The sequence below is a fragment of the Tiliqua scincoides genome, chromosome 3 (genome assembly GCF_035046505.1).
Source record: "Tiliqua scincoides isolate rTilSci1 chromosome 3, rTilSci1.hap2, whole genome shotgun sequence".
Classification (NCBI taxonomy): domain Eukaryota; kingdom Metazoa; phylum Chordata; class Lepidosauria; order Squamata; family Scincidae; genus Tiliqua; species Tiliqua scincoides.
This window is the reverse complement of record NC_089823.1, coordinates 25227170-25299041: the sequence shown is the minus strand read 5'-3', so window position 1 is coordinate 25299041 and position 71872 is coordinate 25227170. Positions and strand designations below refer to the sequence as shown.

General features: G+C 45.1%; 2 protein-coding genes across 2 annotated transcripts; one reads left to right on the top strand and one right to left on the bottom strand.

Annotated features, from left to right (window-relative positions):
• Positions 1-38584: 38584 nt before the first annotated feature.
• On the top strand, positions 38585-48302 carry MTIF3 (mitochondrial translational initiation factor 3). Its single transcript, XM_066620604.1, has 4 exons — positions 38585-38660; positions 41975-42486; positions 46001-46155; positions 47960-48302. The coding sequence occupies exons 2-4, from the start codon at positions 42012-42014 to the stop codon at positions 48164-48166; spliced, it is 837 nt and encodes a 278-aa protein (XP_066476701.1). The 5' UTR covers positions 38585-38660; positions 41975-42011; the 3' UTR covers positions 48167-48302.
• Positions 46779-63264, bottom strand: GTF3A (general transcription factor IIIA). The gene is made up of 9 exons (XM_066620603.1): positions 63010-63264; positions 58011-58111; positions 57328-57418; positions 56719-56807; positions 55896-55969; positions 55594-55677; positions 49332-49561; positions 49114-49173; positions 46779-48495 (listed from the first exon to the last, which is right to left on the bottom strand). The coding sequence occupies exons 1-9, from the start codon at positions 63217-63219 to the stop codon at positions 48337-48339; spliced, it is 1098 nt and encodes a 365-aa protein (XP_066476700.1). The 5' UTR covers positions 63220-63264; the 3' UTR covers positions 46779-48336.
• Between the last annotated feature and the right edge of the window lie 8608 nt (positions 63265-71872).

Here is a 71872-nt window from a genome sequence, read left to right as displayed (position 1 = left end):
CCATTTATTTTTTATTAATTTATTTATTTATTTTCATCTGGAACAGTACAGGTCACCCAACCAATCAGTAAACAAACAAACAAAAAAAAAAAACCGTGGCTGACTTGATGACATTCACGCAACTAAATAAGAACTGAATAATAAAAGTATTAGCTGTGATGCATGGAAATGAGAGCTGATTCATCCGAACACCTTATTCGCTCCCTGCTGTGTCACAGTAACACCTAATTCAGGGGCGTCCAAACTTTTTGGCAGGAGGGCCACATCATCTTTCTGACACTGTGTTGGAGGCCGGGGGGGGGGAGAATTAATTTACATTTCAAATTTGAATAAATTTACATAAATAAATATATTAGAGATGGAACTTATATGAATGAATGAAGGTCTTGCAATAGCTCAAGGCCTATAGCTCAAGGCCTTGCACAAAGCAAAGCTAGCCTTTTCTTCACTGCCACTGCTGCATCACAGACATGAAACAGCAAGCAGTGGAGGGAGCCCTCATCCTACCACTTACGCAAGAGGTCGAACTGACGCCCGCATGCTGAGAGCAGTTACATTGGGCCAGCACAGGCTCCAGCAAGTCTCCAGAGGGCCAGAGGCTCATTGGAGACTGGGGGCTCCCTGTGGGCCAGATTGGGAGTCCCCGAGGGCTGCAAGTGGCCCCTGGGCCAGGGCTTGGGCATCCCTGACCTAACTGGTTCTAATAATCATTCTCACTGGTCAGTTTTCAGTTAAAGAAGTTCACTTTTTGTTACATAAGGCAGCTGTGTTTTCCTTTTCTGGTGCTTTGGCTATAACTTTTGATAGAATACAGTTATTTCAATATGGTTTGTTTTATTGCATTCTGTATTAACGTACATTGAATGATATATAACATGATTGAATTATTCAGCAATATCAAGATTTTAACAATTTTGGTGAGTAGTGGTGTCACACACCCCCAAGTGTGTCACCTGATGCAGTTCACACCTCCCTAGCAATGCTAGAGAGTTTGGGAGGGAGTTACACTGAAACACCATATTTATATGGCAAGAATAAGCAGGCTCAATCAGTGACACAGTTCAGGGAAATGAAGCCTGATCCCCATCCAGATATTAGTAATGTGTCCAGGAATGTTCCTCCCCTACTGTTTCCCCACCTCCAGTGTGAACTATGCCTCAGTTCACAGCTTATTTTGTCTCATGAAACTCCAATAGGAATGATGAAGAATGGAGCCTGTCCTAATTGCTCTGGGTTGGAGATACCTGAGCATTTGAACTTCCACTCCATTTTAGACATCATTTGAAAAAGGAGGTAAAGTATTAAATATATCTTAGAGCACTCTTCTTGCCTTATGAGATCATGATTGATCCCTCATTACTAGTGCTCTAATGCTATTAAAGGAGACTGTCTCTGAACATGTGCAGAGTTCTCTCTGACAAGTCATCATAGTCTGCTTGGAAGCCACAACTGTCTTCCTGGAAGTACTACAGCTGCATCCCAGATACATATGATGACAGACTGCAGTTACTTCTCAGTGAAAGGAATAAACTCTGCACATGTTCAGAGACAGCCTTTTATTATTTCACATGTTTCAGGTCTGACAACAAGACTGGGGGAAAAAGTCTGGGGCCTGAGCCCTTGCGAGCTTCGGCTCACAGTAGGTCCTGATCAAAACACATTTTGATACTGCTGTATATAATATTAGCAAGGCAGCATCAAGTTTTAATAAAATATTGTTGCACAAATCTCAGAAGACATTAAAAATAATAATAATAAAAACCAAGCACGGCACAGCAAGAGGGGAAAACAGGCAAGAATTAGAGGCTGATTGAATCCCACAGCGCACACATTTACACATACTCATTTTTACCAATATAAATGCTTTCTCATTTGTTTAGATGACTAATCGTGTCAACAAACCTCATTTAAAAGGATCATTTCCCAGGGCTAATAAGAATTAAATGTGCTGGGAAATCCTGTCTGTAGTTATACAGCTAGCGCTTGGGAAGAAAACATCTTGTGAAGTTTAAACACAGATGAGAGGAACAAGTTTGGCTGTTGGATATTTTTTTTTTTTTAGAGTATTATTTATGAAAGCATTTAGACCTTCCCAGGCACTTTCTGAAGTGTGTGTTTCCTTACTCTTTGCAAAGAACATGAAAACAGTTAAATTTCTTTTAAAAAAAGATTTTGACTTAATTACGGCCACTGCCTCATCCCAGCCTGCTCTACCTGCTTTGGGTCATAAATAGCCGCCCGGCTCATCATTTCATAAAGAGTTGTTTTTCTACCTGCTGTTCACTATGTTCAGAATGTTAATAGCTACTACAGCGGAATATGAATAGGCTTGGTGGAGCCACTTGAAATATAGAAAAATGGCCCAGGCATTAAAAAAGATAAAAGGGAAAAGGGCAGTAATGAATTTAGAGGAAAATGAACATTAATGGCACTAACATTACTCATGTTCCACATAACAAATTATTGGAAGTCTGTCAAGCACATCAAATTACCTACTCGTCCTGCTGTTGTGGGCCCTTTGGAGCCATCCAAAACCAGCAAAAGCAAGACAATTTGAGCTAATTTTACTATTTATAACAATAGAACAGGCCATTAAGATAAATTAATGTCATTATCAAGTTTCTATGAAAATGACAAATACTGCTATTTCGAGCAGCTTTAGAAGCTGTTGACTATAATGAAATCTGCTGTACAGGTACTAAAAAGAAACACTCCATGTAATTGTTTTCTAGTATCTTGTTTGTTTCCTTCCCATTCATTTGCTTTCACCACAATTAGTTCTGTACACAATACGTAGTAACTAAACAGTCAACACTATGCTGCATTAGGACTAATTGGGCAATTAGGAGGCAGTTTCCATCCTTTAAGTCCTAAGGAGAGTTAGGAGTAAACATTCTCCAGGCAACAATAACTGTACGGCACAGGCCGAGATTGTCCGGGTTTAAGGGAACACAAAGTGGGACAAGAAATAAAGCGCAAATCAAATGCTCCTTGTAAAGCAACACACAAATGAGATGAGTTATTAAGTGATCTAATTGAGCACCCCTAGAGCACTGCGGTGAAGATCTTTGCCAAAACAGCAAGACTGCCTGAAGATATCTGTGCAGCGGCCTTATGGCTTCTTCTTAGGATGTACAAGTCCATTCAGTCGTTTAAGCTGATGCGTACCATGACTTGTGCCCTTTGTAAAGTTGGGATGTCACAAGGCTAAGTACAGTTGGCAGCCTAGCCTCTTTAAAAGCCCAGGACGGGCCAACTGAAAGCTCACCACAGAAACTTGGGCATAGATTATTCCTGCTTCAGGAGAAGAGACTGGCTGCACGGCTGGTTGCGATTCAGAAGGGGACCTCAACAAAGTGCCCCTGTGGACCCCTCCTAGGCAATTGGACCCTCCAGCTTTCATGATTAGGCGCATCTTGGTGTTATGGTTTGTGCAGGGCCAGCCCAGTCTTAAACTGGAAGCAGCTGCTCAGGAAGAGTCAGGGGCACTACGAGATCACTCCACTGTGCTCCACTCCCCTCTCCTTGCCTACCCAACCCCTTCAAACAACTGAGCAGGAAAGAGGAGGCAGCCTGGTGTTGGCCTGTGTGCACATAAGAAATGAGAGATGACTTTGGTGGTGAGATGAACACTGATGGGACTGTAGATCTGTGCCATTTCAGGTTGCAGATCTGCTTAGATTGCTCTGTGACAGCTGACACAAAGAGTAGGCAGCTGCCTACTCCCCCCCCCCCAATAGTATAAGGGGTTGGTCAGGTCAGGAATTGGTTGTAGGGCCTCCATCTATCAGAGGATCCACCTAACCAGGTCAACTTCTCAATACTGGTGATAGTGCCTACTATCAAGGGTGAGTGTCAGGCACCATGGGGGACCACTGCATGGCTTTGCCCCAGAGCCCGCAGGATCCTGGCATTTGGCACCCTTCTCATTCCCTCTTTGGGCTTGGACATACCCTAGCACCAGAAAAGGCATGAGAAAGAGTCAGACTCTTCCATCACCACCTCCTCCCCTCTTTATCATCTTGAAATGGAAGCTTTCTCCCAAAGGTCCTTGTATCATGGCAGCAGGCGACTCCCATTTGCAGATGGGAGAAGGTGGAGGATGGAGTCACTCTCTCAGCTATAATAGTGGTTCCACTGCTGAACAAGGACAGGGCTTTTGAGAACTGTCCAAGAATACCACCCCATGCTATCAGCCCTGAGTAGCTGCCCAGTCTAGGGATTGAGCTGCCAACCAGCCATGGTCTTCTTAATCTAAGGAAACAGATGCCTCTGAACTTAGGTTACAGGGAATTCACTGGCATGTTCTTACATGGAAACCCAACTGAAACGATGGTTTGGAGAAAATATATACTCTCCCATGGTACCTGTTAAAGTCAATTAAGTTTGCACAGGAGAATTTGTCTCCCTGGATTGTGCCCAAAATACTCTAGATTAGTACTTCTTAAACTGTGGGTCAGGACTCACTAGGTGGGTTGCGAGCCAATTTCAGCTGGGTCCCCATTCATTTCAATATTTCATTTTTAATATATCAGATTTGATGCTATCCTGGTATGTGACTGAACTTTTCATAGGCTACTATGTATATGCTTTTAACAATGACAGTAAATGGGACTTTACTCCTGCGTAGGTGTGGGTAGGATTGCAGCCTAGGATTGTTAAAAATTTTCCTGCTTAATGATGTCATTTCCAGTCATGCCATCACTTCCAGTGGGTCCTGACAGATTCTCATTCTAAAAAGTGGGTCTCGGTGCTAAAAGTTTGAGAACCACTGCTCTATATCAGCCTTAAGGCTGCAATCCTAACCACACTTTCCTGAGAGTAAGCCCCATTGAACAAAATAGAACTTACTTCTGAGTAGACCTGGTCAGGCTTGTGCCCTAAGATGGCTAACTGGCACCCTATGGGCCACAACTGGCTCCTAAAATTTCATCTGGCCCTGAGAGCCTTGGGCTTGTTATACTGTTTTAGACCTATATTGGGGAAACCATTGCCTTCTCCTGCCACAACTGCCTCATCTTCAGTAGCTGTCAACCAACCAGCCCAGGGAGGGACTACAGTTCAATAGTACAGCACATGTTCTGCATGCAGAAGGTCCAGGTTCAATCCTTGGTATCTCCAGCTAAAAGGGACAGGTGTTAAAGAGCAAGAAAGATCTCTTGGTTTGCTTCTGATAGTCTCAGCAGACCCTCCTGGGCAAGTTGGAGCAAAGATTGGATTCAACACAAATCAGTTTCATACCTTGACTCTTGAATCCTAGACTTTTATGGGCAGCTAGGCTCAGACTTTGCGGTTTCTACCACACACCAGCCTTGTAAAGTACATGAATTAACAAGCCCACAAACACATGGGTACTGCACAACTTCCTGCAAAGGGTTTAAGAACTGGCTAACTATGATCAGATGACTTGAGCACATAAACTAAGCCCACAAGTTCTAGGGAAAGGCAAAACCACCAAAAATCACTGACCAACAGGTCTGGAGAAAATCCCTTTCCAGCTCCCAGTATGAAAATTGGTACAGTACAATTGCCTTTCTCTTCGTTTTGATCAATTCATGTCATTTACCTACCATAATAATCATCAGCTAGTGGAGTATCTTAGCCGAGCCACCACTCCTCTGATCAGTTCAGTCGGTGTTAAAGTTAATGAAAGGCAATTAGTATGTGAAAGCTCTATCAAATATTTCAGGGCATTTCATTAGTTCTATTAGTCAGAGGTTTTGCATGTCAGGGGACTGTGCTTTTTTCTTAATTAGACCTTTATGAGAAAATATCAAATTTGATGATCCATTTAGTAATTTATTATAAAATAAAGAGACTGTGGACTAAGCTGAGCTCTGGTGCCCATGCAAGTTGTACTGCTCATTGTGGATACATTCTGACACCTGTTCTGATTTTGGCCCCTCGTGGTTTTAATTTATTCATTACTCTAGGAGAGACTGAATCCTTTCAGTGGCTTGTAGGTATGTATTTGTGCTAAAAATGCAAGAACATTCTGAAACAGCACTGTACTCTTGCTTCTCGATGTTCACCGTGTGTTTTCTGCTGTGCATTTGCTCCTGTTTATTTACAAGAGCGTAGCAGAAGGGGCGGTGAGGCACTGCCAGAAAGGGCTTCCTGTATGTAACCTTGCACAGCCATTACCAGGCAGTGTAGACAATACTGAGCAGGATGGATAAAAGGTAATGTCATGTGGGAAAGGGTGAGAAGCATGTCCTACATCTCCTAACATCCAAGTGGGCACAGGCTTTATTTAATATAGTGACATCCATCCCTGCCTTCCTTCCAACATCATGGAAGTCAAGGTAGCATACATAAGATCCCCAGATGATCTTCCACCCAGACACTGACTGGACTTACCCCTATTTTGCTTTAGCACAACTGGAGCAGATTCAGGGCCAAATAAATGAGACAACAATCAAGAGAAGCCATGGAGGGTCCCAATTCAGCTCAGGACCACAGTGCTGGAAGAGGAAGGTCCAACCCTATGATAGTTCTCTGTTGAAAATTATCCTCTGAAGCTGCTAAAACATCTGGGCACACAGTGTGAAAAGTGCCAAACTAGACATGTGCCTAATTGTGCAATGTGGCCAGATGGGAGATGTGGTGATCCAGAGGAGGACCTCCACATAGTGAAGCTGGAAAGAAGCAAGGTGCACAGCCCATCAGTAGCGTAACTACAGGGTGGGGGGGAGCAGCATTAAGTTTTGCAGGGTTCCTCAATGCGCCATGCAAACTACCTCTCCCCCTCGCCATCAGAGCCATTCCCAGTGGTGAGAGCAAAGTGGAGGAGATGCCTCCTGCTTTGCTCTCACTGCCAGGAATGGCTCCTGGCTGAGGGGTAAGGGGGAGGGGCAGCTTGCACAGCACGTTGATGCTCCCAACAAAAGTTAGTGCTGTGCCCCCCCTACAGCTATGCTACTGCAGGCCATGGGCCTTCCCATGCACCCCTGAGAACCTTTTAATTTTAACCAGAACTCAGGTAGATCTGCAGGCTCCATAAAAGAGCTGCACCCACACCCAGAGTGCCCTTTCTCATCCAACCTCCTACCTAGGTAAGCCCAGAAGACCAAGGTTTCTTCATCACAGAGAAGAGTGATGTGGAAAGTCAGTTGACCTGGCTACCTCCAACTCTTTAGCACCCACAATTTTTTTGGTTAACAGTGATGAACAGTGAACAGTGATGAACAGTGATGAACAGTGAACGGCTGTTGGGATGAGAGGTGGTAGGAGCTCTGGACAGAAAGAAACAAGCAGTTACTTTAAAATTAACAAGAGTTTGTTTTAAAAAGCAAAAATCTAAAATACAAGAATGAGAAAAGGACAAATGGATAAAAACAAGCACCTACCATTAGATAAAACAAGTCTTCAAATCAGAGACAACATGAAAACCAATATATTGTCACTTCCTAAGACTTGTCCCTCCCTTCTCTCTTTGGAAAAAGTCCTAGCCTTTCATCTGGCTGCTTTGCTTGATTACCTGCATGTCTAGTTGGGCCCTCATTCTGGACTGAGTTTAGGTTCTGTTTCAAACTAACAGCACAATCCGACACCTACAAGTTTATGCAGAAGTAAGGCCATTATGTTCAGTGGCGCTTAATCCCAGGTAAACATGTATAGGACTGCAACCTAAGTGTTCTCAGGCTGCCTTTCCCTTCATGGAAGTGTTTTCTTCGCAGTTCACATTGTTTAATAGAAGTTCCTCCAGATGTTACCTTGGATCTTGTTGCTATGGGACTATATCTACAACTCACACACACACCCCTACGATTCATACCTCCACTACAAGTAACAAAAGAGCAACAGAGATGAAATCAAGGGCAGAAGGAAAGAAAAGGGGGAGGAGATGAAGGACAGAGGGTGGGAGAGGAAAATCAGATGGTCTTCCTTATTGCCTCCTGTTTTTGCAGCATATATCACAATTCCCCAGATGGCTGTCATCTATTTTACTATTTCTAGTTGAATTATTTGTATTGTTTATTCAGTCCATAAGACATTTTAAAAGTGTTTGGGTTGTAAACATCATAGAAATGTTAAAATAAGTAACTAGTTGTCCCACTAACATAAGTGTTCAGTTTTTGTTTTGTGTGTTTCTTTTGTTGAGTGCTAGCACAGTTGACACAGCATTTGGTGTAAACAGCCTCCTTTTGAAAAGCCTCAAACCCTAAGTCAGTGGTTCCCAAACTGTGAGCCGTGGCTCCCTGAGGAGCTGCAGAAACCAGCCAGGGGAGCTGTAGAATCCTTGCAAAAAGCCCACTGCTCTGTACAATGTATAGGATTGTAGCCCTAATTAGGAGCCGTGGTCCAGTAGATCAAGGGAGCCGCCAGTGGAAAAAGTTTGGGAACCGCTGCCCTAAGCAATAAATCTCTTTAATTTACTTTAAAGAGGGACCACAACTCAGGGCACAATCCAGAGCAGCACTTGAGCTGGCATAGCCACCCACCACCAACTCCTGAGTGTCACAAGGAGCTGACTTGTGCTGACTTGGGTGTTAGCGGGCCTGGCACAAAGGCCTGTGCTGGCTCACAAAGGCTGGATCCAGCCTCCACACCACCTGGACAGGGTAGGTTTGCACTGGCCCGGGCAGGCCGGCACAGGGGTTGGGAGAGAGTGAAAGGAAAGTGGTAGGGATGAAGCATTTTGGGGTGGGGGAGGGCAGAATGGGAGGCAGATTGGGCCCAGGAGAGGTGTGGGATCGGTAGTGGCAGTGCAGGCTGAATCCTAACCCCAACTCTTGAGTGTGGCAGCCTTAAACAAGCTACTCAAATTTGTGCCAGCGAAATCACTAGCACAAATCCAAGTAGCCTCATGGGGTGGCTGGGGCTCAAAATGGGATAAGGGGAAAAAATTCCCTTACCCCAAGGTGACCTCCAGCCACCTAACCTGCACTGGCCACTTGGCCTGTCCGTTCCAGTATAGGTTAGGATTGGGCTGCCCGCGACAGAACATATGCTCTGCATACAGAAGGTCCCTATTCTGAAGCCCCAGGTAGAAGTGAGAAAGACTCTGTCTGGAACTCCGGAGATCCACTGTCAGTATACAGTGGTTTCATAAGATTGCTTTGGTAGAGAGGTGCATCCTGTTCCTGACAGCAGGTGTGATCGTACTGATATCCATTTCAGATGCAACAGAGCATACAGTACTAATGCAAGCTCTGAATGTCAGTTAAGATTTAGATGTGATTTAGACTCATTTAGATGTGGTCCATTTGAGGATCTATGTACATAACACAGGCCAACACACATTTTGCTTCCTTAAACGTTCCACCAATTCCTGGGTATATTTGGGGTGCCAATTCCAAAAATGGCATCTGTTTTGCCCTATCGCATCTAGTTTTGGAGCCACGGCATAGCCTCTTTAGTGAATGGTTCAAGCAGCTCCCTCATGAGGTAGCCTACACCATGGCTTCCTCATGAGGAAGCTGCTTGAACCATTCACTAATGAGGCTATACTATATCTCCAAAACTGGACGTGATAGGGCAAAACGGATAACATTTTTGGAATCGGCACCCCAAATTCATATCAAACCACCATAAAGTTTGGGAAAAATTTTTCTGACCCTCAATTTTGTAGGCCTGTGTAATTTATGCTTTTGCAGTAGTTTAATAATAATAATAATAATAATAATAATAATAATAATAAACAGGGCAGGAGGTCTGGTCTAGAGGGTAGAGCCACCGTCTGCCTGAAGATAACATCCACAAGGTCACCAGTTCGAGGCCACCAGCACCGTGCGACCTTGAAGCAGCTGACAAGCTGAAGCCGAGCTATTTCCATCTGCTCTGAGCATGGGAGGATGGAGGCCAGAATGTGAAGCCAGATCGGAATGAAACACCTGAATGTAGTGGTTCTTGAAAGAAAGAACCTTCTTTCAAATTGTAAAAATCCCTATTTAATAAGGGATTTAAATAAAGCCTGCCTATGTAAACCACCTTGAATAAAGTCTTGATTAAAGACCAAGAAAGGCGGTATATAAATACCTGTTGTTGTTGTTATTATTATTATTATTATATCCCGCCCTTCTTCCTAAAGGGACCCAGGGCGGCTAATGACATGTAAAAAACACATTTAAAAACATAAATTAAGACAAATAGCAGATAAAAACATTAAAAACACATTAACAGAGATCATAAAAACAGTAGTCAGATTAAAAGACAGAATAAAAAGAGTACAAAAGAGCAAGTCACAGAGGAATCAGGCCCGTAAAAACTACAAAATGTGTAAAAAATATTAAAAAGGCCAAAAAATCAGAAGGCTTGTGTAAACAGCAGTGTCTTCAGGCCTCGCTGGAAACTCTCAAGAGAGGGAGCCATTCTCAAGTCAAGGGGAAGGGAGTTCCATAATGTTGGTGCCACTACGAGAAGGTCCTATTTCTTACAGCCACCCCCCGGACCTCCTTGGGTGGCGGCACTTGTAAAAAGGCCTTCTCTGATGACCTGTGAGGGCGAGCCGGATTGTACGGGAGTAGGCGGTCTCTAAGAAATCCTGGCCCAGAGCAGTATAGGGCTTTAAAGGTCAATACCAGCACCTTGAATTGGGCCCGGAAACAAATGGGCAGCCAATGTAGCCCCCGGAGAAGCAGACTGACAGAGTCAAACCGCCTAGCTCCAGTGACCACACGGGCTGCCGCATTCTGCACTAATTGCTGTTTCCAAACCGTCTTCAGGGGCAGCCCCACATAGAGCGTGTTACAATAATCTAACCTCGATGTCACCGTGGCATGGGTCACCGTGGCCAGGTTTGTGTTTTGCAACAGGTTTATTTATGCTTCCTTCTATTTTATTTCTTTTTATCTCTGAGATATCTAAACTACAAATTTATGTTATTTTGTCTCCAGTCCGATTTCTTTTGAATGCTTATATCACACTAATTTTAAAATAATAAACAAGAGGTCTGTTGCCATAAGGCTGTTTTCAGAAAAATTGTGGAGATCGCTTTTTGAGCTTATCACTATTCATTTACCATTTGTTTGAGGGACAGCTAATTTTCACCAAAATAACCCATTGCAAAAAAGGATACAGGATGCAGATCTAGGAGCACTTGGAAAGAATAGACAGATATTGAAGTGATGGCAGCCAGTAGGACACCTGATGGAAATAACATAACAAGGCTGGCACTAGATTTGAGGGGGCCGGTGATATACTCTCCATCCTCCCCCAGTTCATGATGAGACCTTCTTTGGTATTTGTGTGCATTGTTCCCAGCATCAACAGGGCTGAAAGGAGTGCAAAAATAGTTGCTCTGTTGTTGTCTCCCACCAGTGTACCCCCCACCCAATCACCCACCCAAAAAGTAGCATTACCCAGGAGGCCTATTTCATCACAGGGGCCTCTAGCAGAAGCCTTCCATCTGCAGATGGAAAAGGAGAAAAGAGGCAATGGCAGAGTGACTCTCTTTGCCAGCCCAAGACCTCCTAGTGCCTGAGGCAGCATCCAAATGCTACCTCCCCTTTACCTGGAGATGTGCCAGTCTCTGTTCCTCCTACTCTCTGAATTGGAAAAGGAAGAGGAGGATGGAGCAGAAGAGAAAGTGTGAAAGAGAGAAGAGTGGTGAGCTAGAAAGTCAGCAATGCTCTAACTTGCAATTGTCCTCTGCTCTACACTTCCTCTTCTGGCTTGTCTCCCCAATTCCAGTTACTTTTCCACTCCAGAGAATGGGAAGAGGAGGAGCAGCAGTGGAGGCAAGTGGGTTGACAGAGGAGGTGCCCCTCTGCAACTGCCTCAGTAAGCCTAATGGATGGGCCAGCCTTGCTTCCCCCCTCCACTCCCACCTCTTGAAATGCACTTTGTGTTCCTTCTACCCATTTTTTCTGATTCCGATTCCACCTTCTGAGTTTTTAGCATCAAAGCAGGGTCTTCTCAGTTCATGTAGTCCACTAGCTCTCAAATCACTGTGCTGGAAAGGGCTAAAAGTTCAGTAGATGAATTAATGCATGTGCTGCTTTGCAAAAGAGGACTGGCGCACCCCCCGACATCTGCAGCTAAAACGATGTCCGAGTAGGACTTTTCCTTGAGATGCTGGCTCTGCTGCCTGTTCATGTAGACCAGTGGTTCTCACACATTTAGCACTGGGACCCACTTTTTAGAATGAGAATCTGTCAGGACCCACTAGAAGTGACATTATCAAGCAGGAAAATTTTTAACAATTCTAGGCTGCAGTCCTACCCATACTTACCCTGGAGTAAGTCCCATTTACTATCATTGTTAAAAGATATACATAGTAAGTTTGTTAAAAGTACAGGTCTGTCCCATTTCCCCAAATGCAGTCACACACCAAGGTAGCATCAAGTCTAATATATTAAAAATAAAATATTGAGATGAATGGGGACCCACCTGAAATTGGCTTGTGACCCACCTAGTGGGTCCCAACCCACAGTTTGAGAAATACTGATGTAGACAATCCTGACCTAGATATACCTATGATCCGACTCAGTATAAGCCAGCAGGGACATTGCTGCTTGCTCATCATCTCAGTATGTGTGCACTGTGTGCACATGCAGCACTAAACACATGTACTATTTTCACATGTGACAATGTGCCTGCATGAGTTGTGTGCGCTCTCCAATACAGAAGTGGGTCTCTGGCTGTTTCACAGATTGGTGCTTCTCTTAACCTTGTCCAATTTACTGAAAATACCTTACTGTGGTGGACCTCTGGAAAGAGCTTCGATGTTCACATTGCCTGGCAATGAATAATACATTGGGAAGCAAAGGCAACCATTAGGTTTCCTCTAATCAGTATCATGTAGCATTTTACCAATTAACCACTTCTCTCAGACACTTACCGTATGAAGTGGCTCTAGGCAGAACTCCCACCAGGGTGGACTGGGCCATCTGCATTTAGAAAATTGCCTATACATTTATTAAAGTGAAATTCACTCATTAATTAGTCGTGTCAGTCTTTCCTGTAGGGGGTCTCATTAGCACATTGAGCTAATTACTACTACCAGAGGCATAAGGGTGTGGAATTAAGGAAGGAGTGGGGGAGGGGAGTGTTTTTTTTTAAAAACAGAAAAATGCACATAAGAAAACATTTTGATTTCTTTCCTACCTTATTTAAAAGGAACAACCTGCCAAAATCCAAAACACAAGGGTGACACTAAGCAAATATTTCACTACTGGCAAGTGAAACTGGACATAGATCAAATGGCACCTCCTGCAAGGAACTGGCGTCCCTTCATTCTGTTTGTTCATTTTTTTTGAATACTTTATTTCTTATTGCATTAGCAGCCCCTTTTCAATTCTGATGTAAAATATGATTTATCATTGTCATGTGAGATAATGCATTTGCATGCATGCAGGGATCAGTCCATCCGAATTAAGCCATGCCACATATGTGCAAATGTGATGGAAGTCCCTGATGTTCCCCCTTTTTGCCTATATTTTCCCTTTTAGACCAGGGGTGTCAGACATAAGGCCCACAAGCCAAATATGGTCCCCAAAAGCCATTTATCCAGCCCCCATTATAATTGGGCTCTCCCACCATGATAATTGGTCTCTCTCATATTTTGAAAATAGAAACAAGATTTACACATTTTCTCTTCTGTCAATTGCAGTGAATGAGTTTCTGTGTGAGAACAAAGTGCTTATTTCTGGCCATCATCTGCTAAATGATGTCACTTTCTGCTTAATTATGTCACTGCCAGCCCTCAGCAGGTACCATGAATGCTAACTTCGGCCCTCTGTATGAAACGATTTTGACCCTGTTTTAGACCTTTCTAACCCACCCCCCAAAGGTGTTGAGCCATCCTGATGCAGTAGGTCCTATCCAGGGCTGCTGCCTTTTCTTGGTGTATCTTCATCGTTCCCTTAGCCCAGTAAACAAAAACACTTGACAGCAAGCCAACTCAGTGGACCATGAAGCCCACCTCATGTCCATGAGCAGAAGATTCATAAACCCAGGTGATCTCTAAATGACCAATCGCCCAGGTAATGCAGGGTTAACATCCACTGGCTATATAAAGAGGGAGCACACTTGCAAATGCACACATGCTCTTTTTTGCATGTTGCATTACTAAAGGTACAGCTGCTCACTATGCTGTATGTGTGGGCATAGGGATCAGAATTCTGAAACAATGTAATTATGGTAAGAACTGAACCCAATTAGCTGAATCAGGAACTTGTTCTGTTTTTGGCTTGAATTTTAACCTCTGTACCAACCTCCATTACATTTGCTCTTTCTTCCTCTTTCATTCACTAATCAGCATCTTGTCTTTGTCTTGGTTTTTTAAACCCCATGCCCTTTTCCATTCCTTGTTTTGATTCCTTGAGCTTTTAATAAACTTGCATTTTTATTGTTTTATATGCCTGGTCTAAGTTTGCTGAGACGAGACCAAGTTGTAACACCCACCAGGGCACTCAGAAGTCTCACTACTGACTAGTTTCCAAAGGGCTCACCTGGGATTTGGAGACTCTCTTTACCTGGTGGAGAGGCTTTCCCAAGACAGACTGTTCCTGCTTGGCTTCCTAGCTTTGACTGATGTCAGTGAAAGCTGTCATTTTCCCCAGTCGTTACCCTGCACATGCCTGATCTTGGAAGCTAAGCAGAGTCAGGCCTGGTTAGTACTTGGATGGGACACCACCTAGGAATACCAGGTGCTGTAGGCTTATTCCATAGTCTTTCGAGACTGAAGGTTGCCCAGCATTATTAAACCCAATTTACTTAGTAAAAGAGTGAAGCAGAGAGGTGGGAATCATCACTAACCCCTAGGTGCTGCTCCCAGTTTGCCCTCTAGCTTCCCTTACAGCAAACAAAAACAAGTTTTAAAGAAGCCTTTTCATTCTAAGAAAGATCAAAATGCCTGGCATACTCCAAGCTGAAATGACTCTACGTATTGTCCCTTCCTGGCCCTTATGCCTAGAATTCCAAGGCAATATTAAACAGAAAGCCATTATCATCAGAGACAAAATCAAAACAATAAGGCAGCAGATAGTACACAGCAGATGACTTGATAAAAATCTACTCGTTTGCCCAAGCCTTGGGCAAAGGAAAACTGTTTTGATCAAAATGCTACTTAAGCAGACCCCCGATAGACTCAACTAATACAAATGCAACTTGTAACTTCTTGTAAAATGCAAGTTTTAAATGCACTAATGCAAATGCAGGGCCCCCCCCCATCTCAACTGCTCTAAGGCCCATTTTGTACATTGCACATCAACATAAGCAGGGGTACCACAGTGTACATTCACTAGGGAGTGAGTTGTTATTGATTCTATAGACAGTCATTTAGGGTGCAATCCTAACCCTTTATGTCAGTGCTTTCCAGCACTGACATAAGGGCAGTGCAGCTCCGAGGTAAGGGAACAACATTCCCTTACTTTGAGGAGGCCTCCCTGAGTGCCACCCAACTGCAGGATGCAGCACATGTCCCATTGGCACGGCTACGCCAGTACTGGAAAGCACTGACATAAGGGGTTAGGATTGCACCCTCAGTTATAGAAATATTTCTATACTTTTTTTTTTCCACAGCCCAATATGCCTGCTTGAACCTACCAGATTTATATCAGCAAAAGAGCTGGTAAAGCTAGATCCAAGTAGGCCCACTGGGGTCCAGGGAGTGGCAGAGAAGGTAAGTAAAAATTTCTTCATTTACTTCTGTGCTGCTGTCCAAGTCCCAGCTGGCCTATGGGATGTAGTGGAGGCTCTGTTGGCACCGCTGCACCTGCAGGACTGCCAAGGATAGGATTGGGCCATTGATGTGTTAGGGCTATGGAGAGTGCAAAATCCTGGGCCACCATCACCACTATGTTTCTGGTGCGCTGTGGAGCAGGTGAGCAGGGGACAAAAATCTTGCATTGCCACCTCTGTTGCTGCTCCCACTGCTGACAGATGAATAAAGTATAGGGGGAGTGGGTCTGGGAAGGGTGAAGAGCTGACAAGGAGGACTGGCAGGGAGGGAATTGTAATTTCCTTAACATAGAATTGACTCGGGAAGTGATTCCTGCTTTTCCTGAGAAGACAAATAATTTCCAAGCTAATTTGAGAGAAGTGGAGTATAGCCCACCCATCACTAAAAATAACACACTGAATGCATGTCCGAGCCACCATCTCTGCCTCCTCTCTTGGTACTATTTCAACAGAGGCTTTCAAAATCTCAGTCGATTATCCTTTTTTGTATTTTCTCTCTTTTCCAATGGTACTTTTACCAACACTATGAGGATGATCTCTTTTTTACTTCTTCCCTTTCTCCAGCTTTGCCTTGCATTGATTTCCCCTGCTGGATGACTCTTGCTGAGCTACAGTTGTCCAGCTAGACCAGGGCCGGGGAATAGAAGAATGGTCCAGAAGGCAATATGAATGTTGCAGGGGGAAAACAATTATCTTCATAACACTAGAACTTGGGGTGGGGGGGCTCAATAGTTCAGGGCAAAAAAAAGTTCTTCACACAAAACAGTGGAGTGACGCAGCCTCCTCAAGATGGTGGAAGTGATGGCTATTGTGTGATGCTCCTGTCTAATGCACCGGCTAGATAGGACTCGTTAGCCTGGGAAGGCCGCTCATCTGAGAAAAGGAAAACTCTGATCCCAAACCTCCACTGCCTTGTGGCTACATCCACTTATGGAAAAGGCTTCAGGGGTCAACCTCGATGCAAAATCCAGAGCTGGAGTCCCTAAGGCAGTTCATGGCTGAACACAGTCATGTTCTGGCAACTCCTGCGACGCCGCTGGAACCACCCATACTGGCTTCTGCCTTTCCATTAGACCATTTCAGCGACGTGGAGAGGGGGGATTTGCTGCATGGGTAACAGTCTATCCTCCATATCTACCTTACCCAGGCTTCGCGCACTGGAGAGGACACTGTTCCGGAATCACTATTCAGACCGCGATACCATAGTCTTCCGAGACTGAAGGATGCCAACTGTCCTGTCTAATGTTCCTTCACACAGTGAAGTCTGCTTTCATCAGAAAAGCCTCCTGAGCCAACAAGGGCTAGACTCTTTATGATGTCAGAGGTTTTTTTTTCCCCCAAGGAGAGTCTAGCTGTGGTCCAGAAACTGCCAGAGCAGCTCTTGGTCTTTGGGAGCAAGGCAGCATCATGTTTGTGCTCGTGATGGACATGCCCTACTGTGACTTTGTTGCAGGGCTGGAACAGCTCTCTGTTTCTCTTCACCATCTGTGGTTTCAGGTTGGATTACCACTCTTGGATACGTGGAAAAGCCTCAGTGTGGGAGAAAAGATGGGTCCTGGTTTGAGTGAGGGGTCTCCCAGAAGGGTCTGTTAGTACCTCACCCAAGGAGAAGGAACTGAACCTGTTCACTAGTGTTCTGAATTGTAAGAACTAACTTTTTGACCTAGATCTGAGGACCATGAAGGAGGGTTGCCAGAACTCCTCAGGTTCAGACCCTAGGACTGTTCACACATGTAAGTAAATGGAGAAGGGCTGGGCGGGTGGAGCACTTAGCAGTCAATAACACCTATCTCCCTGCTTCACTTTTTAACTGGGAGTGAATAGGGGAAAGTAGCTCACACTGCCACCACCCAAAATTAGAGGGCTTACATGGAAGGAAGCCTCCTTGAGAAACTCCCCCCCCCCCCAAAAAAAATTAAAAGTAACTCCCAACTCTGGGGAATCCCCTAAGAATCAAGCAACAGCAGAATGTATGGCAGTCTGTAACTGAAAATTAACATAGAAATTCCAAATAAAGGAAGACACAATATCCTGCCTCCCCACACATCCTCAATGTTTCTTTTGCCACTTGTGTAAGAGGCATGTGGCCCCACAACCAGGCACTCAACTAAGAAAGAGATATGGACTGGTGAGCAGCCTCTTAGTCAGGGACCTCAAGGAAAGTGGAGGTTCCTCCAGTTTCTTCACTTATCAGTTCACATTGTCTTTCGTCTCGTCTTTGCAGCATGATTGATCTTCTCCATCATAAACCATAGCAACATGTTCTGCAAGATATACAGCAGGAAGAAGAAGGAGGCTGCAAGAGGGATGTGAGTGGCAACCAGTGTCCCCTTTTCTGTGCTCAAAGAGAGCCACTACCCCTTAGCGTCAACCTTACTCACAGCTTTCCTTGTAGGCGTGGGGGGATGTGACATAGAAGCACTACGCCTGCCGTGTGTTGGTCCCTTCTGTGACTACATCAGCCTGACATCACTTCATATATCTGGAAGAATGAACCCCAGTTCCCATCTCATGGCACAGATTATGGGCTTTTTGGGAGCGCAGATGTACCTGGAAGAAGCCTCTCTACAATGCTCAGCTCTGCTTCATTTCTGCTGTTCAGTAAGTTAGAGTTCTAATGCCTGGTAAATCCTTGCACCCAGCAGGTGCCAATCTCATTTGTCAAAAAACTTCCTTGGACTCGCTCTGAGTAGCACTTCATCTTTGGGAGGTGATGAAATCCTGAGCCTATCAGGAAGCCCACCATCTCCACCGCCTGATGCCCCAATGGAACATGCAGCTGGACATCTCAGGTGCCTTCCCAGACCCCCTGGAGCTGGGCTAAAGAAGATTCACCCTGAAGTCATGACCCCCCACATCATCAGATTGATTTAATTGTGGTATTGATCTTAAAATAAAAAAAATAATTTTATTGCATTTTTGCAGTTGCATTTATTGCAGATGCATTTTTTTAAACATGGGTTAAAAAACTAATCTGCATAAAACTGTGTTTTGCCAAATTCCTGGTTCAAGCTTAACCTACAGTACCTATGCCCACTTTTAGCTAATTAGCTCCTCTGTTTCTCAACAATGGCCCTAGTTCTGCACTGCAGCACTGCTGGACCACTACCCGGGTAGCTCACCTGTTCAACCTGTGGAGATCCTCCTTTCTCCTCTCTCCTGCCAGCAGCTTCTCCAGCCACCACAGCAACACCTTGATCCTCAGCAGGTCTTGGGTATGGCAGCCACACACCAGCCTCCAGTGTCTCCAGCAGTCCCCATTCCTGCAGTCCTCAGAAGTCCATTTGCCTGTCTTTCAGTCAACCAGTTAGTCTATTGGTCAGGTCCAGCCAGCTAGTCTATCAGTCAGTCCTTTCTCCTCTAAGCTCCTTCCTTCAGCTCACAGACAGACTTCCTTCTGCACTCAACCACTTCCTCCACATACTACGTTTAACCCTGAGGTCCTTGTTTCCTCCAAGTGACTGCAGCTGTGCAGCACCCTCACTGCAGTCTAAGGCCCTGGTTTTAACCCCATGCTTCCCAGGTCTGCCAGAGCAAGAAGGCACTGTTGACACCACACTCTGTCTGAACTGTGTGCATTTCTATTATGAACTGTGCCCCTTAAAGGTCAGTACTGTGCCCTCTGAGGTCCACACCCAAGGCAGCTGCCCAGCTGTCCTAATGATAGCACTGATGTTGGTCACACCTGTGCTCATCTTTCCTCAGATTGGAAAAAAAAAAGGAAGTGACTTTTTAATTGCTCCAAGTCTCACTCTGAGCCTGGCAGAGGCCGTGGACAGACTGCATGACCTCTGTTGGGCTCAGATGACCCTCTGGAGGCAAGGGGAGCAGAGCCTCTGAAGGGGGGCACAAATGGGGGGTGCATGGGGGGATTCATGGATCAGTGAATCCACAGATGCAAGATCTGTGGACAAGGACCCCCCCCCCGTAATATGGAAAACCAAATGCACTCCTAAGGCTCTCTAAAATCTTATTATAGAAAATCACTGCAGAAAATTAGCATCATCATACTTAGACTCACGCTAGAATGGAAAGTGTCCTGTTTGCACCAAAACATACTTCTGCAGCAGCTGTACTCCCACAGCTGTGTCCCTGAGCTCCTATACACTCCTTCAGGACAAGCAGATCCACATGCCAAAGAGCTACTGTAGCAGGCCAGTTTCCTCCAGATTTGACACTGTGTTAAGGAGTATCACATATGCATTCCTTGGACCAGCACATATGGCTTTCAGTAGCACAAGCAGCCCCTCACCCAGCATCTTATATGGGCAGTGAGTCCAGGTGAGATAGGAACACATAAGATCCCAGGAAAATTCTGGGCCCCTTTTTTTGGCTCCTGACCCCCCTTTTTGACCCTGGGCCAGGGTACCAATTACCCCCCTCTCATGAACTCTGTCCTGATGAATGTACCTGGGGAGTATATTCCGTATGTGAGGCACATAAAAAGACCCTAGCCTGAGCAACCATGAACCCCATCTCTACAGGTTAGATTGTAAGAGAGTGCCATCACAAGAGCATTTGGGGAGTTTCACTGAGCAGATTCCAACCCAGTTCTCCGCAGTCCATTCAACTGTCCATCATCACACCGCACGGGCTCAGCTTACACTTGGGGGCTTTATTTGGCTCATTTTCTTTAGCAAGAGAACGGGGGGAGAGAGAGAGAGCACAAAATGCCTGCTGCATTTTCTAGCCAACTCCCCTGGCGACCCCCTCGCTCACTCTCTCTCACGGAGAAATGTCCAGGATCAGCTAATAGCTACCTTGGGTACCCGATGATATTATGTTAATGAAGAGTGGGATAAATGCTGTGGCAAATTTGCATATAATGATCCCGGCCATAGCCTTTCCTGAAGTGCACATCCCAGTGTGGCTGCCCCCAAATAACAGACCTTTTCCGTACCAGCCATAAAACTAGGGAAAGAGTTAGACAGACAAAGCAGGTTTTCTAATTTCTGTCCTGCATTTAACGGTGCTGCCGTTGCGGCTCTGATGGCATCAAGTAATTACCAGCCTGAGAGTGGCTACGCAAATGAGATGCTGTAATAATGTAACTGTGGCCGAAACAGACCTGCAGCTTGTAATGAGCATGCCCAATATAATCACGTTTTGTCTCTAGCTGGAAAAAAATATCGCTGAACTGGGCTGGAGCATTGGGGTGCCTCACCAAGAGGGCTTGGCTTTGTGCTCTTTGCTTATAATATCTGTCACTGATCCAAAATGTGTAAATGATGCAAAATGCAGACAGAGCAAAGGAACTTTACTTAACGTTGTGCGATGCTCACGGTGTTATCATAAAATGGCTGCTGCTCTAGGTGTCTGTTCTTTACTTGGTAGGAATTTTCCAGAACTACTTTCCTCACTGTAACCAGCCTTCATTGAACTCTTTCGTGTCCTGACATTAAGCCCTCCCACAGAAGACTAATGTTTACACGTCCCTTGGCCCCCCTTTCTTGCTTCCTCATTCCGTCTTCCCACTTTAGTCTCAAATACGAAGAGTGCAAGAAAGTGGTTTCCACACTGTGGACTCTGGCAATCAAAGGGAGACACTGTGTGGTTCACATGAGGCATTCCCACAGAGCAAGAAGCCCTTCAAATGTTTGACTGTCCAACTGATGGAGTGAACGAGAAGCCTAACCCAACATTACAGGGTAGGGCAGTTTTTTAAAGAGAGGTTTTAAATTAAGTATTATTTACTTAACAGATTTCTATTCTCCCTTTCAAAAAGTGTTTGCAGGGCAACTAACCCATAACAACGAAAAGCCAATAGAACTTTACAGTAAGAAGGCATTTCTCAAACTGTGGGTTGGGTCCCACTAGGTCAGTCACGAGCCAATTTCAGTTAGGTCCCCATCCATTTCGGTGTGTATTTTATTTTTAATATCTTAGACTTGATGCTACCATGGTATGCGACTGCATTTGGGAAAATGTTACAGATCTGTACTTTTAACAGGCTACTTACTGTGTATATGCTTTTAACAAAGATAGTCAATGGGGCTTACTCCCTGGTAACTGTGGATAGGATTGCAGCCTTTGGGATGTTTGGGGAATTTTTTTTTAACAGATCAGCAACTGCTTGGGAGGGTTCTTCTTTATACATTTTTAAACTTATACTTATTGTGAACTTTTGATTTTGTCCTATGGGAAGTGTTAAAAAATTTTCTGCTTGATGATGTCACTTCTTGCCATGACATCACTTCCAGGTTAATGACATCACTTCCGGAGGGTCCCAACAGATTGTCATTCTAAAAAGTGAGTCTCTGTCCTAAAAAGTTTGAGAATCACTGTGAGTAAGAACAGAGGAATGGCTTCAGCCTAAGGCTCATCTAGTCCAGCATCCCATCCCATAATCATCTTACACATTTATTAGATGCTCACTGCCTTTTGTCCTAGCAAGAAAGGCCTCTGAGTACTTTGACAAACAACTGTGAGGTTTTATCCATTTAAATCAGGGGTCACCAAACTTTTGGGCACGAGGGTTGTATATCTGACATGGTCTTGAGGGCCAAAAAATAAATTAGAGATAGAAGAGTGGGGATGGATTTTGAAAAAGGATCATGAGGAGAAGAGGGCAAAATTCATTTGCACAAGAAGAGGGAGAATGGATTTTGAAAAGCAAAATTGATTTTGGGAAAATGAATTTTTGAAAGAAGGAATAGGGTAGGAAATCAATATTTTTGGAAAAACATGTTTTGAAGGGGAGATTATTTGAAGGGATTGGGGAAAGAATTAATGCATTGGGAGGATAAAACTGGGAAACAATTGAGTAATAAGTAAAGTTGGGAGAAATCTAAGAAATGAATTAATTTGTAAAGATCAAACATGCTTTCATTATGTGTTGGATAGATGGGGCTGATTGGCCAAGAGTCTGAACAGGGTACTGAATGTATCTGGAACTCCTCTCAGTTTTCCAAATGGTGTGATATAATTTGGGGAGCTGAGAATCAGGCAGAAGCTACTCTGGCTGATTGCTTCTCTCTCTCCCCACTCCCAACCCCCCATACACACACACCTGAGCCTGCAGTCGCAGAGCTTTCTGGGGCAATGTTCAGGGGAAACCTCTTCAGTGAAGCATCTGACTGCACAACGCTCTGTATACTTGGCCCATCAGCAGGTTGCTGTGGGCAGGGACGGTCAAGCTTCCCCACCACTTGGCATGGGCCATATAAAATCCTCTGGCAGGCTGGATGTGGACCCCCCCCCGCCTGGGTTTGAAGACCCTTGATTTAAATCATAAAGAGCCGTTTGTTTTTTCTGGGAGGGTATCACTTCTTTTTGGCTACTGAGCTCTACTCTGTTTATTTCATTTGGGCTTATACAGGAGAACTTTTTGGTGGACTATGCCTGGGGACTTCAGAATATGGGAAATTGCTGTGTTATATGCTAGTTATTAAAAACAGCACAATTATTTAAAATCATTATAGGAACATTTCACAGGATGACTATCCAGGGAGCCAGCTATCATGAACGTAATTAATTTGAAGTAATTTGCCTGCACAATTCATGTCTTCTTAGTCTGGAGAAGTTCCACTGAGATTAGTGAGGCCTCTCTAGAGTAAAAGATTTGAAGAGGACAGTGTTTGCTTTAAACGAAAGCTTTGCAACTGCCAAGATTGGTGATGTATTGCAGTAATTTGATCTTAAATTTAAAATGTGAACAACCAACTTAATTTCCGTGCATAGGTTAGGATATTGACACTGCCATGTGTCAAATCTTGAACAGAAATAAGGGCCAGGGTCAGGTGGGCCAGGGGAAAGGCACTCTGTTATGGAATCTCTACCCATGGGAAATAAAAGTTAACAGGCCAGAGGGCAGAAAGCTTCTCCTCCTTTTGTTTTTAAAGCCTTCTGGTATTAGTGATAGTACCAAAGATTTTTTCCCCCATAAAGCAGTGATTTTCAGCTGCTGTGCCGTGGCACACTGGTGTGCTGTGAAAGGTCAGCAGATGTGCCATGGGAGCTTGGAGCACCTCATCAATTTCCAGAGGTGTAACTGTAGGGGTGCCATCACAGGTCAGCCAGACTGGGCATTGGATGAAGGCCCACCTGACTGTTCAGAGGCAAATGTGCCATCAGGGTGAGGCACACAGGGCATATGGCACACAGGGCATGACTTTGCCTAGGAACCCCAGCAACTTGGTATTTGAGTAGTTGTGTTAGAGCACAATCCTATCCATTTTCACACCATAGCATGCAGCCCCACTGCCACCTTACCTGCTCCAGCATATGCTGGGTGAGTCAATGGCCTGCATGTGGAGCCTACGGCCACTTGTGCCAGCAGCCCAAAGCATATGACAGTAGTGCTGCTTTTGCAGCACTGGACTGGAATTTATGGCAGCGAATTGTGAGATCTGCAGCCATAAGTCCTACATAGGATTGAACCATCTATGTACATAATCATTTTTAAAAAAATTATAACCTGTCTTTCTCAAAATGGCTTACACTACAAAATCAAGTAAAGCACCTTGTTAATTCACAAACCACAACAGGATACAGCAGCAATTAATTTTGTTTAGGGGAGGATCAAAGTTGCTCAGAAAAAGCCTGTTGAAAATATTGTTCAAATACCGTTGAAAATTTACTTTATGCTTTAAGGTGAAATGATTGTGCACATCACCATCACATAGCTGCCTTTTTTGCAATACTGAAGGAAGAATAAGGGAACGAAATGGTTCATGATAATTAAAAAGCGACTGCTCCTTGTAAGAAGGAAAAGCAGCCTTTATAGATTCTTCTTTGTTCCCCATTATAGTAACACATTAGAAGAACAAAAAGAGCTTAGCAAATGAAGAAGCAGACCCTGAACTGGCAGCCCTACTGATTAAAATTTGAGCCTCGCCAATTCATCAGCCAAAGCTTAGGTTGGTTTATCAGTTAAACTGACTAAAGCCATTTCTGCCCAACGTTGCATATACGAAACAGGGATCAAATGTGGCTGGGCTGAAATGGGTTAAAGTTTGCTGTTCTAAATGTATATGCTTCAGCTCAATCCTGTATTTCAGAAATGGCATCCTGAGCCCCATAGGATAAGGCTTACCTCCTTGGAGTCCAGTACCTCACCAGCACAGCTCCAGTCTCATGGGCAGATGCACCCCAGATGCCAGTGGAGTAGTACATCAGTGCATCCTCACCCCCAGCACAACTTTGGCAAGTAAGCCCCAAAACAGGGCAGAGATGTTGATGGGACATGGGCAGGTCATGAATAGGATGGAGAGGAGCAGCAGGTAGCCATATCCTAAACCCCCTCCAAATAATGGACACACCCCAAATGTCAGCATAACACTATGCCAACTTTGGAGCTGGCATACAAACAAGAATTAGGTAGAAACCAATTGGGAGGGGAAAAGACACCAAGAGTGCACATCTCCTGCCACCCCCTCCATCCTACCTTCTTTTCCATCATGGAGAATAGGACACAGACTATACTCTGCAGACAATCCCAGCACTCCAACCCAGTACTTCAGCCTTGCCAGGGAATCTAGGCCTCAGATGAAGGGGCAGAGGGCATTGGGCTACACCTCTCTGGCCTCAGGTCATGCTCACATAGAATACACATATGTAGGAGCTGTAGTGAAGGGAACCATGAGAAAGAGCACTCTGTACAAACAGCCTCCTGCCCTCACAACATTTGGTCAAGATCTTTTATCAACGCTTGTCTTCTGAGCAATTTGGTCATAGGTACTCTGCCCCTCCACATTCCCAAGTGGAATGTCCAATCCAACTTTTCTACAGGGGGGAGCAAGGACAATGCACTCCACCCAGGTAAGCTGCAGAGAGGAGGAAATCCTAGACTGTTGTGATGCTGTGTATCCACCTCATGTTGCTACCCTGCTTCTCAGACCCTGTGGTATTGTCAAACGTGCACTTCCTTCAAACTGTGTGGCATCACCACCCCTTCCTTTTGCAACAGGTAATAGCAGTGAGTCAGTGAGTGACAGCTGTCTCAGGGTGAATGCCAGAGACTCCAACCACTGCTGGTCACTCTTCAGGAGCCCGTTTGGCTTTGCAGATGTGCAGCATTGCCACATGGGGCAGGTCAAACATTTCTCACAGGATTCCACTGCAATCCCTACCTGGGAAGGGAGAGGTAATGCCTTAGGTCCTGTGCTCCGACCCCTGCCAGCGCACTGCTCCTTGTACACACAGATGGCACCACTTACTCTCCCAAACACTGAGGATCTATCTTGATTCAGAGACCAGGTGTTGGTGCCACTGCGGTCTATTCATTTGCTGCTCACTCTTTGCTCTTCACAGGAACTGTACAACCAGAGAAAAGGGCATAGGGCTCTCCACATGTCCCAGTCATGCAGATCACAAAGGAAACTCACAGCATGTCCAGCAGAGGTGACCATGGGATCCCAGCTGCTTTTCTGTGGGCTTGCTAACTAATGTTTCCAACAGGCCCCTGATGCTTTGCAAACTCCATGACAGACAGTGATATCACTGGTGCAGCCAAACCACACTGAACCTGCTACTTTGTCATCCATCATAGAACTTGCAAAGGCATAAGAGCCCTGCTGAGATGAGAGGGGTGGCAAACCCATGTGTGTGTGTGTTTCACTTTCAGATGCTGCACTATCACCCTTCAATAAAAACCTTGAATGAATCAGTTGATGTTTCTTTGTTAGCAGACAAGGATCTCTTCTCACTCCAATTGTTTCATACCTCAACTGGCCCTTAGGATTGGACACAACCAAGAAGGAGGTGGGGCTTGTTTGCTACCAGGATGTTGGTTCTGCACCATCCTTACTCTTTGACTCCTTTGAGTTCAGGACGACGACAACAACAAACAAGTCTCTTCTTGGTCACAACCCCCCTCTTTACTGCAGCCATGAGCTATGAGATAGTCTCAGTTAGGGAAGGAGGGTGGCATGATGCCAGTCACTCTGGGGGCTACTGCACAGCAGGACATGCAGCTAGATGTTGCAATAGGGACCCTGCATTACATGAAAGTCCAAACATTGGCCCTTGAAGTTTTCCCTCTGATTAGTCTGTATGCTACCATCTCCTCGCCAGGTATGCCTGTTTGTGATTCTAAGGGCATGATACTCCATGAAGGGTTCTTTATGTTTCCTGCAGTGGTTGAATGGTTAGAGAGCAGCCCTGTGAATGAGCCAGTGTGGTTTCAAGACCTGCCTCTACCTCCTCTTTGGTGCCTGCCATGGGAATTTCTGGTCACACAAAAGGTGAGTATGATGCTAGTTATATCACACCTGGCTGGGCATGAACCTGTCCTGCTGGGCTCCCAGCCTCAGCGCCAAGAACTCCCTGGCAGCATCATGTGCATTTTATTTTAATAATCCCTCAAATAATAAGAAAAAAGAAGTTAGGCTCAGAGTGGTTGTAAAATAATCTAGTTAGAGGAGCAGTTTAAGGTACCCAGTTGAGAGGCAATGACCATTTTGTATTCCCTTGTGCATGGAGAGGGAAAACCCAACCTCACTCCTTGAGTGTCCTTTTGTGTAGAGGCCCCCAATCTGCTGATAAGTGTCTCCTCTTGGAGGGGGCCATGCTGCTGCATGTTCCCACTCTCTTCTGTTTTTGCCACAGTACTGCTGCCTTTCCTCTGCCCTGCCTATCAGTGCTCCCTCCAGTCCTCCCACCTCAGCTGCCTTGTGCTGTTCTAGTGCAGGTACAGCATTGAGTCCTACTTTGCCAGAGTGCAGAACAGGAAATGATAAAGCACAGTCCCATGACACCCCTGCTGCCAAGCCTCCGACCCACGTGGAATGCTTTGTTACTGCCTCTCAACTGGACATATGCCTAGTTTTACACTATTCAGCAGCAATCCGATATGCACTTACATGGGAGTAAGTCCCACTGAACTGGATAGCACTTACTTCTGAGTAGACCTGCCAAGGCTTGAACTGTAAATCAGACTACACTAAAGATAGGATTTAACAAGAATCTTATTTGCATGGATGCACTCAGATCCCTCTTGGTGGTAGATGTGGGGGGGGGGAGAGAGAAACACTTGGTGGGGTCATGCACAAAGACCATGCAGTTACAATGTGGCCAATAAAGCTGTCTGCCACCATCAATTCTCTCTCCTGCCTGCAATGCGCCTGTCTTTTTAACATCTTCAAATTTATTTTGACTTAGCCAAGCAGGGAACCTACTTTCAACCTTCAATCTGAAAATCATGGAAGCTTTTAGAAAGTCGTTTTCCACCTGCATCTCATTTTGAGCATCCCAGCGCCTTTATGCTCTGTAAGGGGGGGGGGGGAGAAGAGAAGAAGAAAAAAAGGCAGCATATAAAAACTTTGTTAAGCTGTCACTATCAATAGACATTTAAAAAAAATGATTGACAAAGAAGAAACAAATTGCATCTTCAAATAAGTTTCCTTCAAATCTCCTTGTTAAAAGCTATAACCTCTGATGTTAACTAAATTTAACCCATTCTGACCCTCGCTGTGGCCCTTAACCTCCCCATTATTCAGTTTCCTGTGATTGCTGAAGAAAACTGGTCCAGTCACTTGGAAAGCACTCTCTGTTGCACACAAAGGCTCCAGCTAGTTGTTAGTCTGTCAGGAGGTAGAGAATAGACGGCGAGGTCAGCACCTGTGCTGAGAAGCAGGTGACAGTGAACGGCATGGTCCATTCTAAGGCGAGCCGTAATAGTGCCTACCCTCCCCACCCCCTACCCCTAAAAAAATCCAGACTGTAGTTCAGGGTATTCAAGGCAGCAAAGTTCGCCTTTCTTTTGTGAATACCGACTTTAAACAAATTAATCTATTGCTGCTCAACTGACTGTAAAATTAGTAGATTTACTGTTGCAAAAAAGGAGAGCATTCACTTCCACTTTAACAAGGACGGATGTGTCCTAGGCTGCCAACCAAGCAGCTGTAAAATCTTTGCAGCTGAAGCCGGCAACTTGCAAAAGCGACAGAACAATGTCTCAGATGTATGGCAGAAAGGCCCATGCCATACAGTGACCATGTTTAACGAGACATTTTATACACTTGTTACACTGGCAAGGGTGCCCCCCTCCACACTTTATTTATTTGCTCCCAGGAACACAAGGGCCTTGTTTTAAGATTACTAGTCAATTCAACTTCTTTTAAAAAGCTGTCTAGGCAGCATTAGGGTCGCTTGTGTGTTTCTCCAGCATACGTTTAAGTTAATAATTGTGACTTCAAAAAAAGCTTTAATTTGTTTTACTGGATCCTTTATTGTTCTCATTGGAGGTTTCCATGTAAACGTCCAGTTCAGTTGCAAAAAAACTATTGCTTGTTTGGCTCTAATTTGTTGTGATGTTTTTAAAGTGGGAGATATTCACACATTATGCAAATATCTGTTTAAATAAAAACAAAAAGGAGCCTTATGGTCTTCTTGATTTATACATGAAGGCTTGCCCCTATCCCATAGTTTCTATGGCAAGATTTGAAGTGAGCTTCGGCAATCCCAATAGGAACTCGAAAAACGGTACGACACCCAAGATTCAAAGCGCAAAGATTCAACACCCAAAGGAATTTAAACCCCTGGTTTAAACACCACCACAGTAAAAGAGAAAACAGATTTGCTGATCTTCACTGAATACTTATTGGTTAGCTAATTCATCAAGCATATATGTACTTAGGTAATAGTTTGCCTGATGAATACTTAGGTAATACTTAGGTAATATTTGCCTGATGAATTGGCCAATGCAGAAACTCCATGATGATACGCCTAAGAGGACAATGAATAAGTGGCAGGTGGGAGACATTGTACGAGAGTCTAGGACAGTGATTTTCAACCTTTTTCACCTCACGGCACACTGGCAAGGCAATAAAATGGTCAAGGCACACCATCAGTTTTTTTACAATTGACAAGGCACACTGTGCTGTCAATGGGGGGATCACATCCTCCAATGGCCCTACTAATGAATGACCCTCTCCCAAATTCCCACGGCCCACCTGGGGACCATTCGTGGCACACCAGTATGCCACAGAATAGTGGTTGAATATGGCTGGTCTAGGGGCTGAGAAAAACTTATGTCTACAAGCCTGTGAGCCTGCAGCCCCCCAAAATGACCAATACTTCCAATCAGCAAGTGCAATACAATAGATTGTGGAAGGAGAAAGCCGAATGATGCAAGCCCCTGATGCTACACACCTAAGGTATGCACATGAATACAGGACTCTTGTACCAATCTTATCTTTTCCATATAGTTGCTGAGTGGTTAGGAGTCACTTAAATAACTATACACCACAGCTAGCCACCACTAGTAGAGCTATTGTATATTAACTAGTAGTTCAGTAGCCCTGGAAAAAATAGAAGATGGTGAAAAACAAATATATGTAGAGTAGTAAAGGTTAAATGACATCATTGTACAAGATGACTGTTCTTCCCAAGGACTGATACCTGAGACCTGATTACAACGGCCTGTCGGTTCTCTATGATAGATCTGGTCAGTAGCTTCTAACAATTGAGTGAATTCCTGAGTACTGATCCAAGACAAACTTCACTACCAAACTGACTTTTTGAAGGGTCTCTAAAGTGATGCTCTAGGACAGCCCTAGGATGGATGCTCTGCTGGTGAATCTAAAGGGAACATCTTTCCTTATGTTTTATTTTACAAATTAGCTGGAATAAAATATTGTCTGGTATATCTTATTGTAATTAAATGATAAAGTCTTCAAAGATGAAGAATAGGGCAGATCCTGATTTTTTTTTTTTTTATAAAAGACTTTCAGTCTCAGCCAACACACCAGCACAAAGGAATGAGGTTTTCTGGGCCTAGTTTCATATATAAGAGTCAACTAACTTGACTGCAGTTATAACTCAAATTATCAGAAAAGTTCCAGTGAATTTCAACCTGCTGAAAAGCATTCCTAGAGCTAGAGAAAAGACTCGTGTCTGCACCATTACCAGGATACAAGATAATATTTCTTCTAAATACACATACCAGTAACTATCACACTGGCACAAACTTAGTACAAAAAACAGTGATAAGGAGAGACTGGTTTCATATGCCAGCCAGTCCCCGAATATTATTTATTATTAATTATTATTATTATTAACAGTATTTAAAGTGAACAGTAAAGTGAAAAAGAACTACTTGACTACAAAGAAAGAGCTCCTGGCTGCAATGACACTAAGTATTTTTGACAGATCCTTTCTGGGGAAAGAATTCTTACTATGGATGGATCACAATTCACTTTCATGAGTCAGAAGAACAATTTGTGCCTTGGCTTGAACAGAAATGTCCAGTTCCAGTACCAGATCAGATGCTTTGTCCAGACAATGAGGCCTAGATGGTGCTAATAAGGATTCGGATGGTATGGGCCAAGTTGATGATCTACTCGTACATCCGAAAGGGTCAGTGGTGAAAGTGATGGATATTGCAATGGATATTCTAGGACCTCTGCCTCAGAATGAGGAGGCAACAAATGCACCCTTGTGATCATTTTCCAAGTGGACCGAAATGCACCCCCTGGTGGACTAGTGACACATTTGAGGCACATGCTGATAGCTATGTTAGATTTTATGGTAGCAAACCAGAGGAATTGCAATAGTTTATTCCGTGTCAATATGATCTATAGATGTAATACACAGTCATCCACAAGGCACACACCACCTGTGGTAATATTTGGGCATGAACCCACTATCCTTATGGAGAATGGAGCAGGTGGATTGGAAATGTATACAGGTGCTACAGTACACTGTAAAAAAAAAAAAAAAAAAAAAAGATCACTGATATTCTTCTACCATAGGCCAAACAGTAAAGCTCCATCTATCTTGTGTGCTCCTTGAGGCATTTGGTGGGCCACAGTGAGATACAGGAAGCTGGACTAGATTGGCCTGATCCAGCAGGGCTCTTCTTATGCTCTTATGTTCATCTGACCAAAAGCACCCAGAGAATAAAAGGAACATGATGATCAGCATGCAACTCCTCAGGCATGCTAAATGGGGAACCTGACCTGGGTAAAGGACCACAGGAAGGGGAAAGCGTGAGTGTGAAGCTGCAGCAAAAGTAGAGAGGTCAATACTGGGTGATAAGCAGAATGCAACAGGTGCTGTATAAACTATTGCTTGTCTTCAGTGGGAAGACTTTTGTCCTGCACTGTAATAAACTCAAACCATACTGGGAAAGAAGGGCTAATATATGGTTGAAACTGGGCAAGGCTTACTGGCAAACCATTCAGTTATGAGGTGCCATCCCCCAGGTAGCTGCAAGCTACTTCTCCCTGCATTTTTAAACTACCTATTGCTTTTCATCACATGTGATTGCTGGAATTCACTAGATTAGACTATCCACCATCCACTAGATCAGCCATTTTCAACCACTGTGCCGTGGCACACTGGTGTGCTGCAGATGGTCTGCAGGTATGCTGCTGGAGTTTGAGGGAGGGTCATTTATTAGTAGGGCCACTGAGGGATTTAAACCTCTCACTGGAAGTGTGGTGTATCTGGTCAATTGTCAGAAGACTGATGGTGTTGTATTGACAATTTTAGTGTCTTCTCAGTGTGCCATGAAATGAAAAAGGTTCCAGATCCCTGCACTAGACAGAGGTTGTTAACTCTGGAATGCCTTCTGCACTGGCCTCTAATCCATGCAGGCTGCAAAGGCATCCATCTGATTCAGACTCTCCTTACACAACCTGCAGGATGTCAAAATGTCACAGCCAGAATTGAAAAGCAGTAAGAGGCATTTGCACACCACAGCGGAGCCTCCTGACCACCTGCTCCAACAGCTCTTTGTCTACATTTTCTTCCACTCTGCTGCAATGAGCAGAATACTAGCTGTGCCCAATGGGAGGCGGGACAGAGAGATGAGCAAAAAGGTCATTGGAGATGAGGAGGAGGAGTAGCAGCTGCCCAATACTGCGTAGCAGCCCTCAGGCTGTTAAACTACAAAGCATTCTCTGAGCTAGGACCAAACAATGCTATGTTTAAGAAATGTACACCTGGGGACCCATGGACTGTATTTTGGGATGGCTGCAGCCTTTCCTGGAGAAGGCAAATCTCGCCACTGTCACACATGCCTTAAGGCCCAATCCTACTCTCAAGATACACATGTATCTCCATGTACACTGGTGCAATGACAGTCCAGACAGTATAGAGGGCTTCCTCCCCCCCCCCCCACAGATGCACCACAAATGCCAGCACAATGTTTGAAAATAGTCACACAAATGTACGATTTTCTTTGAAATTTTCTTTGAAAAGGTCAACAGGCATGTGGATGCGGGAGAACCCGTGGACATTATATATCTGGACTTTCAGAAGGCGTTTGACACGGTCCCTCACCAAAGGCTACTGAAAAAACTCCACAGTCAGGGAATTAGAGGACAGGTCCTCTCGTGGATTGAGAACTGGTTGGAGGCCAGGAAGCAGAGAGTGGGTGTCAATGGGCAATTTTCACAATGGAGAGAGGTGAAAAGCGGTGTGCCCCAAGGATCTGTCCTGGGACCGGTGCTTTTCAACCTCTTCATAAATGACCTGGAGACAGGGTTGAGCAGTGAAGTGGCTAAGTTTGCAGACGACACCAAACTTTTCCGAGTGGTAAAGACCAGAAGTGATTGTGAGGAGCTCCAGAAGGATCTCTCCAGACTGGCAGAATGGGCAGCAAAATGGCAGATGCGCTTCAATGTCAGTAAGTGTAAAGTCATGCACATTGGGGCAAAAAATCAAAACTTTATATACAGGCTGATGGGTTCTGAGCTGTCTGTGACAGATCAGGAGAGAGATCTTGGGGTGGTGGTGGACAGGTCGATGAAAGTGTCGACCCAATGTGCGGCAGCAGTGAAGAAGGCTGAAGAGTGAAGAGTGTAAAGAATTTTTCACAATGGAGAGAGGTGAAAAGCGGTGTGCCCCAAGGATCTGTCCTGGGACCGGTGCTTTTCAACCTCTTCATAAATGACCTGGAGACAGGGTTGAGCAGTGAAGTGGCTAAGTTTGCAGACGACACCAAACTTTTCCGAGTGGTAAAGACCAGAAGTGATTGTGAGGAGCTCCAGAAGGATCTCTCCAGACTGGCAGAATGGGCAGCAAAATGGCAGATGCGCTTCAATGTCAGTAAGTGTAAAGTCATGCACATTGGGGCAAAAAATCAAAACTTTAGATATAGGCTGATGGGTTGTGAGCTGTCTGTGACAGATCAGGAGAGAGATCTTGGGGTGGTGGTGGACAGGTTGATGAAAGTGTCGACCCAATGTGCGGCGGCAGTGAAGAAGGCCAATTCTATGCTTGGGATCATTAGGAAGGGTATTGAGAACAAAACGGCTAATATTATAATGCCGTTGTACAAATCGATGGTAAGGCCACACCTGGAGTATTGTGTCCAGTTCTGGTCGCCGCATCTCAAAAAAGACATAGTGGAAATGGAAAAGGTGCAAAAGAGAGCGACTAAGCTGATTACGGGGCTGGGGCACCTTCCTTATGAGGAAAGGCTACGGCGTTTGGGCCTCTTCAGCCTAGAAAAGAGACGCTTGAGGGGGGACATGATTGAGACATACAAAATTATGCAGGGGATGGACAGAGTGGATAGGGAGATGCTCTTTACACTCTCACATAATACCAGAACCAGGGGACATCCACTAAAATTGAGTGTTGGGCGGGTTAGGACAGACAAAAGAAAATATTTCTTTACTCAGCGCGTGGTCGGTCTGTGGAACTCCTTGCCACAGGATGTGGTGCTGTCGTCTAGCCTAGACGCCTTTAAAAGGGGATTGGACGAGTTTCTGGAGGAAAAATCCATTATGGGGTACAAGCCATGATGTGTATGCGCAACCTCCTGATTTTAGGAATGGGTTAAGTCAGAATGCCAGATGTAGGGGAGAGCACCAGGACGAGGTCTCTTGTTATCTGGTGTGCTCCCTGGGGCATTTGGTGGGCCGCTGTGAGATACAGGAAGCTGGACTAGATGGGCCTATGGCCTGATCCAGTGGGGCTGTTCTTATGTTCTTATGTTCTTAAGGCCAATTCTATGCTTGGGATCATTAGGAAGGGTATTGAGAACAAAACGGCTAGTATTATAATGCCGTTGTACAAATCTATGGTAAGGCCACACCTGGAGTATTGTGTCCAGTTCTGGTCTCTTGTTATCTGGTGTGCTCCCTGGGGCATTTGGTGGGCCGCTGTGAGATACAGGAAGCTGGACTAGATGGGCCTATGGCCTGATCCAGTGGGGCTGTTCTTATGTTCTTAATGTAGCTGTCACTTGGATGCTAGGCAAATCTGCCGGCAGAAAGGCCAAAACTCTGCCAGAGAGGTCATAAAGGAGACTGAGGCGTGGCATGAAATGGATGTGGGTGGGATGAGGTTGATGTACACTGTATCCCAAGTGTACCTCCAACAGACACACCTCTGACACCTGGAAAATGCTATGCCAATGACAGAACTGGTGTCAGTAGTACATAGGGAACAATGGAGAAGGGGAAAACATCAGACAAACTCACCTCCCACTAACCCTCTGACTCACCCGTTTTCCTATTACATAGAATGGGATACAGGTACATTTGGTAGACAAACACAGTACACCAACCACAATACTAAAGCTCATAAGAACAGCCCCACTGGATCAGGCCTTAGGCCCATCTAGTCCAGCTTCCGGTATCTCACAGCGGCCCACCAAATGCCCCAGGGAGCACACCTGATAACAAGAGACCTGCATCCTGTTGCCCTCCCTTGCATCTGACATAGCCCATTTCTAAAATCAGGAGGTTGCACATACACATCATGGCCTATAACCCATAATGGATTTTTCCTCCAGAAACCTGTCCAATCCCATTTTAAAGGCATCTAGGCCAGATGCCATCACCACATCCTGTGGCAAGGAGTTCCACAGACCAGCCACATGCCGAGTAAAAACCTATTTTCTTTTGTCTGTCCTAACTCTCCCAACACTCAATTTTAGTGGATGTCCCCTGGTTCTGGTGTTATGTGAGAGTGTAAAGAGCATCTCTCTATCTACTCTGTCCATCCCCTGCATAATTTTGTATGTCTCAATCATGTCCCCCCTCAGGTGCCTCTTTTCTAGGCTGAAGAGGCCCAAACGCCATAGCCTTTCCTCATAAGGAAGGTTCCCTAGCCCAGTAATCATCTTAGTCACTCTCTGTTGCACCTTTTGCATTTCCACTATGTCCTTTCCACTAGCTCCCAAGGGAGACTACATTTCAGATGATCAGATGTGCAGCAGGTGCTATACCTTTTGGGTCTCTCAGAGGGGAACTTTGGTGATGGGAACCAGAGTGAAAGAGCACATGGTGTGCAAAGGAAGCACTTTGTGCAAACAACCACTTGTCCCTCACAACATGTATGGTAAGACAGTTGTGTCCCCAGAATTTTTATTGCAGCTATTCATGGAGAGGGCTCCATGCACAAACACTCAAGAGGAACATCTACTTCACCATCCCAACAGGGGAAGCAAGCCCAATGCACCTCACAAAGGTAAACAAAGGGGCAGGGATTTCATGCCACAATGCATTCATGTTGCACCACTGTCTGAGGGCCAAATCCTATCCAATTTTCCTATGCTGGTGCAGTCATGCCAACAGGGCATATGCTGCATCCTTTGAGGAGGGCAGTCACAGAGGCCTCCTCCAGGAAATGTTTGTTCCCTTTCCTTGGGGCTCCATTGCAGCTGCACCAGCACTGGAAAGTTGGATAGGATTGGATCCTCATATATCAGACCCTTAAGGATTATCACATGCACCTCTGCTATCAACAGTGTGGCCCAACCATCCTTTCCTTTTGAAAAAGCTTAGAAGAGGAATAGAGCACATGTACAAGAGTCAAAGTGGCGGCTGTTCCTGTCTCTGCCAGCTCACCCTTTCCCGATGGGTTGCACAGCAGGCTGGACTGAGACCAGTGGGGCTGTCCTGAGAAAGCGCACAAGCCAAAGAGGACAGGCTGGGAGATTAGGCCCAGAGGCACCACCAGTGGCGTCACTAGGATTCGCGTCACCCAGTGCGGGAGGCCTGCGCGTCACCCCATGCAATGGGTGGGGCAATGCCCCAGGTGGTGGGCGTGGTGATGTGCCATCGCCCCGCCCCCACTAGCTTTTTGGCTGTACCTTTTGTTAGAACACAGATATTTCAATGTGGTTTGCTTCATTGCATTCTGCATGAAATTATGCATTGATTGATATATACCATGATGGTATTATTCCTCCAAATTCTGATTTTAGTGATTTTGAAAACTTGTAGTCACGCACGCACGCACACACACACTTACTAGCACCTTATTGCAGCAGTTCTCAAACTTTTAGCACTGGGACCCACTTTTTAGAATGACAATCTGTCCAGGATCCTTTGGAAGTGATGTCACGGCCAGAAGTGACATCATCAAGCAAATTAAAATAATTATAAATAATTAAATTAAAACAAAAGAAATAAATAAGGGGGAGCCAGTCCTGTTCCACCAAGTGAATATGCTCTGAAGTAAGTCCCATAGTGGTCAGTGGGCTTACTCTCAGGAAAGTGTGGGTAGGATGGCAGCCTGTGAGCCCAATCCTATGCATGTCTACTCAGAAGTAAGTCCCATAGTGGTCAATGGAGCTTACGCTGTAGCCTGCCTGCAAGAACACCCCCCTCCCCCCAAAAAAGGATCAGTGAGATTTCCAGCCCACCCCAGTGCCCAGTTTAAAGTTCTTCTATTTCAAGCACATCATGATAAAGACGCACCTGGCTTTGCAAGTGCAAAATAGAAAACTTCCCCTTACCAGTTGAAGCCTCTTTTTTTGTCCTTCTTAGTGGGGGAGGGGGAAGGCTGCCTTCTGGAGCATTTGTTGCACTCCAGCTCCATCAGATTGAGACCCTTCTGGTGGCCTCACATTCCCCTTTGCCTGGCCTGACCAAAAGGCAAGGCAAGGCAAGGCAAGGCACGTCTACCTACTCGCGAGTAAACGCGACCATGTGACTGAGTTTGCTTTCCATAGAGCTCAATAGACTGCAGGAGGGAAGGAGGGACTTCCTTCTCAGGTGTTTTGGGGGCTGCATTCATTGGATCGGGACCATTCTGGTGTAGTTGAATGGTCTATAGTTGAATTCAGCCTGCCCTTTCCGATGCAATAAGGCAAGTTCGCCTACTCGCGAGTAAATGCGTGATACGGCTCACTTTCACTTTCCATAGGGCTCCATGTATTTTTTTATTTCCGGTTGTTTGGCCATAACTTTTGAAGGAAAGGAGCGATTTCAATTCCGTTTTTTGCACTGCATTCCGTTGGCCATTCCGCATCCAACGGCGTATGTATGGCACGACGGGGTAGCTCCCAATGCCGCGAAGTTAGCGCGTCCTCCCCCCAGGGCGCGTCACCCGGTGCGGCCCGCACACCCCGCACCCCCCCAGCGACGCCAGTGGCCACCACCACAAGAAAGAAAGATGCTGCTTTTGCAGGCTGGTTCTTCCCCCGGGACAGCGATTTTCAACCTTTTTCATCTCATGGCTCACTGAGAATGTGCTGAAATTGCCAAGGCACATCATCGGTTTTTGACAACTGACAAGACACACCACACTGCCAAGGGCGGTCAAGCCCCCCCCAGTTTTCCTACTAAAAAATGACTCCGTCCCAAACTCCTGAGGAATACCTATGGGTCATTTGTGGCGCACCAATGTGCTGCGGCACATTGGCTGAAAAGAGGTGCACCAGGAGTGCCAAGAAGCGCATGGGGGGGGTTCAAACTCTGCAGTGCCACCCGAGGCACCTGCTCTGTGCCCTCCTTTGGGGCAGATGAGGAGCCCCCCAGCTCCACCAGCTCCAGCCACCTGGGCTCAGTCCTCCCTGCTGAGCCTCCCCGAGAGAGCAGGGCCAGCGGGCTGGCAGAGGCTGTCCGGTCTCCCGGCTCCTCTCGCCTGTCTAGCGGTGCGGCGGGGAGGAGGGAGCGCCCGAGCACGGCCAGCCCGCTGCCAGGCGCCCTGTCCCTTGGGGAGACCCCGGCAGCGCGGCTCCAGCCTCTGGCGCGCCACCAGCGAGGCGCTCGCCCCCTAGCAGGAGGGAGCCGAGCAGCTTCCTCTCCGCCCGCTTCCTCCGCTCGCTCCTCCTCTTCCCTCCGACCAGCATCGCCTTCCTCGTTGCTTGGCTGGGGAGGCCGCCTCCGACCGAGGGGGCTGGGCAGGTAAGCGCAGCGGGCCCCGGCCCCAGCCCCGCGCAAAGCTGGCGGGGAGCCCCAGTCCTGCGGCTCCGAAGCTGGGAAGCCAAGTGGCCGGGAGTGCCCCAGAGCGTGGGCTGTGGCGGGTGCAGGGCTTGCAGGCAGGCCAGTGCCCGGGCACCTCGCCTTGGACGCCCCCCCCCCCGCCTCTCTCTATGAGGCTTATGCAGAGCGTGGAAAGGCTTCTGCTTTATCGGCAGCGCTTGGGCACGCCTTTTATAAGACTCAGCCCAATGCTATGCGTGTCTACTCAGAAGTAAGACCCATTAGAGTCAATGGGGCTTACTCACAGGAAAGTGTGGCTAGGATTGGGCTGACAGGCTGCAATCAATCCTATGCACCCTTTCCTGAGAGTCAGCCCCATTGAAAACAATGGGTCTTCTGAGTGTACAAGCGTAGGATTGTCCTCTTAGATTCCCTACTGTACATACATCTGTAGGAAGATGTGAATCAGGACTTTTCCCAGTCCAGGTATACCCTATTAAGCTGCAATCCTGTCCACACTTTCCTGGCAGTAAGCCCTATTGACTATAATGGGACTTACTTCTGAGTAGACATGCTTCAGATGGGGCTCTTAGTCTCTGGCATGCCCCCCCATCCCATACCTGCATTATGGAGATAGTATTTATTTTAAGAGTGTATGTCATCTGTTTTCCCCTCCTGGAGATCTTCAGAGGGGCTTATAGTATAAACATTTAAAACAATAAAACCACAAAGATACAACAAAGTGCAATAAGAGGATCAGAATAAAAAACACACAGGAGCCATCAAAATTTGAAGGGGAAGATCAACAGAAAAGAAAAGGGGTCTTCACCCGGCTCTGGAACTGAGCTAGTGATGGCATCAAGAACCTCACCTTCTGCGGGAGGGCGTTCCACTGTCTGGACACCACCACAGACAAAGCCCTTTCATGTGTTGCCACCAGATGTGCTTTGGTTAGCACATGTACATGTAAAAGGTGGCTGGTCTTATGACGGTAATCAAGATTTACTACTACTACTACATGTAAAAGGGCCCTCCCTGAAGACCTCAGAGGGTGAGTAGTTTTGTGTGGGAGGAGACTGTTCTTCAACACTGTATCCCAAGCTATTTACAGTTTTAAAGGATAAGACCAGCACCTTAATTTGCAATTGGAAATGTACTGGCAACCAGTACAAGCAGAGCAACACAGGTGTGATATTCTCCATTCTGCTGGTGTTGGCTAGCCATTGTGCGGCAGCATTCTGTGCAAGCTGAAGTTTCCAAGTGGCCTTCAAGGGCAGCCCTGTTTAGGGTACTTTACAGTAATTCATTCTGGATGTAGCCAATGCATGTGCTTGGGTCTGCTTGACCAGGTGCAGATGCAGCTAATGCACTGGCCTGACCTGAATGAAAGCACTCCAGGCCACATCTAATATCTAGACATCTGTAAATTCAACATCTGAACATCCAACATCTGTCAATATTTATCTTACAGGATTGTTGTAAGGACTATATTAATATAATACATGTAAAGTGTTTTGCAGACTCAGAAAGCACCATACAAATGTGAAGTATTAATGTATGAATTTATTTAGAATCATTTAAAACATAAAGTTCCTACATGGAAAGCACTCCTCTGTAGTCTGCATGTACTTTATCCTGCATGGTAGCACATGTATGTTTTTGCAGCACATACATACTAAGAAATAATAGCTTTGGAATTGCCACCTATGAGATTGCTGTGGAGTTTGCATTGTATTTTTAGTGCAGTTCTGTTGCTCCTGTGTACAGAAATATGGAAGAACAAGGTCTGGGTGACCTTGCATTAGTGTAATGACATAAAACTCATCTTTAGGTCATATTCATTTCTTGTGTGTGTATCATCAGCTTAGACTTGTAAATATTCATTCTACAGGTCATCTATGGAGTGTAAAAATTGCCTCTGTGCAACTTATCAAAGAACCTTAAGGAAAAAGCATTAGACTACCAAAAAACTAGTTTGTACGGAGAGCTAGGTTATTAACCTTTAGACAACCTATGAAAGTGTGCAGTAGCTTTCAGATAATTGCATACAGAACTATTGATGTCAACTTCAAAAGCCAGATATGTTTGCCTCTTGAAAGATCATGGGTAAGCACTTGGGCTTGAACACAGCAGTTGTTTCATTGGATCTCACCAAAGACATCTGGCTAGCCAGTGTTGGAAACTAAGTATTGGACCAGATGTATCTTTGGTGAGATCCAATGAAACAACTGCTATTGTTGAAACAACATCCAACATCCAATGAAACAACCCTGGCTAGCCAGATGTTGGAAAAGCACATAAATGCTTATAATAAAAAGGAAAGCACATGAATGCTTATAATAGATATACAGAGGTAATAGAGCAATCTGTTCTATATTGTTAGTCTCCAGAATTTGGTAATTAGAGGAATACTTTGAACATGTGTTTCCACTCATAGCTCACTTGCTCATAACCAGTGATGGACCTTCCCTGAACTATGTAAACCTATTTAAAACAAAAAACAAAGCATAACATCCTGTAGGAATAAATTTGGTAATTTTAATTATGCATTTCATGAAGTCTACGTGGAATCTATACCAATTTCAGTAAATAATCTTGGTCTGAATGCTTTGCGATAATTGTTTCTTTAACCTCTGTAACCCATTTATAATTGTATATGCTTCAATTAATTATGACCTCCTCAGCATTCCTAGCAAAATGGAGATGCCTTTGGAAGAGTTTCAAACAAAGCTGAAAATTGTATAAAAGCATTCATTTTCCTGTGAATGTCATGTTGCACATGGAGACACAACCATAAATGCAAGTGCAACCTCAGCCCTCGCAGTATCCAGACCGTTATCCACTTCCGTCTGGCGTTGCCGGAAGGAAAACGCCAAATGGTCTGGCGTTACCAGAAGTGCAACCGAATCATGCATAGCTACACATTATACCTGACATGCATCATTACTGATATTCATGTAGCATGTCCAGAATATTAACTGAATATTATGTCCACAAGAATTAGTGTAATGTTATAAAAAAAATCATGGTACTTTGTGCTCCCCATGTTAATTAACCGTTACAGTATCTCAAATTTTCTTTTCAACATGTGAATGTTTAACATGGGCTTCTTGATTAAAGTTTCTATGTAGTCATTCTTTTAAAGATACCTTCCTGTAAGATTGTGAAATTATACTTCAGTATGTTCAGGATTGTACCCTTTTAATATAAGCTAATAAACAAAGGAAAAGATAACTGAGTGTTATGGTAAGCAATCTCAATTGTTTTCTAATAAGGTTCTTTACCTGAATTTTAAGGTGCCTGTTTATTCGTCCCTTTCCTCAATACCTCAGAATGGCTGCCTTGTGCCTAAAGAAACTACTAGATCAGACTGTAAGGAATGAAGCAAGCATCACTAGGTACTTTGCCAGTTTCATGGTGCAACCAGTGAAATGGACAATAGCCTCTCCTTCCTGGGTAGATCATGCAAAAAAGGGACTTATTTCTGCCCCTGGACAAGCATTTTGTACATATGAAGATGAGAAGGATAAACCAAAAGGAAAGAAACTAAATCCCAATGCCAGAAAAACTATAGGAAGTGTTGGGAGGAGGATCCCACATCGGATTATTCAACTGATTGATGAGCATGGCGAGAACCAAGGAGCAATGCACAGGGCGGATGTAATTCGAATCTTGGATGAAAGGGAGCTGAAGCTCGTTCTGCTAACGGAGACGGCAGACCCTCCAGTGTACAGACTGATGAGCGGGCAGCAGATTCATGAAGAGCGCCTCAAACTTAGAGAGAAGCAGAAAGCTAGCTCCAAAACCGGTATGTATGGTGCTTTTAGATGTACTGTGACAGTGAAAGCTTTTCTTCCAAAAATGGACTGAGCTGCATCCCGTTTTCTCTGTAAAATCATGGAATAAAACTGTTGATTGTACCTTTCCACTCTATGGTAACAGAAAAATACTGGTGCTGCATACAAATTCAGTTTCTAATATATGCCTGTAGAGCTGATTATCATTCTAAATGAAACATTAGACCCAGTAGATATGCAAGTAGGCTAGAAACCTTGCATGTGTTTCACAGTCATCTGAGAATTGCTGCTTTGATTTTTTAAAGCAAGTTTCTAGCTCTCGGGACTGACTGCTTTAAGTTTGCAATTGCAGAATGCAGAAAGGCATGGCTAAAGAGATTTTTTCCAATGGTCTTCAGTATAGGTAGGATTTCAGTATCTTGTATAATTCTATGTCTATCACTACCTGAATAAATTTACCCTTTACGGCTCGGGTCCGGGGTATTTGAGGGACCGCCTCCTTCCTTACAATCCGGCCCATGCTCTTAGATCTTCTGGGGGGGCCCTTTTGACTGTGCCGCCACTAAGAGATGTGAGAGGGGTGGCGGCCAGGAAGAGGGCCTTCTCGGTGGTGGCCCCCGAACTGTGGAATACCCTCCCCTTAGAACTGAGAACTGCTCCCTTGTTGCTAACGTTTCGGCGTGGACTGAAGACCTTTTTATTTCAAAAAGCTTTTAATTGTTGACAGGCTGGCTGGCGTTCTTGCTTTTTATATGAAAATCCACGGGGTTTGTTTTGTTTTTAGCTTTTTAATCATTGTAAACTGTTTTTAACTGTTTTTCATGTTGTATTTTTAAATTGTTTGTTAGCCGCCTTGTGTGCCCGTTGGGCAAAAAGGCAGGGTACAAATTAATAATAATAATAATAATAATAATAATAATAATAAATGTTGCAAGAATACAACTTTGCATAATTTAGATTGGTCTTAGAATTTTGGGTGACTGTATTCTTGTACTTTATTCTACACAGAACTATTGTTTTCTGTGGGCACAGCGTGGGTACTGTTCCACTTCAACTGAGACCTGCTAGCCACATAGTGCCCATGCCCAGCCTGCACTAACCCCTTGCTATTCTATACAACAGAGATGGAGAATTGTAGACTAGGCACTGACACATCTGGAAAATCAGGATTCCTTCCATATCCTGAGTGTATTCTGCACATTGTCTGCTCAAGCACAAACACTTCTTTGCATAGTCTCCCCTCTTTGTATAGTTCTTGGCAGCTACTTCTTACTGTGGGGGTGACCACAAGTTGCTCTCCTTTACTGATGCATTTCTCTTTGGCCTTGATGCAAAAGGCAATTGCGGAATTAAAGCTTGTGGCTGTTTATGATGGGAATAGCCAGCACCATACCTGAAGCAATTTTATTTGACTTGCTTTTAACTGTTTTTGCTTGTGATTTTCATAGGTATTCAAAAGCTGTAAAACAGAAATATTCTATGAGGAACTTTCCAGAAAATGTGAGTTCAGTGTAGCTGTGCATACACATTCATAAGTTCAACAAAACACAGGATCTGGAAACTTCTTGTCAACAACTAAAAGTTGATTTTCTAATGATCCTCAATAGTTACTTCCAGGTAACCAGCCTCTGGCATCCTAGTAGTTCACTCCGCCATGCAATGTAGCCATCACCAAAGGGTTTGTTGGTTCAGTCAATCAACAGTTAATATGATCTGCTTTTGCAATAGTGTCTAGCTGCTAGCACATGTGTACAAGATGTTTAGTACCAGCTGCTAACATACTATGGAACAAAGTATACAAAAGAAATCTTGGCCATTACTGTTTTGCTAGAATTACAAAATAGTTCAATATTTTCCCATTTAAATCATTGAGGTGATTACTATAAAGGAGTCATTTCACAGGTCTGCACAGCGTAATGGCTCTTGCAGCTTAACAGCATCCATTAAATACAAATAAGAACCTGTTCAGACTTTTTGAAGCTTTATGCTAGTCATTCACAAATGATATTGAAAGCTGTTGGCATTCAGACAGACCTTCCTTGCTGTTGGGCATGATTCAAGAAGTGGCTATTAAGAACCTTTCAAAAGGTAAATGTGTTGATGTTTTTACAAAAGTGGATGTTTGCTAAGCTCTTCTTTTCTAAATGCATAAACATTACTCAGTGCAAGCTGTAAGTGAAAAATTGTGGTCTGCTGTGCCAGAGATGCTGGCTTGGAGTTCCTTAGCTGAATGCCTCACTTTGTCTCTTAGTGCCATCACTGTACCTTTTGCCATGTGTATTCTTAACTTTTATTGACTATGTAGAAGTAGGGAAGGCAAGCTCAGGATTGACCAGGCTACCCTGGATTTAACCATTAACCAAAAGAAGTAAGGGGAAGGGTTAGAGAGTTTTTTCCAATGCTGAATTTATCATGGTCCATGGTGCAAAAAAACCCACTTAACAAAAACAAAATCTGGAAAAAGAAGCCAGACTGACCCCAAAATTTAATAATAGTACTATATTATATATACAGGGGCACCACTTAAAAAATGTTTATAAAGGGATAAAAAGCCCCAAATAGCTTCCATTACTGTTGCACAGTGAAATCACTGCATTTTCAGGGCTCCGGGCTCCGTGCAGCCTCTTCTGGTTCACATAGAGGCCCCTCCCTTTGCCCAGCATCACCCCTGAATGCATCAGAGTGTCCCTTTATTGCATTTAAAGTCATCTTTATATTCTCAAGTCAATGTCATGTTTTTAATGCAGTGTGATACTGGTGCCATAGAGTTTACTGTAAATAAATCTTACTGTAAATTTTGTTTCAAGATAAAATTTTATTTTATAGTTTAGTTTTTGTTTTTATTTTGAATGACATGTATATGGGGGCAGCATATTCTTTTCAGTTCTTAGGGCCTCTAAAGGTCCTAATCCAGGCCTGCAAGCAGGAGACATAAAGCATAAGTGAACAACAATTTTGCTTTCTCCATTCAAAGAGGTTAAAACACTTTTCTAAATATGCGTGGTTTGCAAAGGATGTTTAAAAAATATCCCCCAGGATATTTGGGAAGGAATACAAACTTAAATGCAAGATCAGAATTTACTGAAACTGAAATGTTCTTAATGGGGAGCTAGATGCAAATACATTGATTTTGCTAAAATTTCAGAAGTACTGTGATTTTGTATTTTTTTCACATTAGCACTTGTAGCTGAACTGCATCTGGTTTGGACTGCAATCCTCAGGGCATTACATATGATCCCTGTTGCATATATGCAACATTGGGCAGAAATGGCTTAACATTCTGGAACTTACTTCCTAGCAGACATGCACAAATTTGCTCCTCTTCATATTTTGGGGTCGTTAGATTTCACATATCAGTCCTCTGCCCACAATATAAATAAGCAGCAACAACTTACATATGAGATTTTCTCTCCTTGAAGCTTTTACGGTAAAATTTCCAAGCAAACAATTTAAAATGGAAAGCAACCAGGTTGAAATACAGTTGCTTAAAATGAAGCTTACTGATTCATGTGCATGTTTTAACAGGGCCTGTACAGCAGAAGGAGTTAACTTTTTCCACAGCTATTGGAGAGCACGATTTAGATACAAAGACTAAACAAATTGAGCAATGGATTGACAAGAAGCATCATGTCCGGATTACTCTGCAGCAAAAGAACATTGCTGAGGGGCCTGAGAAAATGGTAAGCCAATAGAGCAACCATTTTCAACCACTGTGCCATGGCACACTGGTGTGCCGCAAGTGGTCCACAGGTGTGCCACAGGAATTTGGGGGAAGGTCATTTATTAATAGAGCCAATGGGAGATGTGAGCCTCCACTGGCAGCATGGTGTGCCTTGTCAATTGTCAACAACCTGGTGGTGTGCCTTGACCATTTTAGTGCCTTGTCAGTGAAATGAAAAAGGTTGAAAATCACTGCAATAGAGATTTACAGTATAGAGGTGTGCCCCTGTATTCACAGGGATTCTGTTCTGGAACTCCCCATGGATAGCTGAATGTGTGGATACAGGAGGATGCCCCCTCTGGAGGCTGGGGCGTGCAGGGGGCCCCCATGGATCCACTCCATGGTTAACTGAAACCAGTACGGGATCTGCTGATACATATATGGTTGTGATCAGGTGGGCTAAATATGAATTGCAAATTCGTTTCTGCTGCTGACTGAAACAAAGGAGCACTAGTTTGGGCATCATTTCTCTCAATCAGTAATTTTCAACATTTTTCATGTCACGACACACTGACAAGATGAAAAAATTGTCAAGCACACCATCAGTTTTTTGACAATTGACAAGGTACACAGTGTTGCTGGCAGGCAGATCACATCCCCCAAAATGGTTGGCAACCTTCAGTCTGGAAAGACTATGGTATAAGCCTACAGCACCCGGTATTCCCAGGCAGTTTCCCATCCAAGTACTTAGCTGCCGAGATCAGACGAGATCAGGCATGTGCAGGGTAACAGTTGCTGTCCCTATTAATAAATGACATTCCCCAAGGCACACCTGTGAATTATTCACGGCACACTGGCTGAAAATCGCTGCACTAGATGCTGCAAAAAGATAGGCGTAAGAGAGGTAGGCTTGATACCTGCTATTATTGCTGAAGTATTTTTGTTTAATGTGTGCCTGACAACACATTGTATTTAGTTGGGAATCACTGTATACATGTGTTGCAACTTTATTTTAGTAATGTTGACTGCTGTGATCTGCATTGTAAGTACCTTTAACATAAGGGGCATAATATGCATTATAAATGTTGTGTTAAACACACTGTACCTTCTGTTTGCCGCTGGATAGGCAGATGAGGATGATCTGGGTGTGGAGGAAATTAAGAGCACTCCTTTGTCACAGAAAGATCATTTTCTGGTGGGGTTTAGGCTTATTGTAGCCCCTTTCTTTCACAGAGGCAGGGCGCAAATTGTATGATCCACCCTCAGATGCTTATGGTTTCTAGATGGCTGTGGGAAATTCACTACCAGAGCCAGCAACCCTGAATACGTGGTTGACCTGTAGAATGGGGAGATATCTAAGCCTGTGGATAAGATTGTTCCCAAATGTTCTCTGCCTCATCTAAGGTGGCTCCCTGATTTCTAGGGAGCTTTGGGGCAACAAGGTAGCTAAGGCAGACACCTTGCACGACAGTGGTAGAAGACTTGCAACAAGTCTGAACAAACACAGGTGCAGACTCGTATATGATTATACTCTGTGTAGTGATGGCAGTGAAGACTTTTTTCCTCTGCCACCAACATATCCGTGAGAAGCCATCCAGCTGAGTAACTGTAACCAGTTTGCTATGTAATTTTGCTAATAAAATATTCACAGCCACCACAACTTGGACTCCACATTACATTGTCCAGTTATGACCTCCCAGGCCTCTGTTGACACATCAGTTCATATAAAAGGATCCTTTGCATTTTTCAGATTTGTCATGTCCCTTCACTAAACCAAGACTTTAGTCATGTGGTTTGTAATACCAAACTCTTTTCCTTTTCAGCTAAGATTTTTTGATCAGATCTTGGAGAAGATGCCTGAAAAAGCTACTTACCTCTCCCAGCCCCGCATTGTTAAAGAAGGAAGGAGTACATGTGTGTTAAGACACATGTCGGACAGAGAAATCCAGCAGCACAAGAAGATGGAGAAAGACAAAGTTCAGAAGGATGGTGGAAAGGAAACTACTGACTCGAATATTCTCAAGCAGTGAACTAGTTTTTTTTTTAAAAAAAACACAATTGAAAAAAAATTGGCAAGACTTTGAAGCAAATCCCAACTTTCTGTACAAACCTCCAAACAAAATTTGCAAACAGTGATCATTTTATAAAGCTCCTAAAGATGCCAAATGATTGACACTTTCATTCTGGTTCATCTCAAACTCTAGTCCAAGGACAACGTTCCCACAGGAGGCAGGGTGTGGCTTGTTGCAGGTGTAGTCAGAGGCTCTTCTCTTGACAATCCATTTCTTTGCTGTGCTTTAGGTGGGATGTATCCACTGAGGCGAGAGGCCAAGCTCCGCTTGGGACGTTGTTTTTTAGGCTGGGAGAGGGGAAAAAGATTCACAACACAAGTTTAGCAATTAGTTACCCTTTTTGTCCTACAAGAGGAATGCTTAAAGATACACACACACACAAACTATTTCGTATATTTATTTACAGTCACTATTCTTATGCTGAAATACTGTTGCATGCTCCTCACTTCCACACAGCGAGAGGCTCCAGTGGAAAGGCTGAGTTTGGTTTCCCTTTGGTTGGAATAGACTGGAGCCTTATGGCAATATTTGTTTTATTTACAAATAGAGAAGTAGAACTTAAGTGAAGGGAGATGGACATTCTTACAAGGCAGCAGATCTGCTATCTGATATCAGAATACCCGAGAGAGACCCTGAACCCCCAATCTACTGTGAGCTTGCCAGTGCCCAGTCTCGTCCAAAATGCAACAGCCAATTCTTTGCACACTCACACACCCTTAGCCAAGTGGTGGTTAATGCCCCACCTACACATTCATACACCTAACCATTTGTTCTCATCAGCAGACCTATCTGAGTTATTAACCAGGTACCTACCAATCCCCAAAATGGTCAGCTAATAGACATATGAAATAAGTCATCCTTATTTGTTCCCAAAACAAAGCATCCAATTCAAGAGTGTGACTTACTTTTAAGTTCAACTTTTTCTTGAGAGGATCGTGCATGATAGCATGCCTTTCAAGACTTTGCTGTAAGAGACAAGAGTTGTATTTATGTGACTCAAGAGGAAAAGGAAGAAGAGTGGGATTTTAACCCATTTCTGCCCAGCCCACAGGTGTACACATTTGGTCCCTGTTGCATATATGCAACGTTGGACAGAAATGGCTTAAGGTAACAAAATACCTACTTTCATTGCAAAGACCCTGCCACAGCCAGGGTGGTCACACATGAATGATCTTGTCTCCTCGTGAAATGAAGCAATGTGGCTTTGAAGATTGAACACTGTTGTATAAGTTCTTTCACAGCCCTCTCTTGGACACTTCAGTACTTCTCTCTCTGTGGTATGAATTTTCTGGTGGCATCTGAGGTAAGCTTTGCTGCGGAATGTTTTGGAACACACGTTACAGATTACTGGTTCTAGAGGAGAAAAAAAATATATTACCAACAGTTGTGTTTCTGTGCAGCAGAATTTAGCAAATTTTATAAACAGGGCAAAACAGGATTTAAACCTTTAGTGTGTAAGTTCTGCCAAGCCCAAAAAACTCTTAAACCAGTGCAGTTTAAACTCAAATAAAAAGCAGCTTAAAAAACAGTCCAGCCTAAGATAATTGAATTAGGAGGGTAGAACCTAGGAAGGGCCTGTTCCCAGCCAGCCAGGGCAATTTAGCTTAGCATAGTCATAAACTTAGCAATTTAGCATAATGTCCTTTAGGAGGTGATAAGAGCCCCATTAGGCAAATCCAAGCACCCCACTCAGGAGCCTACAGAGTAGATTAGGCCCATCAGCAGCCTTTTCCTGTTGGCAACCTTCAGTCTCCAAAGACTATGGTTACGCCTCTGAATGGTGGTTCTGGAACAGTGTCTAATGTGGCTGAAAAGGCCAATTCGGGAATGACAATTCCTTCCACACTGGGAGCAAGTGCAGTCTGTCCCTGGTCTGTCTCCCTGGCTATGGGCCTTCTTTCTTCGCCTCTTTGCCTCAGACTGTTGGCCAAGTGTCTCTTCAAACTGGGAAAGGCCATGCTGCACAGCTTGCCTCCAAGCAGGCCGCTCAGAGGCCAGGGTTTCCCACTTGTTGAGGTCCACTCCTAAGGCCTTCAGATCCCTCTTGCAGATGTCCTTTCTCTTCCTAATCTTTTGTAATCTCACCTGGGAAGACCAGCCCCCTTTCAATCAGCAAGGAGGGAGGGAGGAGGAGCTAGCTAGGGGTACAAAACTAGCGCCTGCCACCGCATGAGCCCTCTGCAGAAGCGTGCAAGGCCTCTGGGACACCAAGAGCCTCGGGGGAAAAAGTGCCAGGTAAGGCACAGCGAGTTTAGCCTCAGTGAGAGTTCAGCAGCAGGGCGAGGAGGCCAGGGCCCCAGACACTGTCCTTCCCTTGAGAAGAGGGCAGCAAACCAGTGAAGGGTTAAGTACCCCTAAACAAACAAACAAAAACAACTATGCAGTCAGACAGCCAGCAGCAGGGTGGGGGCTATCCAGTGCTTTGCATCGAGTGCCACATGTATGACTATATGCCTCTGGGGCATAAATCATGGGTGTGTCCTCAGTGCAAGGAGCTCCAGGGATTCAGGGAACACATCTGCTCCCTTGAAGCCTTGGTGGCCGACCTGGAGAAGCAGAGGCAGGCAGAGAAGGACCATGGGGAGAGTTCTGGGGATGATCAGGCTTCGTCCCAACCTCAGGCGTGCAGCACCTCAGCTGCCTGGGTGGGAAGTCTCGGGGCTGGAGGACGTCATCTTGGAGAGGAGGGAAACAATCCCCTAGGGGGGACCCTTCTCCAGGGGACGGGCCCGTATCCGAATGCACTCAGGATACTCCTCGGCAGGAGAGGGGTTGGGGGCTTCATGTAGAGGGGATTTGATTATTAGAAACATAGAGAGGGGGGTTTGCGACGGATGTGAGGACCACATGGCGACTTGCCTGCTTGGTGCGAAGGTTGCGGACATCTCGTCTAGACAGGCTGGTAGACAGTGCTGGGGAGGAGGTAGCCGTTGTGGTGCATGTTGGCACCAACGATGTGGGCAAGTGTAGCCGGGAGGTCCTGGAGGCCAAATTTAGGCTATTAGGTAGGAAGCTGAAAGCCAGGACCTCAAAGGTAGCATTCTTGGAATTGCTACATGTTCCACGCGCAGGGCCAGCTAGGCAGGTGATCAGGGGTCTCAATGCGTGGATGAGACGGTGGTGTAGGGAGGAGGGGTTTAGATTTGTTAGGCACTGGGGAACATTTTGGGACAAGCGGGGCTTGTACAAGAGGGACGGGCTTCACTTGAATCAGAATGGAACCAGACTGCTGGTGCATAACACTAAAAAGGTGCCAGAGCAGTTTTTAAACTGATCCCTGGGGGAAAGCTGACAGGAGCTGAGGGGCATCTGGTTTTAACTCCTCATTCCTATGGAACGAAGATGGGGAGGTTAGAGAACAACAAGGTAAAGGCAGAGTAGGAGAAGCAATTGGGAATGGTAGCATGATGGTATGTGATAGACAGTTTGGCACAATGAGAGGATGCGGGGACAAAGGAGCTAATAAGCACCCCATCCTGGGGCATTCCATGTACAAATGCTTTTATGCAAATGCCCGAAGTCTCCGAGCAAAGATGGGAGAACTGGCATGTCTGGTGACAAGGGAAAACACTGACATAGTGGGCATAACGGAAGCATGGTGGAATGTGGAAAATCAGTGGGATACCGCAATCCCAGACTATAAACTCTACAGGAGGACAGGGAGGGGTGTGTTGGAGGTGGGGTGGCTGTTTACGTTAAGGAAGGGATAGAATCCAGCAAAGTAGAGATTGAAGGCGGGTCCGACTCCACCATAGAATCTCTGTCTGTTAAATTACCAGGCCTCAGGAGCGATGTAATACTGGGGGCATTTTATCATCCTCCAGACCAGAAACCGGAAGGGGACCTTGAAATGAGGAAACAGATCAGGGAGCTGACAAGGAGGGACAGGGTTGTAATCATGGGGGACTTCAATTATCCTCATATAGACTGGGTCAATTTGTGTTCTGGTAACGAAAAGGAGACCGGATTCCTTGACATGTTAAATGACTGTGCCTTAGAGCAGCTAGTCATGGAGCACACCAGAGGACAGGTGACTCTGGATTTAATATTGTGTGGTACTCAGGACCTGGTTAGAGATGTCAATATTACTGAGCCATTGGGGAACAGTGATCATGCTGTGATCCGTTTCAACATGCACATCAGGGGAAGAATACCGGGCAAATCTCTCACAAAAACCCTTGACTTCCGATGGGCAGACTTCCCTCAAATGAGGAGGCTGGTTGGAAGGAGGTTGAAAGGGAAGGTAAAAAGAGTCCAATCTCTCCAGAGTGCATGGAGGCTGCTTAAAACAACAGTAATAGAAGCCCAGCAGAGGTGTAAACCGCAAAGGAAGAAGGGCTCCACTAAGTCCAGGTGGGTGCCCACATGGCTAACAAGTCAAGTTAGAGAGGCCATAAAGGGAAAGGAAGCTTCCTTCCATAAGTGGAAGTCTTGCCCTAATGAAGTGAATAAAAAGGAACATAAACTGTGGCAAAAGAAATGTAAGTAGATGATACGGGAGGCCAAGCAAGACTATGAGGAACACATGGCCAGCAACATTAAAGGAAATAATAAAAGCTTCTTCAAATATGTTAGAAGCAGGAAACCTGCCAGAGAAGCAGTTGGCCCTCTGGATGGTGAGGGAGGGAAAGGGGAGCTAAAAGGAGACTTAGAGATGGCAGAGAAATTAAATGAGCTCTTTGCATCTGTCTTCATAGCAGAAGACCTTCTGCAAATACTGCTGCCTGAACGGGCCCCTCCTGACCAAGGAATTAAGTCAGATAGAGGTTAAAAGAGCAGATGTTTCAGACCTCATTGATAAATTAAAGATCAATAAGTCACCGGGCCCTGATGGCATCCACCCAAGAGTTATTAAGGAATTGAAGAATGAAGTTGCTGATCTCTTGACTAAAATATGCAACTTGTCCCTCAAAACGGCCACAGTGCCAGAAGATTGGAGGATAGCAAATGCCATGCCGATCTTTAAAAAGGGAAAGAGGGGGGACCTGGGAAACTATAGGCCAGTCAGCCTAACATCTATACCGGGTAAGATGGTGGAATGCCTCATCAAAGATAGAATCTCAAGACACAGAGATGAACAAGCCTTGCTGAGGGAGAATCAACATGGCTTCTGTAAGGGTAAGTCTTGCCTCACGAACCTTATAGAATTCTTTGAAAAGGTCAACAGGCATGTGGATGCGGGAGAACCTATGGACATTATATCTGGACTTTCAGAAGGCAATCGACACGGTCCCTCACCAAAGGCTACTGAAAAAACTCCACAGTCAGGGAATTAGAGGACAGGTCCTCTCCTGGACTGAGACCTGGTTGAAGGCCAGGAAACAGAGAGTGGGTGTCAATGGGCAATTTTCACAATGGAGAGAAGTGAAAAGCAGTGTGCCCCAAGGATCTGTCCTGGGACCGGTGCTTTTCAACCTCTTCATAAATGACCTGGAGACAGGGTTGAGCAGTGAGGTGGTAAAGTTTGCAGACGACACCAAACTTTTCCGAGTGGTAAAGACCAGAAGTGATTGTGAGGAGCTCCAGAAGGATCTCTCCAGACTGGCAGAATGGGCAGCAAAATGGCAGATGCGTTTCATTGTGAGTAAGTGTAAAGTCATGCACAGTGGGGCAAAAAATCAAAACTTCACATATAGGCTGATGGGTTCTGAGCTGTCTGTGACAGATCAGGAGAGAGATCTTGTGGTGGTGATGGACAGGTCGATGAAAGTGTTGACTCAATGTGCGGCAGCAGTGAAGAAGGCCAAATCTATGCTTGGGATCATTAGGAAAGGTATTGAGAACAAAACGGCTAATATTATAATGCAGTTGTACAAATCGATAGTAGGGCCACACCTGGAGTATTGTGTCCAGTTCTGGTCGCCGCATCTCAAAAAAGACAGTGGAAATGGAAAAGGTGCAAAAGAGAGCGACTAAGATGATTACGGGGCTGGGGCACCTTCCTTATGAGGAAAGGCTACGGCGTTTGGGCCTCTTCAACCTAGAAAAGAGACGCTTGAGGGGGGACATGATTGAGACATACAAAATTATGCAGGGGATGGACAGAGTGGATAGGGAGATGCTCTTTACACTCTCACATAATACCAGAACCAGGGGACATCCACTAAAATTGAGTGTTGGGCGGGTTAGGAAAGACAGAAGAAAATATTTCTTTACTCAGTGTGTGGTTGGTCTGTGGAACTCCTTGCCACAGGATGTGGTGATGGTGTCTGGCCTGGATGCCTTTAAAAGGGGATTGGACAAGTTTCTGGAGGAAAAATCCATTTTGGGTTACAAGCCATGATGTGTATATGTGCAATCTCCTGATTTTAGAAATGGGCTATGTCAGAATGCCAATGCAAGGGAGGGCACCAGGATGAGGTCTCTTGTTATCTGGTGTGCTCCCTGGGGCATTTGGTGGGCTGCTGTGAAATACAGGAAGCTGGACTAGATGGGCCTATGGCCTGATCCAGTGGGGCTGTTCTTATGTAGCAGGGATGCCACCAGTTTCTGAAGGTGAAGAACAACTTACATGCACATTTTTTAAGTAGCACAATACTATCCCAGCAAGTTTTCATGGCCACTTTATACAGCTTTCTACATCCGATGGACAGGAAGGTACACATATGCTCTTTGCCCCCAATATATGAGCTCCAACATAGAATAGGAACTAATAGACTGAATGGCAAATCAATTTGTACCCTGGTTCAAAACTTCACCTTTACCACAAACTCATTGCCTTAAAGCAAACTAGTATCTCTGATCATAGGGTTCCAAGCGCAAAAGGGACAACCATACTGACCTACATTCCAGTGAGATTGTAAAGTTACAGAGAATGTACATTATGAACTTTTAATACTTTAGAACAGCGGTGCGTAAAGTGCCGACCACTGCACACCAGGTATGCATTCCCTGGCGCGGCCAGCCCATTGCATTCTGGAGCACTGCATGACTGCCAGTCCCGAGATCAGGACAACAAGATGCTCTGGCCTGTTGTGTCTTTGTGGAAATCCGATCTCGAGACCAGCAGTCACGTAGCGCTCCAGAACAAAATATTCCAGTCACAGGAGAGATGGATATTGGATGGATTTCGCCCAGCCCTGATCTAGAAAGTTATATAAATGCCAAGTGCGTGTGTGGACTGTGAAGTTGTAAACACACCCATGCTTACACACATAGATCTGTTTCAAATGGGGGGGGGGGCAGAAAAGAAAGGATCTAAATATTTTAAAAAATAACTTGTTGTGCAAACCTAGTATAGAACTGTGTGTATTGCACTGAAGTGTTATTATGAGCCAAACTCAGGAGGCAAGAGTAGATAATTGACAGAAGAGTCAGTTCTTCTGTCATTTGAAAAATTATGTTTTAAAACAAAATCAATGACTGAATGTTTTAGTAATACTTACCTACATGGCTTTCTCTCAGATGTTTCAGAAGCTCTGACCAGGTTTTTCCAACAAACAGACAATCATCTTTTTTGCATGGATAACCTATTAAAATAAATTCATTTTAGCCTAACAGTTTGACCCTCATATTTGAAGATAACCTCTCAGTCTGGAATTACTTCTAGTTCTCTTCCATCTAGCCATTCAAATTGGTTCTGCCTCTCAATTCCTCTACAGATTACTCTTTTTATACTATGGAATAAGCCTGCCTATCTTCTAAATATATACTATTTTGGCATAGCTCAAAGCAGAAAACAGCTTACCTGCATGGATCTTCTCATGCCGTTTTAGATGGCCAGGATTAGAAAAGGGCCTTCCACATCCTTCGTAACTACATCTAGATGGAAAAAGACATTTGCTCAAACCTGAAGTAGAAAACCAACCATGAAGTGAGACCTTCCATAATGGAGAGAAGGCTCTAATATGAGGTCCCAACTATGTTTGTTCAGACTTGTCACAAGTCATCTACCACTGCCACTCAAAGTGTCTGCCTAGCTGCCTCGTTGCCCCTAAGCTGCCTAGAAATTGAGGCACCACGTTTTCCCCCATACTTCTGTCATTCCCTATGTGGTGTTCTGTAAAATAGTGTTCTGTTTTACAGAACACCACATAGCCAAGAATCCCAAACTATGGGCTTTTTCCATACAACTGGGCAAAGCACTAGGTGGAGGTTTTTCCTGTCTCAAACCAGTGCAAAATGAATCTGTAATACAACCTTAAAGTCATCAAATGGTGGGACGGGGCACAATGGAGATTTTAATATGGCTAGTGGAGGAGGAAGAGTGGACAAATATGATGAGCATCCGGGGAACTGCAGACAATTAGTACTGTTTTTACTGAAGTATTTAGAAAGGTATTAACCTCACATGCTAATGATGACAGGACATAGGATGATATGCCAACTACAAACTGCTCCCAATATGCTCTTCTAAATATCCTATGAAATTAAGCTGCTACAGAAACATCTTTAGGCCTCCCATAACATTTTTCACTCATCTTCTACCAGGCAACCATTAGAAAAACACTTATTTGCATGCATAAGGAAATCCAAGAGGAATAGGAAGAGTTTTGAAGTGATTCACCTACTTGAAGAGTGGCTCGCCAGTGTGTTCAGACTGATGTATCTTTAACTGCTGGTGCTTTTTGAATGACTTCCCACATTTTTCAAAGTCACACTATTTTGAAAATCAAGCAAGTGACTATTTAGAGATAGACCAAGGAAGTTCACCATCAGAGCACAGTCTATGTTTTATGACATACTCAAGGGCTACCAAGTTGGCCCGGACCAGTCAGCCTGGTACTCCTCCTTATTGGATAAAGAAGCACCCTTAAAAGTGGTGGTTCTCTTAAGAGTGGTAAAGTCCTTATCCCGCAGCAAGTACATGAGTACAGATCTCCTGGGTTTTAATGCAGGACTTGATCCAGTGGAACACACTAGGAACTCAAATGGAAAACAGGGCTGCTCCTCTTCCTCCTCCCCACCCCCCACCCCCTCCCTGGCAGACTGTCTGCTGCAAGCAAACAGAACACTTTCTATCAAAACTGACAATGGGCAACACTGGCATGTGTTCATTGGTCTGCACTGCTGAATCACACTCTGGATGTGCAGGATAAGCACTAACAGTGTCAAAATGCTAGATATCAAGTGAATTTAAGAACCTATACCCCAAAACTAAGCAAACAAACCCTACTTACTACAAATGGCTTTTGCTGATGCTTGCATCCAATGTGCTTCTTCAAGTTTGATTGCGTTGTAAATTTTGCATTGCAGCCACCTGCTGTGCACCTACAAATACACAAACATATTTTCCAAGACATAATTTTAGAAGAGATTTTCTCCTTCTACATCAGAGAGAAGGTGGGGAGCTTCTAAGACAGCAGTGGTATTTTTATGTATGTCTCAAAAATGGCCTTACTGGAATCACTTTTAATCAAAAAAAAAATCACAGGTTTGGTGATTGTTTTTTAAATCTAACTGATCAGCAACATATGCCTATGCATGCTCTCTCAGAAGTGTGTGCACCCTGTGTACAATATGGCTTATTCCCAGGTAAGCATGCATAAGACAGCAGTCTAAAATTAAAGTATAGGACAGTACTATACGCACTGTATAGTGCGTATAGAAGTAAATCCCATTGAGACTCTACATAAGCCTACATAGGACTGTAATCTACTGTACATATTGCAGCCCTATATATTGCACAAACACAATTGTCATCTTCTCAACATTCAGGTAAAATACATGGATGGTCTAACAAAACAATCCATATGTTGCAGAAGTGGGAGGGTATGCTTACAAGATTTGTTTGGGTTTTGTTGCTGTTCTGAGAATTCCAACACCTTTCCCATCCACACTAACACACACCTTGCTTACTTACACAAATGGTTTTTCTCCAGTGTGTACAAGAGCATGGCGCTTAAGGTGGAAGTCTCTAGTGAAGCCTTTACCACAGCCTTCATAGTCACAAACAAAGGGTCGCTGATAAAAGACAACAGATTATTAAAACAGTTCAGTTATTCAATAGTAAATCTAGTTATTTTAGTAGTTGTAGTCAACTACTTTCCTGAAAAAATTTGCCTTAAGAGAATACAGTACTATCCTAGGCATGTCTACTCAGTGTTCTAAAGAGCTTACTACCAAGGAATATGATTGGATTCTTAGTTGAAGATTAGAACTACAGACCTTATAATTAATTCCTAAAATTCCCTATTACAACATTTGACCTCCCTAATTCCTTGGCTCTGCCCCTCACCTATTTTATTTCTTCTCCCCCCCCCTTTACAGCTTCCAATGAAAACTGAACTGCTAACCTTCCCTCTGCAGTCTTCCCTCTGCAAGTCAAGTGCTGTAACTTTGTAAGGCTTTTTAAAATTTCACTTTCTACCAAGCTAACAGCAGTTCAGTCAATAGTTGGGGGAGGATAGAAAGCTGTAACCAGCTACAGTACAACAGGCTACAAATCAGATGCCTGCAAGGTTCCCTAATCATTCAAAGAGATCCCCTCATTCATTTAGAACAGTTAAGAGGTTATCTTTCTTAGGCCAGGTTACTGAGCTCCCAGGATTGGACTTGGTAGGTTTCTTTTTAACAGCTGTGTGATAGGCAAACATCTAGTCCAGGGGTGCTCAATAGGTGGATCGCGATCTACCGGTAGATCGTGAGGCAAAATGAGTAGATTGCGGAGTGCCAACCCCCCCCCCCTTCAGGTGCCTCTGGGAGGAAACGCCGGGAGTAAGGCCCATTGTACTCAATGGGGCTTACTCCCAGGTAAGTGTGGCTAGGATTGCAGCCTCACAGCCTAATCCTAGGCATGTCTACTCAGGAGTAAGTCCTGTTATACTCAGTAAGGCTCAAGGTACACCAACATACATTGTACACATGTTATATGTTATGATGGTGCGAACATTGTAAAAAAAACTCTGGTAGATCTCCAGGCCTTGCTGGGTTTCAAAGTAGCTCTTGAGCCAAAAAAGTGTGAGCACCCCTGATCTAGTCAATTAAATTTCTAGTTAAGTATGTTTACCAGATACAAAGGGGGACAAAGTGCCTATATTGTACCTTTAACCAGTGTATAAAAGAGGGAATTTCAGCAGGTGCAGCTCAACATGGAAGGATTTAAAAAGCTGCACCTGCCAAAATTCCCTGTTCTGTACAATGGTTTAAAGATATAGACACTCTGTCCCCTTTTGTATCCAGTAAACCTATAGTTAAATGAATCTGCGTCAAGGACCCAAACACATCCATGTCTACTCAAAAGACCCTGCCTAACAATATGCTCACCTTTTAGTGCATAGATAATTCACACAATATACTGGGGATTGTCTGGATGCTTTATCGTGCAAGATCTCCTCCCACCACAGGCATCCACCTCAGCTCCCCCACGTCTCCCTCTCTTGATGAAATAACGGCTTGGCATTCATATGTCTAAACTGAATTTTATTAAGTCGCACCGATTTCGACAGGACTAACTTCCCAGCACGTGCCTATAAAATGCAGGGTGACCAGATGTCCTCTTTTCTCAGGACATGTCTTCTTTTTTAGCCTGGTGTCCTGAAAAAGAATCTCAGCATCCTCCTTTTCCCTGTGAGTGGCCCCTGCAGGCAGCACATAGCCTTCTTGTAATTAATTAAGATATAGTTTTAAATCTAATAGTAAGTAATACAGTTGGTGGCGTAGCTGGAGGGGGGCGGAGCACTTGGCCTGGCAGGGAGGTGGGCGAGCTGCCCTGCCCTTCCCTTCGGAGCCATTCCTCGCGGGGGGGGGGGCAAAACAGAGCCCCGCCAGGAATGGCTCCGAAGGGTGGGGCCGCTCACCCACCTCCCTGCCAGGCCGAGTGCTCCACCCCCCTCCAGCTACTCCACAGAATATAGTGTTTAAATAAACCACATGAAACACATACATGAGCATGTTCAGCTTTTATTTTGTGCTGCCCTACGTTTTTCTTGGATGTCCTACATCTTGTGGCAAGGAGTTCCACAGTTTAATTATGCTCTGGGTATGAACACCAACCCCAGTCATAAGAATATAAGAGGAACTCCGCTGGATCAGGCAAAAGGCCCATCCAGTCCAGCTTCTCTGTCTCACAGCGGCCCACCAGATGCCCAGGGAGCACACAAGACCACAAGAAACCTGCATCTTGCACCTGGCCTCCTTCCAAAACCAGGAGACTGCACATGCCCCTCATGGCTTGCAACCTGCTAGGGCCTTTTCCTCCATGCACTTGTCCAGGGGCCTGTTAAAGGCATGCAGGCCAGATGCCATCACCACATCAAGTGGCAAGGAGTTCCACAGACTCCAGCTGAGGTTATGACACGTGGTCACCCTGCTAGAGCCTATGGGGAAATGTCCAGGGCTGTGGATGAGATTGCTCCGGAGCGACCTCTGCCACGCCGCAGACTCGGAGCGGCTCCTTGGTTTACTGAGGAGCTGCGAATGATGAAGCAGCAGGGCAGGCGTCTAGAGCGACGGTGGCAGAAAACTCATGATGAATCCAATCGGACACGGAGTAGAGCTCATTATAGAGCCTACTCCGTGGCGGTGGTAGCAGCGAAGAGATCGTTCTTCTCTGCTACCATTGCGTCTGCTGATAGCCGTCCGGCAGAGCTGTTCCGTGTGGTGTGGTCCCTCCTTCATCAGGCCCCTTCGGTAGTCCAGGAGGAATACACAGTCAGCCGCTGTGACATGCTTGCCCAACACTTTGCAGATAAAATCGATCGTATTCGTCACGACTTGGATGCCACATTGACAATGTCTGATGATGTCCCCTTGGCAACTGCTTGTCCAGTATTGTGGGACTCTTTTCAGCTTGTGCAGCCTGAGGATGCGGACAGACTCCTTTGGAGTGTGAGGCCGTCTGCCTGCCTGTTTGACCCTTGCCCAGCTTGGCTGATTAGAGCGGCCCGGGGGGGACTGGCTGAGAGGACGGGGAGGGTGGTCAACTCTTCTTTGATGGAGGGGACGTTGCCGCTCGCCTTGAAGCGGGCAGTGGTTCGCCCCCTCCTGAAGAAGCCCTCCCTGGATTCCACTGTGTTGAATAACTATCAGCCAGTCTCCAACATCCCGTTTCTGGGCAAGGTAATCGAGCGGGTGGTGGCGGCCCAACTCCAGAGGGTCTTGGATGAAGCGGATTATCTGGATCCTTTTCAATCTGGTTTCAGACCGGGCTTTGGGACGGAAACTGCCTTGGTCGCCTTGGTGGATGACCTACGCCGGGGACAGGACAGGGGGAGTGCGTCCTGGTTGGTCCTGCTGGACCTCTCGGCGGCTTTCGATACCATCGACCATGGTATCCTTCTGGGCCGATTGGCCGAGTTGGGAGTTGGAGGCACTGTTTTGCAATGGTTCTGCTCCTACTTGGAGGGTTGGTCCCAGATGGTGGTGCTGGGGGATGCCTGTTCGACACCCTGGCCCTTGAGGTGCGGGGTGCCGCAGGGTTCAATTCTGTCCCCCATGCTATTTAATATCTACATGAAACCGCTGGGAAAGGTCATCTGGGGGTTTGGAGAGAGGTGTCATCAATATGCTGATGACACCCAGCTCTATCTCTCCTTTCCTCCAGACTCCAGGGTGGCGGTTGAGGGCCTGGAGCGCTGTCTGGAAGCAGTGAGGATCTGGATGGGCGCTAACAAGCTGAAATTAAATCCGGATAAGACAGAGGCTCTCCTGGTTCGGAAATCCTCGATGCAGGTGCTGGATTATCGACTTGCTCTGAATGGGGTTGCACTCCCTCTGAAGGAGCAGGTTCGCAGCTTGGGGGTCCTCCTGGACTCGCAGCTGCTCCTGGATTCCCAGGTGGCGGCTGTGGCTAGGGGGGCCTTTGCTCAGCTTCGGCTGGTGCGCCAGCTGCGACCGTACTTGGATCATGCAGACCTGGCCATGGTGATCCATGCCACGGTGACATCGAGGTTAGATTACTGTAATGCGCTCTATGTGGGGCTGCCCCTGAAGATGGTTCGGAAACTACAATTAGTACAGAATGCGGCAGCCCGTGTGGTCACCGGAGCCAGGCGGTTTGACTCTGTCAGCCCGCTTCTCCGGGGGCTACATTGGCTGCCCATTCGTTTCCAGGCCCAATTCAAGGTGCTGGTTTTGACCTTTAAAGCCCTATACTGCTCTGGGCCAGGCTATCTTAGAGACCGCCTACTCCTGTACAATCTGGCTCGTCCTCTCAGGTCATCAGAGAAGGCCTTTTTGCAAGTGCCGCCACCCAAGGAGGTCCGGAGGGCGGCTGCAAGAAATAGGGCCTTCTCGGTAGTGGCACCAACATTATGGAACTCCCTTCCCCTTGACTTGAGAATGGCTCCCTCTCTTGAGAGCTTTTGGCGAGGCCTGAAAAAACTGTTGTTTAAACAAGCCTTCTGATTTCTGGCCTTCTTAACTTTTTTATACATCTTTTAGTTTTACAGGCTTGATTCCTCGGTGATCTGTTCTTTTACTCTTTTAATCTGACTACTGTTTTTATGGCCTCTGTAGTGTGTTTTTAAATGTTTTTATCTGTTTGTATTAATGTTTTTAAAATCTGTTTTTTGTTTTTGTTTTTTTTTTTAATATGTTGTTAGCCGCCCTGGGTCCCGTTAGGGAGAAGGGCGGGATAAAAATAAAGTTTTATTATTATTATTATTAGAGCCTGGCTCTTTTATTCCAACAGGTGAGTTCCAAGATCAGCAGTCCCAGAGCCAGGTGCGTTCCCTCCAATGAGAGCGCCCGTTTCCAGCGGCGGCCAATCACGAGCTCGGACGTCCTCATTGGCCAGGCGCCCGCCAATAGAAAGCACCGCTTGTTCTCAAGATTCTATCCCCGCCCACTCGTCTCTAGAGCGCGACGCTGTGCGGCAAGGTAACCCCTTCCCTCCCAGCGCGCTCCCGCCGGCGCCTCACCTCCCCCGTGTGCCGGCAGAGGTGGGCCTGCAGCTTCCAGTCCTTGTTGTAGGTGGCGTCGCAGTCCGGGAAGGAGCAGACGTAGAGCTTGTTCCGGTTCGGGGCAGAAGGACGCCTCACCCTGCCACTGGGGCCCCTCGAGCACAGCTGCCTCCCCTCCGGCTTAGCCGGCAGGCCTGCCTCTTCGGTGGCCACTTTCCCCCCGGCCATGCTGTGGCCGTAAGCCGCGTGGTAGCCTCGCCGCACCGTTATGGTTTGTCCCTTCCCAGCCACCGTAAGCCCTACTCTTGACAGGAAGTCAATCGCGGGCTCTTCCGCCCTTACTATAGATGGCTGCGGTGAAAAGCGCGCGTCAACGGCGCGTGCGCATTGCATCCTTTGCGAAGGTGAAGAGCGCTCCACAGCGACGCATGCGCACTCCATCCTTTGCGGAAGATGAGCCACAGTGGCGCATGCGCATTGTATCCTTTGTAGGTGGAGGGAGGCTGAGCAGCTGTAAAAGGTGTTCCCCCTTTCTACGTAGTGATGGGAATGTGCATCCCCAACCCTGTGCACACTTACCTGGGAGTAAGTCCCACTGACTCTCATGGGACTTACTTCTGAATAGACATGCATGGGATATATGTTTTCTTGCTATATCAATCACCTGGACATAAACCAGTCGGTGGGGAGGCAGGTGAGGCAGGGCCTCCCCACCAGAGTCCTTTGAAAAGCACCACCATGTGAGGCACCCAAGCACCCACAACCCATGCACTCTTGAGGCAGAGCCTCCCCCCCCCCAGAGTCCTTCGAAAAGCACTGTGACGCACCCACATCCCATGTGCGGAGTGTTGGAGCACAGCACGTGGGTCATGGGTGCTTAGGTGCCTCACACGGCAGCAGCACTTTTTGATGGACTCCAGTGAGGAGGCTCTGCCTCCCCACCCACCACACATCCCTGACATACTGTTAATACATAACCTTTGGTTATTAATCATTGCCCTCCTCCAATCTTGTTATGATTTTAGAGAGTATATTAAGCTACCTTGAGCATTTGCTTCAGCATAGGAAAGGCGGGGTATGTATGTATGTATGTATAAATAAATGAGAAGGCAGTGCCTACAAGTTTATACTCTGAGCCAGTGGTTCCCAAACTGCTGGACCACAACCTGATATTTTGGTGGGTCACCAAAGGGTCATGGAAAGATCAGATAACTGAGGGTCCAATCCTATCCAATTTTCCAGCACCGGTGCAGCTGCAATGAAGCCCTAAGTGCATATGTTCCCAAGCCGCAATGTTCCCATACCTTGAGGAGGCCTCCGAGACTGCCTCCCCACCAAAGGATGCAGTTCACACCCCATTGGCACAGCTACCGGCCCTGGAAAATTGAATAGGATTGGGACCTTAGGTTGCAATCCTATGCACTCTTACTTGGGAGTAAGCCCCATTGATTACAGTGGAATCTACTTCTGAGTAGACATGCCTATAATTGGGCTCTAATTGCCTCAAGCCCTGAAGCTATTAAAAAATCAGATGCTGTAGCTGCTAATTACCCTGCAAAGCACTGAGCTTCTTCTGTTTGCAAGAAGGCTGCTAACTGTCCTACAAGGAGCTGAACTCCTTCTTTGCAAGAGTGTGTAAATAAAGGAAGATAAATGTTTGAGGGTCTTTTTCTGGTTATTATTACTTATAAATAAATATTATTTCTTTCTAGATTTCCTTTTTTTAAAAGTCTGGTAAACTTAGGTGGGTCCCGATAGAGTGCCAGCACAAGTGGGTTCTGGTGCTAAAAAGTTTAGTAATCACTGATTTAAGCAGACACATGGAAAAGGAAAGGGAATAATACAGTAGGGCTGCAATCCTAAATACATTTAGGGTATATATAGAAAATTAGAGAAATTAAACCCTGCTGAACACAGTGGAATTTACCTCTCAGTAGATAGGCACATAACTGCCCTGTTGAGCTGCATCTGAGTAACATGTAACAACACAGTCCTGGAACGTGCTGGAATCCCTAGCATGTATGCACTGCTGAAACAGAGACACCTGCGTTGGCTCGGTCATGTCGTGAGAATGGATGATGGCCGGATCCCAAAGGATCTCCTCTATGGTGAACTCGTGCAAGGAAAGCGCCCTACAGGTAGACCACAGCTGCAATACAAGGACATCTGCAAGAGGGATCTGAGGGATGGACCTCAACAAGTGGGAAACCCTGGCCTCTGAGCGGCCTGCTTGGAGGCAGGCTGTGCAGCATGGCCTTTCCCAGTTTGAAGAGACACTTTGCCAACAGTCTGAGGCAAAGAGGCAAAGAAGGAAGGCCCATAGCCAGGGAGACAGACCAGGGACAGACTGCACTTGCTCCCGGTGTGGAAGGGACTGTCACTCCCGGATTGGTCTTTTCGGCCACACTAGACACTGTGCCAGAACCACCTTTCAAAGCGCGATACCATAGTCTTTCGAGACTGAAGGTTGCCAATGAATGATGGTGCTGTATATTTAAAACTCAGCAAATTAGGGGTTTTAGGGAAGGCTTAGGAAAATAGACTGACCTGAAGAACTTCTTGTTTTATTTACTACATTTTTATCCCATCCTTTCTTCAAGGAACTGAGGCTGGCACACATGGTGTAACAAACACGTCCTTCGCCGCCGCCCCCTATTTTATTCTCACAACAAACCTGTGAGGTAGTTTACACTGAGATACAGTGACTGGCTCAGGATCACCCAGAGAGCTTTTCGGATTGAGCAGGAATTTGAACCTTTAATTACCTTTAATTAATTTGAACCTTTAATTAATACATGCATACTACTTGGAAATGAACCCCAGAGATCTCAATGAGACTTTGGGCCCAATACTATCCAACCTTCCAGTGCTGGTGCAGCCCCAAGGTAAAGGAACAAACATTCCCTTACTTTGACAAGGCCTCAAGGTACTGCCTCCCCCACCAAAGGATGCAGCATGTGCCATGTTGGCTGCATCAGCGCTGGAAAACTGAATAGGATTGGACCCTGAGTTCTGAAGAAACATGATTAGAGCTAGGCTATGAGGCTGCAGTCCTACAAAAAGTTACTTGGGAGTAAATTCCATAGATTTTATTGGGACTTATTTCCAAATAAATATGCACAGAATTGAGTTGAAAGTTGGACAGAAAGGAAAATGTTGCCATATGCATCTTTTCTCATTGTAGTTCTGTAAGGATGGAAGAAAGTATACCTGATGTAATTTTGTCTGCTGTGTAACTTTTAAAAGTAGGTAGGGTTGGAGTTTCTACATGCGCTTTTTGGTGTTTCCTCCTACTTGTGTATAATTCAAGCCAGCTAATCAATAAAATGATGAAAATTTGATGCATGCCATGTTTTAATTGTCTTTTCAGTTACCCGGCTTATAGGCAGGCCTCTGATGATGCCAGTGTCCTTAGGAGCCCTTTATGGGATTTCTGTTTACTCCAAAACCATGTTAGATAAAGGACAGAGTTAATCAGTTGAGCTTTTCCTTCTGTTGCATTCAGCCAAGAAGGCTAAGTCTAACAGATGTTTCTGCTTTTTAGCGCTCTGAAAATTTTACTGCTTGTTTTTTCTTGCTTTCAAGGGGAGCACATGACAGAGGCATTCATTCAACATCTGGAATGCTGTGATTTAATTCTTTTTCAGTGGCTTCTACTTAGAAAATTAAGTACAGCATTCAATTATTTGTTAACACAGGAGAATCAGTGGAGTAGACCACCAGAACATCTGGCTCAAAAGCTCAAGAAGTGCATGTCCCAGTACTGGAGAAGGATTAGTGTGCAGCACTGAACAAAACTGTCTTTAAAACAAAAAAAATAGGGCTATAAGGTTTGATTAATGAAAATCATTGATTAAAAAACATTTTTATTGACTTAAAGGTTGCCTTCCATTAACTGGGCTGCAAATTTTCTTGAAATGCTGATTTAAAAAAACAACACATGTACTTATAAAATCTCCAGATGATCATAGAAGCATTCCAGCTGGGGTTAGTGGTCAGGGGAAATCCCCTTCAAAGATTATGCTCAAAACAGTGCATGCATGCATCCACAGAGAAAGGCCCTTACCTTTCAATGATCAAATGTTCCCTTACCTTGAGGAAGACACTGTAACTGCCCCTACCAGCACAGGATGTAGAGCGTGCTGAGGATCTCTTGAAACCTGAAGGCAGCATTGGCTGGGCTAACTACTACACACAATTGCTGTGTGTGAAAGTCTGGAGAGGGAGCCAGACTGCAGTGTTCTCTCTGAGAAATTCTTTTACCTCAATTCCAGATGCACAAGGAGGGCAGTAGTTACTCAGTGCTGAAGTGGACGTACTTTGCAAATACTCAGAGGTACTCTACTATTGCAATGGTTCTCAAACTTTTTAGCACTGGAACTCACTTTTTTAGAATAATAGTCTATTGGGACCCACCAGATGTTATGTCATTAACCTGGAAGTGATGTCGTTGCCAGAAGTGACATCATCAATTTAGGCTTCAAACCTAAGCCACAGTCAGCCAAAGGTCCCATTACACAGTGCACTTGTGCTGTTGTTTTGCATAGCTCAGAAGTAAAACATACCAGCACAGAAGTCAAAGCAGAATGCAGACTTGGGCCCTTCTCCGATAACACAGCCCTCCCCCCTTTCCAGTGTCCCATCTTCCCATCTATTCGTGGCAAAGCACCATGCCCCTGCCCACCACCCTGCCCAGCAGCTCTGTACCATGTATTTCCAGCTCTGTATTTTCCGTGGCAGCTGAGCTAGGTGCTACACGACCCATCTGGAATTGGCTCGGGTCCTGACCCACATTTGCGAAACACTGCACTATTGTATTGTGTTTTTGAGAGGTCGATGTGGCGTTAGAAAAATTCAGGAGAAAAGCATTGTAAGATAAAACAGAGCCATCTTGTGGCAATGGAAGGCTATTATGGGTTATAAACTTCCACTCACACACACACACAGAGAAGTTTCTACCTGTACTTTATCAGTACCATAGCCCTGATGCTGAGATCAAAGAACATTCACATAAGCAACTGGCTGTTCTTCCCCTATCCTGACATGGCACTTTCAGATCGCTAGAAGGAAAGCACCCTCCTTTAAAGGACTTCTGCACATTTCAAACCTCAAAACAAGAAGATTTGGAAAAGATTGGTGTGAGGAGTAATCATTGCTTCTCTGCATTGTGTTGTATTCATAGTCCTCTTCAGTACAAACAAGTATCCAGGTTTCCCATGGCCATTCTGTTCTTGGACTAGGGGAGATGTGTATAGAGCCCTGCAAGGGAGCTGAACCCTTATTAACCAGGAATGTTATCAGCACCTGTGTGGAGCCCGAATGAATAACACAGGTCTACAAAATTGAGGGTCAGAAAAGTTTTTCCCAAACTTTATGATGGCTTGGTATGAATTTGGGGTGCCAATTCCAAAAATGTTATCCATTTTGCCCTATCACATCTAGTTTTGGAGATATAGTATAACCTCATTAGTGAATGGTTCAAGCAGTGAACCTACATGGTGTAGGCTTCCTCATGAGGAAGCTGCTTGAACCATTCACTATTGAGGCTATACTATATCTCCAAAAGTAGACATGATAGGGCAAAATGGATGCCATTTTTTGAATCAGCACCCCAAATATACCCAGGATTGTAATCAGTGTAATCAGCATGTGCTATGATTGCAAAATACACATTCAGATCATTCTTCTTAATTCTATGGTATGCAAATGTTTGGATATGTAAGTTAGAGAGCCCAGCACATGACATGGTGTTTTTTAGTCAATATGGGCTGACTTTTAGGCACATTGACTTTCAAAGGTTGACTTGGTCATAGAAATCCTGCTGCCTTGAGCAGAAATGAGCAGGGATGGGAACTTGAGTCAGTTGATTCGAATCTGAGTCACAAAATTCAGCGTTTTCACTGACTTGTGGAGACTTGAGTCACCCATGTGGAAGACTCGGAAAAAAACATGAGTCAAGGGCCCCTGACTTGGCACTCGTTCCTCATGCAGACTCGGGTCTGCCTGTGCCTGGGTGTACTTGCTTACTGTTTTTGCAGTATGAAAAACCTTGTGGGGCCATCATTCAGATCAGGTGAGCAGCAGGGAGGTTCTAGCCAGGAGGTAGGGAAGGGTTAGTGTTTCTTTTTGCATCAGGAGGGAGGGTGGAAGGTGGGAGAGGGCTCTCTTGCCCATCTCTAAAGGAAACAATGGTCTTCGGATGAATGATGGGCAGTCTGGTTTTTTTCTTTGGATGAGGGAGAGCAGGAAGAGGAGCCCAAGGGTGTTCTTGCCTTGGAAGTAGCTGGAGAAATGCAGGGAAAAAGGAGGTGGGGAAGCAGGGCGGAGGTTCGTAGAGATCACGCTTTCCAGTCGCATGGCTGCTGTGAGCTCCATCGTTACTTGGTGGGAGGAAGCCTCACTGAATGACTGGCTACAGTGGGACTACTTCTGAGTAGAGCTGCAAAGGATTGGGTTGTTGTAAGTCTCACAGCTGCTGCTCATGACCCTCCTCCCTCTTGCTGCTTCAGTTCCCACCCCCTCCTGCCTTGTTGGGATAGGATGGGGCAGCAGAGGAGTGTTTAAAGAGAACTCTGATACACATATACACCCCAGCAGCAGCCCTGTTTTTTTCTCCATGGTGGACTTTTTAAAGGGAACGACTTGAGATTCAAGTCTTTTCAAGTCGTGAAAATGCTCCAGGCAACTCGGAAAGTGCCCATTATGACTCGTTTTTGACTCGTGGGGGGCAGAGGCTTGTGACTCGACAAGTCAAGCCATGCTGGATTTGCCCATCCCTGGAAATTAGTATGGATTTTTTTTTTAGCAAATGCAGTTTCTGTGACTGACTCTCAAGCGTCATTAACTTTTATTTTTTTTAATTTAACATAAACTTTTATATTTGTATTACATTTTTATTTCCCTCTTTGTTTCAAGAAGTTCAGGGTTCTTCCCCTCACCAATCCCCCACAATATCCTGTGACTCTCATTAGGCTGAAAGTCGTTGGCCCAATGTCATTCAGTGCATTTATGGCTGAGTGAAGATTTTAACCTGAATCTCTAGTCCTAATCCAAGACTACACTACACTATCTCTCTTCAGCAGGACAGTGCTTTTAATCTGGTCTCTCTCGCACCGCTTTGGGTGTTTACTTTTCCCAGTCTTTGTGGCATTCTCCTTCAGGGGAACAACAACAATAATATTCAGAAACAAAAAAGACAACAGTGTTATCACAGCACAGAAGGTAATTCATTTCATATAAGGCCAACTGAATTGTGGTGGTCAACTGCTTCTAATCATGGCTAGAACACTGTTGGGGGAAAGAGATTGGCATCAGTTGGTACTCATGCAACATGTAAAGGCAAAGAGTCAAGAAGAAATTTCAGGAAAAGTTAAAATGAATGAAGAAGGGGCAATGTGCAAGTCAGCTGCAGTGTGCCTAGGAGACTGCCTTCCCACTGGTTTCCATCAGTGGCCATGTTGTGCATCAGACTTTTGCCTGTTCATTCTTGATGTGCAGAGCTGGACCTGTTTGTGCTATATAGGCAGCAGAAGGGCATTGTTAGTGGGTGATTGTGGACATTGCCTTGCACGATGATATGAGCAGGTGAACAGTCTTCTGCTAGAATGGTGAGAAAGGTGGGGCATTCAGGGCTTCTTCCTTCTCAGTCGTATGGAGAGACTCATGAAAACCGCATGTAAATGTTAGACTGTTTGAGCCATTGCAGCAATGTGTGTGGCATTGGGGCTTAGTTCCCATGTCGTGAGGGGCTGCCAATTCTTTACCCCTATCTCTTCCTGTCAAGAAAGAAAATACACCATCCTTCAACCTGGATGTTTTCTTTCCCTAAGTAAATAATTAATACATGAATTGAGCGGCTGCTTTGTCTGCTCCGTACATAAAACAAGCAATTCTTTCTTTGCCAAAGAATGGGACTGGTAAAATCTCATGGGAACCTGGGAAGCCAGGTTTAGCAGCCTGAAAAAGGACATTTCTGATGAGGCATCTTTGTGTTCGGTGCAGGAAAGGTTGACAGAGGAAAAGGGAAAGAAAGACATTACAATTCCATTCATACCATATGATCTGTGATTATTTATTTGGATTATATTAGGTACACTGGCTGCTGTTGTTTATTTTCAGCCCAATCTTATCCTTCTCTTCATTCCCGCTGATGCAGCCACACCAAAAAGGCATGGGCTGTATCCAGCAGGGTGGGTGGATTGGGAGGGGAAAGGGAAATTATTTTCCCTTACTCCTCCATAAGCCCCTCAACGTTAGCTTCTGCAAGTCTAAGGAGAAGAAAGGAGTGGGCAGCCTCAAAAAGGAGGGGATAGAATCCACCTCCTCCCATTGCTGTTGGATCCACTCCCTCGCACTGCCCCATTCCTCCCCCTCTCCACCCAGTTTCACCCCTCCCCACCCACCCCACCTCCGTTACTTATGAGAGGTGGTGGAGAAAATGGATCCTGCTGCTGCTCACGGTGCCCCATGGTCTCTTCAGTGGTGAGACAGAAGTGTGCAACTCTGCGCACTTCTATAAAGCCGTTTACAGCAGCCGTAAAGCAAACTAGCATTCTGGCAGCAGGAAGGGTGGGATAGGATCTAGCCATTAATGACCTAGTGATTGTGCCTGATTTCAGTATTTTAACATGTTTTATATTTTATGTATTTTAATATTGAAAGTCATTTTGATCTTTTTGGGAAAGGCACGATATAAATCTTTTAATTAAATAAATTAAATACACAACCACAATTACTTCTTAAAATATATTTAGCACCAGTGATATATTACAGTATGCAAATTACTAGAGAAAATCAGAAAATGTGACATTTTAACTTGGGGGTATAAAGGCTTCATCATACCACAGGTTAATATTCTAGCTAATGATTTTCTTTAAAAACC

Bases quoted from the DNA above. Each gene is read 5' to 3' on its own strand.
- GTF3A (XM_066620603.1), bottom strand. From the start codon at position 63,219: ATGGCCGGGGGGAAAGTGGCCACCGAAGAGGCAGGCCTGCCGGCTAAG. The intron at 56,808-57,327 runs GTAAGTAGGGTT...TTTTCAAAATAG, and splicing joins ATCAGCAAAAGCCATTTGTA to TGTGACTTTGAAAAATGTGG. The intron at 48,496-49,113 runs GTAAGTCACACT...CCCCTCTCCCAG, and splicing joins AGAAAAAGTTGAACTTAAAA to CCTAAAAAACAACGTCCCAA.
- MTIF3 (XM_066620604.1), top strand. From the start codon at position 42,012: ATGGCTGCCTTGTGCCTAAAGAAACTACTAGATCAGACTGTAAGGAAT. The intron at 42,487-46,000 runs GTATGTATGGTG...ATGTTTTAACAG, and splicing joins GAAAGCTAGCTCCAAAACCG to GGCCTGTACAGCAGAAGGAG. The intron at 46,156-47,959 runs GTAAGCCAATAG...TTTCCTTTTCAG, and splicing joins CTGAGGGGCCTGAGAAAATG to CTAAGATTTTTTGATCAGAT.